This window comes from Hyla sarda, chromosome 1 (assembly GCF_029499605.1).
Source record: "Hyla sarda isolate aHylSar1 chromosome 1, aHylSar1.hap1, whole genome shotgun sequence".
Taxonomy (NCBI): domain Eukaryota; kingdom Metazoa; phylum Chordata; class Amphibia; order Anura; family Hylidae; genus Hyla; species Hyla sarda.
This window is the reverse complement of record NC_079189.1, coordinates 305,979,554-306,051,642: the sequence shown is the minus strand read 5'-3', so window position 1 is coordinate 306,051,642 and position 72,089 is coordinate 305,979,554. Positions and strand designations below refer to the sequence as shown.

Genomic DNA, 72,089 nt, shown 5'->3' with positions numbered 1-72,089 from the left:
GTCTATAATTGCCTGGCGAAGACCTAGAGCCCTTCTTGAAGATTGGTACCACATTAGCCTTGCGCCAGTCCCTTGGCACAATACCAGACACCAGAGAATCTCTAAATATCATGAACAAGGGTACAGATATTACTGAACTTACCTCTCTAAGAACTCTTGGGTGTAGTCCATCCGGCCCTGGAGATTTGCTTACATTTACTTTACTTAACTTACCTTGTACCATCTCTACATTAAGCCAGTTCAATACATTATATGATGTGTTACCAGCACTGACCTGACCAATGTCAGCTCCTTCTTCCATAGTATATACAGAACTAAAGAACCCATTCAGTAGCTCCGCCTTCTCTTGATCGCCCGTGACAACCTCCCCATTATCATTATTAAGGGGTCCTACATGCTCTGTCCTTGGTTTTTTTGTATTTATATATCTAAAAAAATATTTAGGATTAGTTTTGCTTTCTTCGGCCACCTGTCTCTCATTTTGAATTTTTGCTGTTTTTATTACATTTTTACAGATTCTATTAAGCTCCTTGTACTGTTTAAATGTTATAGCTGACCCATCAGATTTGTATTTTTTGAAGGCTATTTTTTTGTTGTTTATTGCTCTTTTAACCTAATTTGTCAGCCATGTAGGATTTAGTTTTAATCGTTTATATTTGTTCCCCTTTGGTATATATTTAGCTGTATAGTTATTTAGAGTTGATTTAAAGATGTCCCATTTACCTTCTGCATCAGCATTTGAGAACACCTCCCCCCAGTCTATGTCCTGTAGTGCAGCCCTCAGCCCAGGGAAGTTTGCCTTTTTAAAGTTATATGTTTTTGCTTTCCCCGTCTGTCTTTGTTTTCTACATTTTAAGTCAAAAGTAACTATATTGTGGTCGCTATTACCAAGGTTGTCCCTCACAGTTACATTACCAACCAGCTCTGCGTTGTTGGAAATGATCAGATCCAACAAGGCATCACTTCTTGTTGGGTCCTCCACAAACTGGCCCATAAAATTATCCTGCAATAAATTTAGGAATTTTCTCCCCTTTGTAGTTTTAGCCAACCCCCGGCCCCAATCTATATCTGGATAGTTAAAATCTCCCATTATTACCACTGTACCTGCCCCGGCGGCCCTCTCTATTTGTTTATACAGCCGACCTTCTATCTCTTCAGTGATATTAGGGGGTCTGTAAATTACACCAAATATAATTTTTTCAGTATTTCCCTCCTTTTGTAATTCTACCCACAGTGATTCCACCTCCTCAGAATCATCACACACTATGGCATCGTTCACATTGACTTTCATACCACTTCTTACATACAGACAGACTCCACCACCTTTTCTGTTCATTCTATCCTTGCGAAACAATGTAAACCCCTGCAGATTAACAGCCCAGTCATGCGAGGAGTCCAGCCATGTCTCAGTGACCCCAACTATATCAATATGTTCCTCCAGTATCAAGGCCTCAAGCTCCCCCATTTTATTTGCTAGGCTTCTGGCATTTGTGAACATACACTTTACATTTCCATTAAGTTTTACACATATAGTCTCACTAATGGGATTTTCAGAGTTTTTGGGGTTAATGTCATTTTTTGAATTATAAGGGCTATTTGTACTATTTAAGTTATTGGGGCTAATGGGATTTTTTGAGTTATTGGGGCTAATGGGATTTTTTGCGTTATTGCATCTAACGTTGTTATTTAAGTTATTGGGGCTAACGGTATTTTTTGAGTTAATGGGGCTTATTGTAGTTATTGAGTTATTGGGGCTAATGGAATTTTTTGAATTATTGGGATTACAATTTTTCGGGCTACATTTATTTTTACAGCTGGTTTGTAACGCATGAATCTCCTTATCCACTGTTCTTAACCTCCCCCCACAGGACTCCTCTCCACCCGCCATTATGTCCTGACCCCTCTCTAACCTATCCATCCCACTGTCTGCTTTCTTTGCTTTATTATCCTCCCCCCACTCACCTAGTTTAAATACTCAGCCACCCCTTCCAGGATTCTCTCCCCCAGCACAGCAGACCCCCTTCCATTCAGGTGCAAATTATCCGTAGAATAGAGTTTGTACCCCAATGAAAAGTCAGCCCAGTGCTCTAAAAACCCAAACCCTTCCCCCTCACACCACGACTTAAGCCATGCATTTAACTCCCTAAGCTCCCGCTGTCTTTCCTGCGATGCGCATGGCACAGGAAGTATTCCAGAGAACACAACCTTAGAGGTCCTTCCCTTCAGCTTGGCACCTAGTTCCTTGTAATTATTCTTCAAGGACCTCCACCTACCATGTATTCTGTCATTGGTTCCCACATGGACCACGACAGCTGGGTCATCCCCAGCCCCCCCTAGTAATTTGTTCACCCTTTCCACCACATGCCGAACCCTGGCACCAGGGAGACAGCAAACCATTCGGTTGAGGTGGTCTTGGCGACAAATTATTCTATCCGTCTTCCTGATTATAGAGTCCCCTACCACAACTAACTGTCTTGGCCTACCTGCGTTACCATCCCCCACACTACTAGTTGAGCTGTTCCCCCGGCTGTTAGGGAGACCAGTATCCACTAGGGTTGCCATCTCTGATACTGAGGCCCTCGCATCATCGCCCAACTTGGGTTATGTCACCAAAGAATATACTGTGCGCCCACCTGCTACGTCAGCGGATGTTTCTTAGCTTTATTGTCACATTTGTCTTGGTTTTTAGTTCTGTCACGGTAGGCTTTCATTAATGTATGCAGGTCAGGTATTTCAAGCTGTCACAGCATGACTCTCATGGTTCTCAGGTCTAGTATGTTAGGCTGTTATCATGGCATTGCTTTTACATTTACTCATGTGGGAGGTCAGGTGTGATAGGATGTCCTTGCTGACATTACCACATGGTTCTCCACACTTATGTTTCCTTACAGCGTTCTGTGTTTCGTTACCATACACGCCATGTTTCCCTGCATTTATCACGCATACGGTTCACACAAGGTAACACATATTCATTTCAACCAGGGTACTGACATCACTTAGCTTCCTGTGTCATGGCTACATTCTACACAACTGCACAATGATTGTGTTTCCACTCAGTTGCATTAGCAGGCAACAAGCAAAACTGCGTACTGCCATACATTCTCACACAGTATCCCACGCCTACCTTCCACATAGTGTTCCTTGCTGATATCCCACACAGTATACCACGCTTGCGTTCAACAGTGTATTATTCAGGTTCCCATTCAGTGTACGTGCATATGTTTCCTTCAATATGACCCACATATGTTTCTTACAGTATTGTTTTCATGGCTTGTGGTTACACCTTTCATGTTCGGCGCTGTCATGTTACTCTTATGTTTCTCATTGAACATGATTCATTCTACCCCATAACGTTCACACTACATAAATGTTCCTATAGCAAGCACATTACGCATAAAATTATGTATACCTTTCTGGAGCTGTCACATTGTACATACATGACTATGACATTTATGCTATAATAGTTCCGGTGGCATGTGTTACCTGAGCTGATACCGTGCTTCACGTTATATTGGTTTGCAGAACCAGGCGTTGATACCATAGCTGATGTACTGTGCTCGTTTTGGTATAGTTGATTTACTGGGCTTTGTGTTAATATAGCCGATGCTGTGTTACGTTTCCATAGCTATGATGTGGTGCATTAATGTCCCCATTGTGGTCATACGGTGCTTATGTTACTATAGCTGATAATTTGCATTACATAACAAGTGTCTATATGCTATGCGTTAGTGTTAATTAACTGATATACGGTACATTAATGTCACTTGCTGCTTATGCTACTGTAGCAGATATACTGGGCATTTAACATTATTTTAGCTGACATGTTCTATTGCTGGTAATTGCGTTTACTGTGGCTTATATACTGTGTATTAGTGGTTAATTTAGCTGTTCTGCTGAACATTAATGTTATTCAGGGTTTAAACTACTGTAAGCTTATATACAGGGCTTTGTTGTTTTCGGAGATGTTATACGGTGCTTAAATTACTTCAAGTGATCTACCATGCTTCAACGTTAACAGTTCTCTTCAGTGTCACATACATATGGTTACCTTCAGTGTCACATACATATGGTTACCTTCAGTGTCACATACATACGGTTACCTTCAGTGTCACATACATACGGTTACCTTCAGTGTCACATACATACGGTTACCTTCAGTGTCACATACATACGGTTACCATCATTTTCACATACATACGGTTACATACAGGTGACTTACATACCGTTCCCTACAGGGTGACATAAGGAGATTTTTTAAATTTACCGTAAAATCTCTTTCTCGAAGGATCCATTGGGGGACACAGACCGTGGGTGTATGCTGCTGTCTCTAGGAGGTATGACACTATGGCAACAAAGAAGTCAGCTCCTCCCAGCAGGATATACCCGCCTCCAGGCTCTGAGGTAATCAATTTTAGTACCAGAGCACCGACAGGTCAAGGAAAAAACACGAACTGTCCGAGAACCAGAAGAAAAAATATAACTGAACACACCCTCGGACAGAGAACCAAAGAGAAACCAAAAAGGGCGGGAGCTGTGTCCCCCAATGGATCCTTCGAGAAAAAGATTTTACGGTAAGTGTTAAAAAATCTCCTTTCCTCTATCGGCTCCATTAGGGGACACAGACCGTGGGACGTACCAAAGCCGTCCCTTGGGTGGGCAGATAATCAGTTAGGCAGACGGCTGTTCCACTGCCTCCTGCAGCAGTTGACGGCCCAGACTAGCATCAGCCGATGCGAAGGTATGAACCCGGTAGAACCTCGAGAAAGTGTGCAAAGACGACCAAGTAGCCGCCTTGCAATCTGCGAGGTCGAGGCTTGTTCTGGAGAGCCCAGGATGCCCAAACAGAAACAGGTAGAATGAGCCACAACCCTGAAGGGAGGAGTCTTCCCCCTACAGCGATAGGCTTTCAAAATGGCAGAACGGATCCACAGAGAAGTGGTGGCCTTGGAAGCAGGTTGTCCCTTACGACGACCTTCCGTAAGGATGAAAAAGGAATCGCACTGACGAGACGAAGAAGAGATAGAGAGGTAATACCTAACAGCCCGAACCACATCCAGTTTGTGGAGTAAATGCTCCCTAGCAGGAGAATGAGCGGGACAAAAGGACGGAAGAACAATGTCCTCATTGAGATGAAAAGCCGAAACAACCTTAGCCAAAAAGGAAGGATCTGGCTGGAAGACAACCTTGTCCTGGTGAAGCACCAGAAACGGAGAACCGCAGGAGAGAGCTGCCAATTCAGACACTCTCCGAATGGAGGTGATAACAACAAGAAAAAGCCACTTTCCAAGAAAGGAGGCGCAGGGACACCTCCCCAAGGAGTTCAAAAGGTTCACCTTGGAGTACCCCCAGAGCCAGATTCAAGTCCCAAGGGGGAGAAGGTGACCGATAAGGAGGGACAGCATGCGCCACTCCTTGAAGGAAGGTCCGGACAAGAGAATTAGAAGCTAGAGGATGCCGGAAAAGAGTAGAAAGGGTCGAAACCTGACCCTTAAGGGAACTGAGAGACAACCCCAGTTCCAATCCCGACTGCAAGAAAGAGAGAAGACGGGAAACCGAAAAGGTAACAGGACACAAGACCTGAGCTTCACACCAACTAAAATAAGACCGCCAGGAACGGTGGAAAATTTTTGCAGAGGAGGACTAACAAGCCCTGAGCATGGTGTGAATGACTTTGGAAGAGAAACCGCGGCTCTCAAAACCGCGATCTCGACCGCCACGCCGTCAAAGCAGAGACGGTAATAGGGGTGGCACAGGAGACCTGAGATAGGAGGTCTGGACGATAGGGAAGGCGCATCGTTAAGTCGTTCAGGAGCCTGACCATGATGACTTACCACGCCTGCCGGGCCCAGGCTGGGCCACTAGAATGGCTGAAACATCCCACTGAGAGTTTCCTCAGGACCTCGAAAGGAGAAGAAAGGGAGGAAACAGCTAAGGTAGGGCAAAGCCCGACCACCAAATGGACAAGGTAGGGCAAGTCTCAACCAAGAGAGAGGAACGCTTCGGTTGTGGCGGGACAAGCAGAGATCCATGCCTGGAGTGCCCCAGGTGTTGCAGATCACAGCAAACACCCCTGGATGTAGGGACCAGTGGCCTTGGACGACTGAGGACCGGCCTAGAAGATCACATCCCAGGGACGGCCAGACTAAAGATAACTGAGATGGCCGGAAACCTGAGTTACGCCCAGGAGGGAAATTCCCAAGAAGCAAGCAAAGAAAGAATTGCCCTAGGCCCCAAAATGTAGAAGGGAAAAAAGTTTCTCGGGAGGCCAAGACACCAGACCGGGCGGTCCCTGAAAACACCTCCCCAGCCTGACAGACAGGCAGGGATGGACAGGAAGGGACACCCCCGAAAAAAAATGAGGGGGAAAACGAAGCCACCATAGAAGGGACCAACAAGACTGACGAGACAGAACGATCTTGCGGCCGAGAGACAATGGAGACCTGTCATACCGGAAGAAAATCACCAGTTGAAGAGGTCGGTGATTAAACTGGGCAAATGGCACGGCCTCCACGGCCGCCGCCAAACGACCCAGGACATCCATGCAAAAGCGAATGGGAACTGGAGCAGGGAGCCGAAGGCATCAGACTCTTGAAAGAGTCGGCAGAGTCGAAAGCGGGCAGAGGCCGCATCGAACTGGAACCCCAGGAGAGTGGTTGGGCTTGTCCCAAATGACCATCACACCAAAGTGAGACAAGGTCTGGAGGTTGAGACTAAGACTCTCCAGGATCTGGGTTCTGCTGGAGCTCAGATCAGGAGGTAGTCCAAATAAGGAATCACGGAAACAACTATTGTCCGTAAAAAAGGCTGTCACAGGCGCTAGGACTTTGGTAAAGGTCCGCGGAGAAGTGGCCAGACCGAAATGGATAGCCACAATAGAAAATGACCGTCCGGAACTGCAGAGCGGAGGTACCGCTGATGACCGGGAAACAATGAGATGTGGAGGCAGGCATCCTGATGTCCACCGAGGAATGAAAACTCCCCTTGAACCATGGATGCCAGCACCGAACGGAGAGACTACATTCGGGATGGGAACGCAAGATGCTGACTGAGATACTCGAGAACCAAGACTGGACGCACAGAAACGCCTTTCTTGAAGACCACAGAGAGGTTGGAATAAACCTCTAAAACGTTCCACTGAAGCTGCATGTCTAGGCATCCCGGCGGGTAAGAGTCGACCAACCACCCGAGAGAGGTCGGCGGGTGGAAGGGGACCCTTCAGGCCGAGGAAGGCCTACGGGTGCCTAATGGGGCCGCCAAACAGCCGGAATGGATAGCCGACCTCCGGGAGGAATGGGATAGGAAAGAGGAGCCCTCTTCTCATGAAGGCGCCTGGCTGGACCCTTTGTTGGTACCCTTTGTTGGTACCAAAGGTCCGCAGAACCGGAAGGAGGACTTACGACGGAAGCGGTTCTGTGAGTCTTTCCAGAGGTAATAAAGAACTCTTTTCCACCCGTCGCCTCACTTCTTGAAGGTGGCATCCGCATTCCAGGCTTAAAGCCACATGTAGGGACTGTGGCTACCAGGTAGCTTGTGGTAAAGGCAGCACAGTGGCTGCACATGGAAGCAGAACACAGAAAAAAATATTAATAATTTCCGGCTGCAGAGCATCGGAGAGCTAGATTAAATAAATCCTCCGGAGGGATCTTGAAGACTACCCTGGCGGATTTGGAAGACCATACTAAAAGGGCCGTTGACACCCAGGCAGAAGCAAAAGCAGGAAGAACCTGCTGCCTCAAGGGCAGAGATTGCCAAAGTATCCACCTTCATGTCTGCTGGATCCTTGAAGGCCGCCGCATCAGCCAAAGGCCGGGTAGGCGCCTTAGAGAGGCGGGAGACCGGCGGATCCACAGTTGGAGAGGAGGTCCACCGAGCAATGAGGTCCTTGGCGAAGGAATACCACACTTGAACCTTCTTCGTTTCCTGAAACTTCTTGTCAGGATGACTTCAGGCGGATACCAGCAGGGCGTAAAATTCAGCGTGAGAGCTGAAAGTCTTGAGTGCCGGTCGGGCACAAAGAAAGGAGACTTCTGGAGCCACGTCCGAAGTTCCTGGGTCCTTTAGATGGAAGGTGTCTCTTAAGGCCGCAACCACTGAGTACACTACATCAGGCACATCCGTGCAGTCCTCTGAGTCGGAGGCCGAATCAGAAACCTCATCCACAAGTTCTTCAGGTGAATGGTAACGAGGTGAGGCAGCCTTGGAAGAGGTTGGCCACGATGAAAGGAAACTTCTGGACCACGTCCGAAGTTCCTGGGTCCTTTAGCTGGAAGGTGTCTCTTATGGCCGCAACCAATGAGTACACCACATTAGGCACATCCGTGCGGTCCTCTGAGTCGGAGGCCGAATCAGAAACTTCTTCCACAAGTTCTCCAGGTGAATGGGAACGTGTGAGGCGGCCCTGGAAGAGAGAGAGAGACTGACCTGATACGCGGGTGTGGAGAGCCAGAGTGGCGACCCTGGGAGCATTCTCTAGAGGAGTGACGCTTGCTACAGGTCGGAGCAACGTGGCGATGCCTGCGAGGGGAGCGCCCGTACCTGCCAGAAGACTCAGGGGAGGAGTCAGATGACACACCCCTATGATGCTGTGAGAGCGTCAGAATAGGGGGAGAGCGGGACCCTCCGGAGAGCGGGACCCTCCGGGAGACCTGAGCCAAGTCGGATATAGACTGGGAGAGGGAGGGAACCCAGGCTGGAGGGGCGGCCGAACCCACCGGGTCGGGAAGAACAATCGGGGTAGAGTAGCCGGGGGGTCTGGGGGAGCAGTGGAGCAGGCAGAACAAGTGGTTCAGCAGAACCAGACAGTTTAGGGTTACAGTATTAACAGAGTAAAGGAGTGGCTAACACTCCAGTTAACTGTTTAGAGGGAGGCCGTTCTGCGCCTCTCTCACCCAAGACTGTGTTCCATTGCACTGTGTTGCTGATACAGTCTGCTTATTTTACTGTTTCACATGCCTTGAGATCCCCATAGACCACAATGGGCCTATCAAAAAAATGAAACCACAACACTGTAACACTCTGTCCCACCCCGGGACTCGAACCCATGGTGGTCTGCAGGCTGTCAAAGAGAGAAATGCCGGCCAATAGCAAGTGAGGGGTGTGTTAGGAGCAGCGCTGAGCACCGCTTATTGGTGTACAGTTCGCCCCCCCAGAGAAGCTTCCGTGGCCCTGAGTGGGCGGAGCTAAAGCGCACCGGGCCGCTGAAGCATTAACAAGAAGTCTGTAATGTCACCCGCTCCTTGCCCCGAGTGCACATGCAAATGCATGTGCGCTCGCGGGGAACTTAGCGGACTAGACGCCGCCGGCAGCAGTCGCTGCCGAAAGTGAAGGTAAAGCGCCGCTCAGAGCGTCCGCATAGAGAACGCCCAGCTGTCAGCCGCCTCAATGTAAAAACACACACAGACGTTCCACACACACACACATATATATGAATAAAGTGTAGAGAGTTGTGCCCCATCCAAACTGCCACTTCTCCCCCCAGTAATAAAGGACTCCCTGTCCAGGCCAACCCCATTGGACCCATGAGAAAAATGGGCCAAAAACTGAGGGTCTCCAGCTGTTGCAAATCTGCACCTAAGGAGAAAGGGAAATATACTCACCTCAGTCAGAAGAACTTACCTCATGAAGTCTTCCTATGAAGTCTTCTGTCAGCTTTTATCACCTGCATCATGCCGGGCTACCATGTGCGAGCGAGGCGAGCAAGGAGATAGGGTGACCCGGACCCATGAGGTACAAACCCAGGCGCTGACCGTTGGCGAGAGGGGGTGAACAGCGCATATACGCAATGTCTGTGCCCCCTTACTCGCAATGGGGAAACAGTGAGCCGCAGTTCCTGAGTCCCCACCTGAAAACATGAAAGAAAATGGAATATAAAACTAACACATTCCTAACTAGGAAAATAATAAAACATAAGACCTGGAGAAATCCAGACCATGTCCACCTCCTTCAGACACTAAGCTTAAACTGATTACCTCAGGGCCTGGAGGCGGGCATATCCTGCTGGGAGGAGCCAACTTATCTGCACTTGCATAAAATCTGCAGTAAAGTTATTCCTGGTTTACTTCAACTCCTGCTGTGGACAATCCTTTATTCCTCCCTATCGTTTGTGGGACAGGTGGCGGTAGGACTAATTACATTGAGGAAGCCTGCACCCTGGCGTCACGACAATCAAGGGTTAATCCTATACCCTACACTATCACTCCGCAACACCCCTGTTCACCATTACCCCTCAAGCTCACCACATAGCTTTTTGGAGTCTTGCGAACAGGATACGGGTGTGTGCCTACAGCTGTTTTGCCACCATTATTGCAAGAGTACTCCCCCAAAATACTGTGACTTATGAACTGTGTAAAGTTTTCGCGGCATGCGAATATTTGTGCGCACACGAGTGTATGGGAGTGTGCTGTGAATACTGTGTGTGAACGGTGCACACGAAAAGTAAGGGGGGAGGCGAAGATTTGTTCGCTGCGAAGATGTGTAAAGTACGTAGCGAAGCCATGCTACGATCTTCTGGGCCAGTCATCCCTGAAGGGGTTAATTACTTGCCTGGAAAGCGCACAAAGAAATCCCGCGCTGCTCCACGACCCGCCCCTGGGCGTAGACATCAAGTGCGCGTGTCGCAGCCGAAAGGGAACTCAGATTCATTGCTGATGTTCACCGGGGGGACCGGAAGGCGGGGCTGCACCGATGATGTCCTTCCGGCCGGCAGCCATTTTGGAGAAGCCTCACATAAAAGGAGCACTGCAGCGCAACCTCTTCAGTATGCACGAGGAAGAGGAGAGCACAGACATGGCGGAGGGCAGTGCTCCACGTGGAGCGAGTCACAAGATGGCACCTGAACAACGAAAAGTTGCCGCGGCGCAACTTTTTCAGGATTTGGCCGACCGCCTGCAGCGGTTGTCTCTTAGCACCAAGAGGACCTGCGATCCACCTCCGCTGCCAGAGGATGACGAGTGGCCGGCTACCCCGAAAGAGGAATCTCCAGGGACAACCAGAGCGACATCACCGGTGAGACTGTCTCCTCACATCGGACATGGGGGTCCTGGGCCAAGATCCCAATGGAGGAAGCCGCCTTTTCCTCCTTCTCCAGAGCCAGAGATCCCCTTCTCCCAGGTCACTCGGCCAAGCGCACGCCCGCGCTCACCTGCTCTGCCTAAGTGGGTGTTCGGGGACGAACCAGAGCTAATCCAATACATGTGGGACCATGTTCTGCCCGGTCCGGGAAAGTCTCATCCACCGGTTCCTACAGCTCAGCGAGAGAGGTCCCGCAGGGAGGCTGAAACTGCTAAAACCATGGAGAAGCTGAGGGCCCAGTACAGGGAGCACTATGGGCTAAAAAGGATCTCCATCTCCCTTATGAAGAAAGGGTTAAACAGCAAGGAGACACTAAACAGCTGGAGGCCCTTTATATTAGAATGTGGGACTACCCCCGAGAGGGTGAAGCACCCCTAGAGTGCCAACGCGCTACGGTCATTAAATTTGGTAAATCCAGGTACCCTCCAGGATTGCAGGCATGGGGTACCATCCTGGTGAATCGCAGGGCTGTACAAAGGGACTATCTGCCCAGAAGGTACCACTCTTTGGAGGAGGGGGAGATTGTCGAGTACACCCCTGTTAAAAGTCTGCGGGGTGAGTGGGCTGCAGCAGTCACGAGGCCCAAAAACCCCACACAGCTCCCTTTTACTTATTTTCCCTCCGATCACTGGGAGGCGGATCCAACGACATGGGTCATCAGCATCAGCCAAGGTCCCACCAGGATGTCTTCATGTCTTCAAATGTGCCCAGACCTACTCCCACTGAGGAGGTGAGGCCTAAACTGTGGGCACCGACCATTGTGCCTAGGCCTACTGCCTGCCCGGGATTTTGGCCTGACCACCAGGCACCTACAGAAGTGCCGCGGCCTACTCCTACCAAGGAGGTGAGGCCGGATCAACCGGCACCAACCGCGGTTTCAGTGGCCTCTGCCTCTGTGGTCAGTGTAAATCCATCAGTGTCCCAATCCAGGCTCACAAATGTTGCTTGGGACATTGCAATTAACCCCATGAAGGGGTCCCCACCTCGCTCTGTGTCTGAAAGAGATCAAGGATCCCGTCAGGCGAGGGTGGGGCATCAGAAGATATCCCAAGTAGAGCTTTTATTCTGTTAATGCTCTGATAACTAACTTTTGGGTATCTAGTGCCTTTTGTTTGTCAACAGACTGACCTATTTGCAAAATGTTCAAGAATGTGCCTGGCAGGACTGTGCCATGAAAAGTTCCTGTTATGCAACGCAACCATCAAGCTTTTGCCCGGCCCATGGTCGAGAGACTCCTGGTTCTGGGAGATTTGTAAGTGTGTGCGTGCCTGTTGGAGGTAGCCTTGTTTGCTCATAGACTCTTAGCACAGGTGGACTGTTTATCCTTGTGTGACCGTCCTATTGTACATACCTATAGAGTAATATATTTTCCTTTTGTGCCGCAAATTTGCACTCTCACCAGGTGAATGCATCTAGAAAATTTTTGTTGTTAAAATAAAATTTTCGTCAAGAGTTAAGTCAATGTAAATGCTTATTGTACCGGAACTTCAATTTCTGCACACAGGTACAACATTTTCTTGTAGATGTTATAGTAGTTGTTCCTAGGTGGCTCTCCCAGCTCCTCTGGGAGTAACATTTGTGTCACCCTTCACTAACACCTCCTGGGAAAACATTCCCATAAGATACCAAGACTGACCTCATACAATATCATGTACACATATTACATCTCATAATTCCTCTAGTGTACCTCATGCTACACCTCAGTACACATGATGCAAATAAATATCTCACAATACAAAACCTCAACAAGCTTTAGGGACTGTAACATGCTATTCTCCATACCACTGTTTATACACTAACTTGTTCTTTTGTCTCCTATGTGTTCAGAATGGTCTTCCTGGCCAGAAGATGCTCCTGTAGTAAAATGCACGTATCCAGAAAGGTAACAGTATGTAAGTGTTATCTAGGTAGAGTTCTAGGGGTAATAGTGTATAACCAATAGACCCTAGTAGCTAAGGTATTGGTCAGAGAGCCTCAGGCAAGCCAATCCTAAACCAGTGTATAACACATAATACAGATAACAAATGTTTGCTGTCATAAAATGCTGTCTAAAACAAAAATAAAAGTGAGATTGTTGTTCTACAGGGTGGACCATATATATGGATACACCTTAATAAAATGGGAATGGTTGGTGATATTAACTTCCTGTTTGTGGCACATTAGTATATGTGAGAGGGGAAACTTTTCAAGATGGGTGGTGACCATGGCGGCCATTTTGAAGTCGGCCATTTTGAATCCAACTTTAGTTTTTTCAATAGGAATAGGGTCATGTGACACATCAAACTTATTGGGAATTTAACAAGAAAAACAATGATGTGCTGGGTTTTAACGTAAATGTATTCTTTCATGAGTTATTTACTGCCTATGGGCTCCTTGCACAGTCCCCCTTTATAAGGAAGGGAGGAGCTGCAATCTGTCTCTTTTGCTCTTGTGTTTCACTTTCTGCTGAGGTCAAGTCCATTCCAGACGTCTCAGAGCCAGTATCCAATACATCTGGAGGCCTCAAGCCTAAATTGCAGCCACAGATCTGTAAGTCAAGTCATCTTTGTCTGCTGTCACTATCTTTAGTCAAGTTATAGTCAGTTATAGTCAGCGTGGCTGTGCTAGAATCTGTCAAGTCACTGCAAGTTCCAGCAAGCTGCGAGGTCCCTCGTGTTTCTGGTCAACTCTCTGGGAACCTTACTACCCTGTAAAGACTGTTATATCTGTTCAACTTTAGTAAAGCTACCATTAACCTTAACCTGGCCTTGGACTATTATTTATCCCTGCCTAACCTAGGAGTAACGGGATTACCTTTGGGTGGTTACATAGGCAAACCATGCCCGGGCATCACGAACACTAAAGGGTTAACACCATCTACCCCTAGGCAACACCATCTGCCCCTACATCTCACCAAAATATAACACATTCTATTATACAATACACTGAAGAAAATATGTACAGGGGGGGGGAAACAGGTGCAAGGGGCCCTGAGGACATTGAAGGAGGCTGCCTGACAGAGCAGCAAGGATACGGGGTAACATCTCCCGTACTGGGCAACCACAGAATTAGGCTGGGTTCACACCACGTTTTGTTAAATACAGTTCCCGTATATGGCTGGGAGGAGGGGGTGGGGCTTAATCGCGGCGCCCGCACTCAGCCGTATTCGAGAACCATATTCAATGCATGTCTATGAGCCGACCGGAGTGAACCGCAGCCTCCGGTCAGCTTCGTTTTCGGCCGTATGCGGTTTCCCGACCGTAGGCAAAAACGCGGTCGACCACGTTTTTGCCTGCGGTCAGGAAACCGCATACGGACGAAAACGAAGCCGACTGGAGGCTGCGGTTCACTCCGGTCGGCTCATAGACATGCATTAAATACGGTTTCCGAATATGGCTGAGTGCGGGCGCCGCGATTAATCCCCGCCCCCCTTCCTCCCAGCCATATACGGTAACCGTATTTAACAAAGCGTGGTGTGAACCCAGCCTTAAAGGGGTACTCCAGTGAAAAACTATTTTTTCTGGTGCCAGAAAGTTAAACAGATTTGTAACCATGGATCAGTCCACCTCTATCTAAATAAAAAAAACATTATCCAACAAAAGTGAAACACCCTCAACCTACAGTATTTTGATTTATAACTTTTTGTTTGCAGATTGTAGTGTGGGGGATTATGTAAAAGGTATAGTGTATTAGACAATGTTTGCCTTCCAGTTAATACCTGTTGATAGAGACTATGAACGGGCCATAGATATCCAGCTCATGCATGTATTATTTCACAACACAATAATGTTCCTGGCTAAAACATGACACATTTGCCAGGCAGAAACTGGTGTACATGAACAGTTAGTGAGGTAAGTTATACAGTCACTGTTCAGTAACAAGGTCTCTGCCAGTGGTCATTGGTACAGTCTTTTTGCCCTTAAAGGGGTTGTGCGATGCCCTGCAGTTCGGAGCTCCGCTCACAGCGTCCGGAAGTTCATTACTCCGAACGCTTCCGTATTCGCAGCCGCCGGGCGTGACATCACACCCGGCCCCTTCGTGATGTCTCGCCCGCCCCCTCAACGAAAGTCTATGGGAAGGGGGCGCTACCGCTGTCACGCCCCCATCCCATAGACTTTGGTAGAGGGGGCGGACGTGGCGTCACGATGGGGCGGGTGAGACGTCACGAAGGGGCCGGGCGTGATGTCACGCCCGGTGGCTGCGAACACGGAAGCCCGCACACAGCGTTCGGAATAATGAACTTCCGGACGCTGTGAGCGGAGCTCCGAACTGCAGGGCAGCGCACAACCCCATTAATAGACAATGGCCCTTATTTACTAAGAGTGTTGTGTAGGTTTCTTTGTGGGTTTTAATTCCCTACAATTTATTTTCCACGGTATTTACTAAGGTTTCCCTACATTTTCCACTTTCCCTACATTTTTGCTTTTTTACACATGCTCTGATCTGTAGGATTTTCCTCTGCTGAAATCCACCACATTTTCTGTGGAAACTTTAGTAAATATGTTGGGATTTTGTGAAAATGTTGGGAACACGCCCCTTTTCTGTGACCACGCCCACTTTCCCGACGGTCACACCCCTTTTCCGGGTTTTCTTAGCAAAATGGAGAGTTAGTTGGGGTTTTTTCAATTCAGGCGCAATTTCAGGCACAAATTCAGGCGCAGTACCCGAAACTGGCGCACAATCCGACAAAACATGTCGGGTTTGCAATAGTAAATGAGGGCCAATGTAGTGGTTTGATCCCTGGCGGTCCAGTGGTCCTTTTCTCTGATTTTGCAGTTGATACTCTATCAATGGAGAATCAACTCTTTTGACAGCTGTTGAATGATATTGACAGTTATGTATTTAACAAACCTTACTAAATTATTTTTATTACATACATAACATGTTTAATATGCCATAGCTGTCAGAAAGCAGGTGTTCTTCCATTTACAACGGGGTTAGAAAAACATAATCCCCGCAAAGCTCCTTTTTTTTCTAATAGTTGAGAATATAGCAAAATTCATTTCTATTGTCATGGTAACTGCTCTCATCATTCAGATACCTCAACGCTACATTGTATGACAGAGATGTTTATAACAGTATCTAGTGATATTGCTGGAACAATAGAAATATAAAAACACCACTCATTCCATGCACGCTGACTCATAAATAACTAACTGAAATGTGAAGTATTTTCATATCTTTCTCATGTTTAAAATGCAGATACTTTATATTTGCTGTTGTATTGTTGGATATAGATTGTTGTTTCCTTCTTGACTGAATATAGGAATTTGCTTTATCAAAGCACAATATACCCGGTCAGGGGAAGAATAACCCCTAGAATATAATTATTTTCTGAACAATAGAGATGGCTGCTTTTATGTTTCCATGGTAACTCCAAATGTTTTGCCAATTAGTATAAAGATGTAGATCCAACCTAGACATAGCTTGTTTGCATACACGTAAAATTGTGAAAAACTTACTGCACTCTCTACAATGGAGGGTGGCAGATTGAGTCACTTGCTATTATAAGTACAACCCTGAATCTTTTATGTAATTAAAATGTCCTTACATTGTTCTTTTTGGGGGAGATTTATCAAAATCTGTCCAGAGGAAAAGTTGCTGAGTTGCCCATAGCAACCAATCAGATCGCTTCTTTCATTTTCAGAGGTCTTTTCAAAAATGAAAGAAGTGATCTGAGTGGTTGTTATGGGCACCTCAGCAACTTTCCCTCTGGACAGGTTTTGATAAATCTCCCCCTTTATCTTTTCAACACCATATTTCCCATGCTTCTCAAAAAGTGAGTTTGCACCTCATGGTGAGGCATGGCTTGTTAGCTGGTGAGGAGTAGTCCACACCAGTCAGGGGATGCTTACAATAGATACAAAATAGAAGGTTGCAGCAGCACTCTTGATAAAAAAAGAAATGGAGGCTCTTAGCGCACTTTTTTTAAAAATCAAAACGTGTCAACACTAGGCTGTAAGTAAAGACTTTCCTTGTGACAAGCAGCCAACTGGTTAGTTTAACTCCTATTCTCCAAGACTCTTTGAGCCTGGAAAGGTCAATAACATGGCTGGGTGAAAGTCTACCCATTTACCTTAAACAGCGGGTCGTGTTTGGGCACTGATATAGGTGTCAATCTGTCTAGTAGTAATAATCTTGGTAATTTACACCTTAGGGCAGTATGCTGTCACACCTTTAACAGCGGGTCGTGTTTGGACACTGATATAGGTGTCAATCTGTCTAGTAGTAATAATCTTGGTAATTTATACCTTAGGGCAGTATGCTGTCACACCTTTAAAGGGGTACTCTGATGCTTAGACATCTTATCCCCTATCCAATGGATAGGGGATAAGATGCCTGATCGCGGGAGTCCCCGGAGTGTGTTCGCTTTGGGTCTGATTACTGTCGATCAAGGGGCTGGAGCGTTGTGACGTCACAGCTCCGCCCCGTGTGACGTCACGCTCCGTCCCCTCAATGTAAGCCTATGGGAGGGGGCATGACAGCTGTCCGCCCCCTCCCATAGACTAGCATTGAGGGGGCGGGGCGTGATGGCACACGGGGGCGGAGTCATTATGTCACGATCTTCCGTTCCCGTGGTCGGGAGCCAGAGCCTCCAGTGCTGCCGGAAGCAGATACAGGTGCATGCTGCATGCTATATTGCGGGGATCCCCAGCGGCGGAACCCCCGCGATCAGACATCTTATCCCCTACTCTTTGGATAGGGGATAAGATATCTAGGGGTGGAGTACCCCTTTAACAGCAGGTCGTGTTTGGACATGGATATGGGTAGCAATATGTCTAGTAGTATTAATCTTGGTAAATTACACCTTATGGCAGTATGCTATCACACCTTAAACAACGGGTCGTGTTTGGATACTGATATAGGTGGTAACCTGTCTAGTAGGAATAATCTTGGTAAATTACACTTTAGCGCAGTATGCTATCATACCTCTAGAATTGGGGAAGCATTAAATACTTCCCCAATTCCAGCAAGGAGCTGTATGTGCTGCACTGTGGAGTGGCCAGTGAAGCTTGAACAGAAAGAGTTTCAGAAGCCCTGCCTTACACTACAGTAAACAAGAGTGTTTGCCTGGTGCAAATCAAATAGACAATGCTGCCGAAATTAGTTCAAAAATTAGTTAGAAATTAAAGAAAAATAGGTAGAAATTCATTTTAGGAATGACATTTTAAGAACCTTTGGAAAACTCATTATCATATGTTCTATTATTGAATTCTGAGTTAATAAAGGGGTCAGGGCCGTCTTTAACGCGGGGCAAAAGGGGCAGCCCAACGCTGGCCCTGGCTGCCGCTGCACCGTGGCTTGCTGTTGTAAAGTGGCCGTGGCACAGCCCGGCCACTTTAATTTAGCCTTCCTTGACTTAGGGTGTGTTCACACTGAGGAATAGGAGAGGAATCCTTAAATAAAAATCCTGCCTCTGAATTTAAGTTTATTTTTCACGTGAAATTTGTGAATTTGTGAAATTTGTGAATTAACACGGAATTACGCATGGAATATAGGAGGAAACTGTTTGTTTTTTTGCTGGACAACAACCAGCAATTGGAATTTCCTTTTTTATTTATTTATTTTTTGTGCGGAATTTCGCACAAATTCTGTGCAAATTCCATGCGGCACAGTAGGGGGGGGGGGGGGGGGAGGGATGGTTAATGAATTGGCACAGTGGGGGGGGGGAGGGGGGTTATGAATTGGCACAGTGGGGAGGGGGGGAGGAGGGGAGAGGGTTAATGAATTGGCACAGAGAGGAGGAGGGGACGTGTATTAATGAATTGGCACAGGGGGTAGGAGGGGAGGAGGTTAATGAATTAGCACGGGGGGAAAGAGGGGAGGGGGTGTTTAATGAATTGGCACAGGGGGAAGGAGGGGAGGGGGGGTTAATCAAATGGCACAGGGGAGAGGGGTTAATGAAATGGCAGAGGAGATGAGATGAGGGGGCAATGAAATGGCACAGGGAGGGGGGTTAATGAAATGGCTAAGGTGATGGACGGGTTGATGAATGGCACAGGGGGATGGGGGGGGGGGGGGTAATTAAAATGGCCCAGGGGAGGGGGGGGGGGTTGGGAATTAAATGGCATAGGGGGGTAATTAAAATTACCCCTGTGCCATTTCAACCCCCTCTGATCCCTTGTGCTATTTCATTCCCTCTCCCTATCAGAAGGGGGGGATTGAAATGGCACAGGGTGGATCAGAGGGGGGAATTTAATTGGTACAGAAGACGGGGCGGGATTGGGAATTGAAATGGAAAAGGGTCTAACATGTTTGTCCCGCAGATGCTGAAGAGATGAAGTTTTGGCTGGAAGAAGACATCATGGCGGTTTGAGCCGGATGGAGAAGAAAAGAAGAGAGGATGCCACTGATCAGACAACATGTGATTGTAAGTCCCTAAATGTAATTGTAATCACTTATATGGTATACAGATCTTTATGCAGCCTGCATATACCTCTATATGGTCCTGTATATAATCACTTATATGGTATACAGAACCTGTGTACAGCTGGTATATAGCAATGTATGGTCCTGTATATAATCACTTATATGGTATACAGATCCTGTATATACCACTATATGGTCACTGTATTGGGGGGGGGGGGGGGAGGTTGTTTGGGAATCTTGGTGGATTTATAGTGGATATATAGTAGATTTTATTTAATAACAGTATAGTGGAATAATCCAGTCACTAGTCGCTTTGTGGTGTAAATGTCCTTGTGGCGGTATTATGTGTCCCTTATACAGGTGTAATATTGGTAATATTAATCTTGCTATACCGGTATTATTGGTATTGTTGGTCTCAGTATGCCCAATCTGGTCAGGTTACAATAATGTAAGGTACTATTTGCTCTTTGTTTAGTGGTATCAATTGGTAACTGCATGACTAGTATATTTAGGTATTGTCATGTTAACTATATATATGTGCACGTTTATTTTTGTTTTTTTCATTCTTGGACCCAGGCCGCACAATGTCTTGGGCCGGTTCTGGCTGGCCCTGCCGCTGCGCTGAGGCTCACTGTTCTAAAGCGGCACCGTGGCCTTTAAAACAGTGAGCCCCTCGGCCGGGAATGACAGGGGACGTCGCGCAAGTGACGTTTCTCCGCAGATCCATGCAGGTGGATGTCAGCGACGCCACACGTCAGTCCCGGCCGCTGCAGGAAAGAAGAAACCACGGACGGCCAGGTGAGTGTGTCTGTAAGTGTATGTCTGTAGTGTGTGTCTGTAAGTGTATCTGTCTGTAGTGTGTGTCTGTTAGTGTATGTCTGTTAGTGTGTGTCTGTTAGTGTATGTCTGTAGTGTGTGTCTGTTAGTGTGTGTGAAGCGAAGGGAAAAGTGCAATGATTTTTTCCATGCGGGGGGGGGGGGGCACTTTAGCTGAAACCGAACAATTATGCAGGTTCCCCCAACCTCCCACCCCACAGATTTCAACTGAGCACTAGAAGCCCCAGCAGAAGGATATTTCTTAAGGGATCTTTAAAATAGTAAAATTGCGATCTTAAACTGGGTGGCTCGCCATTCAAATACTACCCTGTGCATGCCACTAGACCACACTGTCTGTACAAAAAGTATTGTATTAAAATTTCTCTAATCCTTGTTGGGGAGGAAAATAAACAAAGGAGGAAGCTTTTGACTTCATATGCAGTCCTCATACATTGTTGTCATATTCCAACCCCATATCCCGACTTCCTATCCCGTCCTCCTGTCCTGACCTCCTATCCCGTCCTCCTATCCTGTCCTCCTATCCCGACCTCCTATCCCGTCCTCCTTTCCCGTCCTCATATCTCGACCTCCTATCCCGTCCTCCTATCCCGACCTCCTTTCCCGTCCTCATATCTCGACCTCCTATCTTGACCTCCTATCCCGTCCTCCTATCTCGACCTCCTATCCCGACCTCCTATCCCGACCTCCTATCCCGACCTCCTATCCCGTCCTCCTATCCCGTCCTCCTATCCTGTCCTCCTATCCCGACCTCCTATCCCGACTTCCCATCCTGTCCTCATATCCCGACCCGTAATATGTGTACCAGATATTGAAATATCTCCAGCCATACAGAAGTTGTGTGAGAACATACATTTCCCATTGATTTGCATGGGACTTTAACCCCTTAAGGACGCAGGACGTAAATGTACGTCCTGGTGCGGTGGTACTTAACGCACCAGGACGTACATTTACGTCCTAAGCATAACCGCGGGCATCGGAGCGATGCCCGTGTCATGCGCGGCTGATCCCGGCTGCTGATAGCAGCCAGGGACCCGCCGGCAATGGCCGACGCCCGCGATCTCGCGGGCGTCCGCCATTAACCCCTCAGGTGCCGGGATCAATACAGATCCCGGCATCTGCGGCAGTGCGCGATTTGAATGAATGATCGAATCGCCCACAGCGCTGCTGCGGGGATCCGATCATTCATAACGCCGCATGGAGGTCCCCTCTCCTTCCTCCGTGCGGCTCCCGGCGTCTCCTGCTCTGGTCTGTGATCGAGCAGACCAGAGCAGGAGATGACCGATAATACTGATCTGTTCTATGTCCTATACATAGAACAGATCAGTATTAGCAATCATGGTATTGCTATGAATAGTCCCCTATGGGAACTATTCAAGTGTAAAAAAAAATGTAAAAAAATGTAAAAGTAAAAGTAAAAAAAAAAAAGAAAAATCCCCTCCCCCAATAAAAAAGTAAAACGTCCGTTTTTTCCTATTTTACCCCCAAAAAGCGTAAATTTTTTTTTATAGACATATTTGGTATCGCCGCGTGCGTAAATGTCCGAACTATGAAAATAAAATGTTAATGATCCCGTACGGTTAACGGCGTGAACGAAAAAAAAAAAGTCCAAAATTCCGACTTTTTTAATACATTTTATAAAAAAAAAATTATAAAAAATGTATTAAAAGTTTTTTATATGCAAATGTGGTATCAAAAAAAAGTACAGATCATGGTGCAAAAAATGAGCCCCCATACCGCCGCTTATACGGAAAAATAAAAAAGTTAGGGGTCATCAAAATAAAGGGATTATAAACGTACTAATTTGGTTAAAAAGTTTGTGATTTTTTTTAAGCACAACAATAATATAAAAGTATGTAATAATCGGTATCATTTTAATCGTATTGACCCTCAGAATAAAGAACACACGTCATTTTTACCATAAATTGTACGGCGTGAAAACAAAACCTTCCAAAATTAGCAAAATTGCGTTTTTCGTTTTAATTTCCCCACAAAAATAGTGTTTTTTGGTTGCGCCATACATTTTATGATATAATGAGTTATGCCATTACAAAGGACAACTGGTCGCGCAAAAAACAAGCCATCATACTAGTCTGTGGATGAAAATATAAAAGAGTTATGATTTTTAGAAGGCGAGGAGGAAAAAATGAAAACGTAAAAATTAAATTGTCTGAGTCCTTAAGGCCAAAATGGGCTGAGTCCTTAAGGGGTTAAACAAAAACCCCGACCCTCACAAATGGGGGTAGTTAAGGGTTAAATTAACTATCCTATATTTTAAGTGGACATATAAGTAACATGTGACCAAGTATTATCTAAATATCTCCAGCCGTTTGGAAGTTATGCAGTAACATATATTTCCCATTGCTTGCATGGGACTTAAAACATAAGCCCCGCCCCTGGCAAATGGGGGTGAGTAAGGGTTAAATCACCTACCCTCTGTTTGTTGTTGACATATAAGTAACATGTGTGCCAAGTTTCATGTCAATATCTTTAGCCGTTTGAAAGTTTTTGTGGACATACACACATACATACATACATATATATATACATACACACGTTGAGTTTTATATATATATATATATATATATATATATATATATATATATATAAAAAAATGCAAAAATAATAAAAGTTTATATCACACAATATCTCTCATATATATAGTTCATGTTAACCCCTTAAGGATTCGGGGTTTTTTCGTTTTTGCATTTTCGTTTTTTCCTCCTTACCTTTAAAAAATCATAACTCTTTCAATCTTTCACCTAAAAATCCATATGATATCATTCTCATAAGAAACCAGTGATCGATGATTCTGCCGCTTGACTGCTCATGCCTAGATCTCAGGCACTGAGCAGTTATTCGGCAATCGGACAGCAAGGAGGCAGGTAGGGACCCTCCTGCTGTCCTGTAAGCTGTTCGGGATGCCGCGATTTCACCGCGGCTGTCCCGAACAGCTCCCTGAGCTAACCGGCATGGTTTCACTTTCATTTTAGACGTGGCGTTCAAAGTTGGGTTAATAGCACGTGGCAGCGCGATCAATGCCGCGCGCTATTAGCCACGGGTCCCGGCCAGGTACGCCCTGGGTCCCTAACAGGTTAAATTTATATGAAGTCCTACCTAATATTTCAGTATAAAAAGGACCATTCAAAATATCAAGCTTGTTAAGCTCATTTACAGATCATAAATCCAGATGAATGCCAATAGTTCACATATAGAAATGAATATTCACAAACTGTCACTGCCACTCCTGGACTCAATACAATTAGTTCATATGAAAAACTGCCTGTTCATACTGTGCTTCAACATGCCTGGAATGTATTAGTCCTTCATCAGTTATATGCTGCTGTACCACTGTGCTCCTCGTAGGAGGAGTTCCTGCAGCCATGGCATTCTTTAATGTTCTTTGTTCCTCCCCCAGGCTTGTGCCCTAAGTGATGCGCTGTGTGTTATGAGCTCAATGCCCTCCTTGTACTACTGAATGTATTCAATGTATTCAACAGTCCAGGAGTGGCAGTGATGATTTATGAATATTACATACTCTATTTAAGTTATTGACATTCATCTGGATTTATGATTTTTTTTATTAGTTTTATGCTTAAATGGGCACTGTTACCAACTTTATTTTTTGATATGTTGTAGTACTTATGTACTCTAATATACTCTAATCTCTAATATACTTTTATTTTTATTTTTTTTATTAAAATAGTTTCATTTACATTTGAAAACCGGCCACTAGGGGTCTCCCTCCTAGTGGCCGACTGCAGCCTGGCGTGACGTCACGCCTGAAAAAGGACCGATGCGGCCAGGCATCGGTCCTTTTTCATTCAGCCTGCGCTCGCTCCCTGCCTGTCAATCAGCCAGGCAGGGAGCGAGCGCATTGGCTACCCGGCCACTGGCTGGGAGGCCACTCCTCCCGCTCATCACCACCGCCGCCGCTGTGAGGGTTTTTTTTTGCGCCCCCATAGATCCATGCGTCTGCTCCTCCCCCAGCTCTCCGAAGATTTCCGAAGCTAGAGCTGGGGGAGGGCAGAGCAAGGGGAGGGAGGAGGTTTACGCCCCCTCCCTCATCTTCCCTCCCTGAGCTCGGCTTGATGCAGATCTCTACGGCACGCCCCCTCCATGAGGACATAGATCGCCACGGCAGGTCCCCTCCCTCATCTCCCCTCCCTGAGCTCGGCTGGACGCAGATCTCTACGGCATGCCCCCTCCCTGAGGACATAAATCTCCACGGCAGGTCCCCTCCCTCACCGCCGCCTCGTCGCCCTCTCCGCCTCGTTGCCGCCGCCGCTGTCCCTGCACGCCCGCTGCCGGACTCTGCAGTAAGTGTAATTGGGGGGGGGGGGGGGGGGTGTTGTGATGGAGGGAACGGGGCATGGTGGGGAGGTGGGGGGGGGGTTAGTGCTGCATGTAACTAATAGTTTATCTACACAGGGTGCCTCCAGCTGTTTCAATACTACAACTCCCAGCATGCCCTGACAGCCAATAGATGTCAGGGCAAGCTGGGAGTTGTAGTGAGGAAACAGCTGGAGGCACCCTGTGTAGATGAACTAAGGGCGGAAGTCCCCCCCAGCAAGCATCAGTGACGTGGTGCCAGCTGGGGTAGTCTGCCTGGAAGTGAGCACACTGCCAGGCAGACAAAAAGCATTTTTAATATAGTAAAAATAAAAATTTAAAGCAGGGAGGGGGTTAGGGATAGATTGGCAATAGGCAGGGACAGAAAAAAAAATAGGATGGTGGGAGCTACCCTTTAATATATTGCATAGTCATATTTATACTGCAATGTTAGGTAGGAATTCATATAACTTCTACATGTACTATTCTGGGCCTCATGAACTATGTTTCCAGTTTTCCCCCCTTTTAAGGGTACATTCACATGAACAGGATCTGCTGAAGATATGATGCTGCAGTTTTCAATGGAAACTGAATGATTGGCACAGCATCAATTCTGCAGCAGATCCTATGTGAAAGTTATCCTCATAGTGAATTATTATTTATTTCTCATGCATATGCATGAATGTGTTTACACATGTAGAGAAACTTTGGTGGCTTTCATTTATTTAACTTTGCTGTTGAAGTGAATAGAAAGAAGCCAAAAATAGGGTGAACAATTTCATAAATCATGCATATATTTTTTACCTCCTATTTACATAAAAAGTGAGGCCAACCTGTTAAGGTACATATTCCCTTTGAATTAATCTTTTTTTCATAATGTTTGGCTTTATTCTGCATGCATATGCAAATATTTATTATTTATTTGTCTTTGATGAATCTACAGATAAGATTGAGCATTTTCTTTTTAAATTGTTAAAGAGTTCTTCCTGGCATCCTTTCATAAGTGCTGGGGCTGCTGCCATACATTCATACACCTGTTCTCTGCTGCAATACTCTTTTTCCTTCTTCCTTAAAGGGATATTCCAGGCCAAAACTTTATTTTTATATGTCAACTGGCTCCGGAAAGTTAAACAGATTTGTAAATTAGTGGCATTGGGGCCACTCTGCCAGTGGGTCGTTCCCCCCCTGTGGGCACTGGTGTCGCGGCGGTGGTGGTCGCCGCCCAGTGCTGCACCATTTTATGCTAGGGACGTTAGGGACCCACTCTGGATAGGTGGCCTTGACGTGGCGAGTGGGCTTGTACTTTTTGATCAAAAATGTATACTAACAACCTGTTAGTTTTTGATATTATGCTGAGAAGCAATCAGATCATTATACAAGATTGTAGATGTGCGCCATGTCTGTTTTTCTACCCGAATTCACACTGTGATTTCTATCCCCTCTTTTTTTTTTTTTTTGAACATGTGCTGCACTCTTCCCCACCCCCTCAGCCCAAACCTATATAAGTAGTAGTTAGCTACACCTGGGCCATTTCTTTCCTAGCAGCCTCCCAGTCTGACTGGGAGAGCATGGTAAGTGAGCCATTACACCTTGTTCACACTGGTGTGCTGCTGTGCTGTGCGGTGTCCGTTGCTGCCGTGGCGCCGTGTCTGTGGGGGGTGCGGCCCATAGACTGGTTTGAGTGGCATTGGGGCCGCTCAGCCAGTGGGTCGTTCCCCCCTGTGGGCATTGGTGTCGCGGCGGTGGTGGTCGCCGTCCGGTGCTGCGCCATTTTATGCTAGGGACGTTAGGGACCCACTCTGGATCGGTGGCCTTGACGTGGCGAGTGGGCTTGTACTTTTTGATCAAAAATGTATACTAACAACCTGTTAGTTTTTGATATTATGCTGAGAAGCAATCAGATCATTATACAAGATTGTAGATGTGCACCATGTCTGTTTTTCTACCCGAATTCAGATTTGTAAATTACTTCTATTAAAAAATCTTAATCCTTCCAATAGTTATTAGCTTCTGAAGTTTTCTGTCTAACTGCTCAATGATGATGTCACAGGAGCTGTGCATGATGGGAAAATATCCCCATAGGAACTGCACAGTCATCAGAAAGCAGTTAGACAGAAAACAGCAACTCAATCCTTCCAATAGTTATTAGCTTCTGAAGTTAAGATTTTTTAATAGAAGTAATTTACAAATCTGTTTAACTTTCCAGAGCCAGTTGATATATATAAAAAAAAGTTTTGGCCTGGAATACCCCTTTAAACTTATCATGTAGTCAGTTCGAGGTAGAATGGCCTATGTTATCGGAGGGATGCAAATACCTGACTCTCCCACCACATCTGGATATATACTGTGACTGGAACTGAAATTAATGAGAGCTGAACTACAGTAAACCGGCCAACAACTCTGTTCACAGTGTTCATTGGGGCACAGTGGCTCTGCCAGACAACTGATCAGTGGGAGTGCCAGGTTTCAGCACCCCACTATTCAGATATTGATGGCCTCTCAGTCCCCTTTACCCTCTTAAGGACCCAGGACGTATGAGTAGGTCCGGTCCTGCGATATAACGCTGGGTCACATGGTGACCCGGCATCATATCGCGGCGGGCTCGGCGCCATAGTGAAGCCGGGACCTGCCGCTAATAGCGCGCGGCACTGATCGCGGTGCCGCGCGCTATTAACCCTTTAGCCGCGTGCTCAAAGCTGAGCCACACGGCTAAAAACAAAAGTAAAAGTGCCCGGCTAGCTCAGGGAGCTGTTCGGGATCGCCGTGGTATAATCGCGGCATCCCATACAGCTGTAGCACAGGAGGAGGTCTTCTTACCTTCTCCTGCGCTGTCCGATCGCCGAATGAATGCTTCAAGCCTGAGATCCAGGCTTGAGCATTCAATCGCCGAAAACACTGATTGATCCATTCCTATGGAGATGGATCAATCAGTGTAAAAGATCAGTTAATGCAATGTTATAGCCCCCTATAGGAGCTATAATATTGCATAAGAAAAGTGTAAAAAAATCATTAACCCTTTCAATTATCCCTTCCCCAAATAAAAGTTTGAATCACCCGGCATTTCCAAGAATAAAAAAAACACAGTGTAAATAAAAATAAACATATGTGGTATCGCCGCGTGCGTAAATGTCCGAATTATAAAAATATACCGCTTTTTAAAGCGCTCGTTCAATGGCGTACGCGCAAAAAAATTCCAAAGTCCAAAATAGCTCATTTTTGATCACTTTTTATACCACAAAAAAGTGAATAAAAAGTTATCAAAAAGTCTGATCAGAACAAAAATGGTGCCCCTAAAAACTTCAGATCACAGCGCAAAAAATGAGCCCTCATAGCACCCTGAATACAGAAAAATTAAAAAAGTTATAGGGGGTCAGAAGATGACCATTTTAAACGTATAAATTTTCCTGCATGTATTCATGATTTTTTTCGGAAGTGATACAAAATCAAACCTATACAAGTAGGGTATCATTTTAACCGTATGGACCTACAGAATAAAGATAAGGTGTCATTTTTGCCAAAAAATTTACTGCGTAAAAACGGAAGCTCCCAAAACTTACAAAATAGTGTTTTTTCATCAATTTTGTCGCACATTGATTTTTTTCCCGTTTGACTGTAGATTTTTGGGTAAAATGACTAATGTCATTACAAAGTAGAATTAGTGACGCAAAAAATAAGCCATCATATAGAATTTTAGGTGAAAATTTTAAAGAGTTATGATTTTTTAAAGTTAAGGAGGAAAATTTAAAATGAAAAAAAAAAAAACGGAAAAAGCCCGGGTCCTTAAGGAGTTAACTTAAAAAAAAAAAAAAAAAAAAAAAAATATTTTACATTTCAGTGCTATGATCTTTCTTTTTGGAAAGGATCAAAGCTCTAAATGTAAATCTTCCTATAAACTGTATTTGCATTTCTTTTAGATATCACATATGCTACATGGCCAAACGTGTGTGAGACTTAAAGGGGAAACCCGGAGATCTACACTTATCCTTTATCCACATGATAGGGTATAAGTGTCTGATTGCAGAGGGTCCAACCTCTTGGGCCACCTGTGATCTCTGGAACGCAGCCTGACTACTCACCCATCCTCGTGAAGGACCCAGCAGTTGGAAGCCCACGATTACACACTTGTCCCCTATGTTGTGGATAGGGTATAAGTGTAGTTCCCCAGACTACCCCTTTAAGTATTACATTCATATTTTATTTTTAAACCTATCTAAAACCATAGATGCAGCTCCACCAATAGCATCTCCAGCTTCAAAGCAGGGTATTGAAAAAGCAAATGTATTCAGCACCAGGCAATACAGATGAAAATGTTGCTTTATTTAGATTCCATCATCCATAAAAACACACAGTAATAGGACAAACTATATCTGACATGTTTTGGGTTAAAAAACCCTTACACATAGTGGGCGATGTATATAGTGATCAACAGACTAAAATACTATTCCTCTCCGTCACATTGGTGTGATGTCACAATTAAGTTACTACATGGGTGATAATCTGTCTAGTAGTAGTAATCTTGGTTAATTGCACTTAAAGGGGTATTCCGCCCCTAGAGATCTTATCCCCTATCCAAAGAATAGGGGATAAGATGTCAGATCGCCGCGGTCCCGCTGCTGAGGACCCCCAGGATCCCCGCTGTTGCACCGTGCTATCATTACAGCACAGAGCGAGTTCACTCTGTGCGTAATGACGGGCGATACGGGGGACGAGCAGCGTGACTTCATGGCGCCGCCCCTCGTGACATCACGGCCCGTCCCCTTAATGCAAGTCTATGGGAGGGGGTGTGACGACCGCCACGCCCCCTCCCATAGACTTGTATTGAAAGGGGCGGTCCGTGACATCACGAGGGGCGGAGCCGTGATGTAATGATGCTCCGGCCCCTGTACCGCCCATCATTACGTGCAGAGCGAACTCCCAGCAGCGGGACCGCGGGGATCTGACATCTTATCCCCTATCCTTTGGATAGGGGATAAGATGTCTAGGGGCGGAATACCCCTTTAAGGGTATAAACTAGAATACATTGACTAGAAAATGCTACTAGAGCATTCATATTCATTTATATGGCACATATATCCAGTATAGCTCCACCAAAATACACCGCTGACAAAGATTCAGAACCACATGGATTTCAATTACAGAAAGTAACCTTAAAAAAATAGGGGTGCCTAAACAGCACCATAAAATAAAAGTTCTAAACACGGGCATCTACAACTGTAGTGCATTCACACATCAGTAAGGAGATATTTATTTTATCTCTTAATATGTTAGATTTAAATACTGTCCAAATGTATTTCTCGGGTGTGTTTCTAACACGAATATCCAGAACGTTTTCCGAACTTCAAAAATAAGGGAATAATGCTAAGTTAAAATGTAGCCCTACACTATTATTTCTAATGTAAGTCAAATGTCTTCTTATCCTTTTTTTTTTTACCTGGTGTCAGAATTAGTTTTCTAGTTTATTTCAGTTTGTTTCATTTTTCTATTCAGATCCAAGGCAAAGACTGTGCAATATTATTAAGACAATGCTGTCATTTTTAAAGTGTGAAATGTTTCCTACTCCTTTGCAGTATCTAATCCAAGAAGGCTCGTCTTCCAAAAAGAAAGCAGAATTATGTTTTCTTCAGATACTTACATAATCTGAGCATGCTGAGATAGGCATTAATGCTTTGGCGGGCTCACAATAGATGAAGACAGCATTTCTTAGAAAGCAAGAATATTGGAGATTTACATTAACCCTGTTGGTAATAATGATGATGTAGGTAAATGAAATGCAGTATAAAGTATATTCTACGGAACATTACGAGGAAGAACATTCTAATTCAAAGGGATTGGGGCAAAAAATTATTTAACCAGCCACCAATTATGCAAGTTCTCTCACTTAAAAAGATGAGAGAGGCCTGTAATGTTTGTCATAGGTATACCTCAACAATGAGAGACGAAATGAGGGGGAAAAAAATCTATAAAATCACATTGTCTGATTTTTAAAGAATTTATTTGCAAATTATGGTGGAAAATAAGTATTTGGTCACCTACAAACAAGCAAGATTTCTGGTTCTCACAGACCTGTAACTTCTTCTTTTAGAGTCTCCTCTGTCCTCCACTCGTTACCTGTATTAATGTACCTATATTGTTATCAGTATAAAAGACACCTGTCCACAACCTCAAACAGTCACACTCCAAACTCCACTATGGCCAAGACCAAAGAGCTGTCGAAGGACACCAGAAACAAAATTGTAGACCTGCACAAGGCTGGGAAGACTGAATCTGCAATAGACAAGCAGCTTGGTCTGAAGAAATCAACTGTGGGAGAAATTATTAAAAAAAGGAAGACATACAAGACCACTGATAATCTCCCTCGATCTGGGGTTCCACGCAAGATCTCACCCCGTGGTGTCAAAATAATCACAAGAATAGTGAGCAAAAAATCCCAGAACCACACAGGGGGGACCTAGTGAATGACCTGCAGAGAGCTGGGACCAAAGTAACAAAGGTTACCATCAGTAACACTACGCCGCCAGGAACTCAAATCATGCAGTGCCAGACGTGTCCCCCTGCTTAAGCCAGTACATGTCCAGGCCCCTCTGAAGTTTGCTAGAGAGCATTTGGGTGATCCAGAAGAGTATTGGGAGAATTTCATATGGTCAGATGACACCAAAGTAGAACTTTTTGGTAAAAACTCAATTCGTCGTGTTTGGAGGAGAAAGAATGCTGAGTTGCATCCAAAGAACACCATACCTACTGTGAAGCATGGGGTGGAAACATCATGCTTTGGGGCTGTTTTTCTGCTAAGGGACTAGGATGACTGATCTGTGTAAAGGAAAGAATGAATGGGGCCAGGTATCGTGAGATTTTGAGTGAACACCTCCTTCCATCAGCAAGGGCATTGAAGATAAAACTGTCTGGGTCTTTCAGCATGACAATGATCCCAGACACACCACCCAGGCAACGAAGGAGTGGCTTCATAAGAAGCATTTCAAGGTCCTGGAGTGGCCTAGACAGTCTCCAAATCTCAAACCCATAGAAAACCTTTGGAGGGAGTTGAAAGTCCGTGTTGAACAGCGACAGCCCCAAAACATCACTGCTCTAGAGGAGATTTGCATGGAGGAATGGGCCAAAATACCAGCAACAGTGTGTGAAAACCTTGTGAAGACTTAAAGAAAATGTTTGACCTCTGTCATTGCCAACAAAGGGTATATAACATAGTATTAAGATGAACTTTTGCTATTGACTAAATATTTATTTTCCACCATAATTTGCTTATAAATTCTTTAAAAATCAGACAATGTGATTTTATGATTTTTTTTTCGTTATGTCTCTCATAGTTGAGGTATACCTATGATGAAAATTACAGGCCTCTTAATTTTTTTTAAGTGGGAGAACTTGCACAATTGGTGGGGGACTAAATACTTTGTTGCCCTACTGTATGTATATGTATATATCAATCTTAATCACTGTCTACACATTATTAATGTTTTGATTCTTCACCATTTACATAAATGTTTGCAGTCATTGAATGATAGCTTTCTTCAGATAGTGTAAACCATAGCTGACATTTAAAATGTACTACGGCAATTTGGTATATGTTTAAAAGGAATAAAAGCATTAGCAATCTCCATAGCAGGAAGAGCACTGAACATAAATGAAGTGGATGAATGCAGAATTCTGTCCTTGCTAAAGAAGAACTCCTTTACATATAGCCATGTCATGCACAAGGAAGGAGGCCTATCATTGTCAAAGTCTACAATCAAGTGGCGCCTTCTTATCTCGAGATGCACTAGTAACACTTAAGAACATGAAGGTCCGGCGTAGCATTATGCTGAAAAACATCTATAAAGCTGCCTAGTATTGAAATAGTATTTTAGCAGATAAAACCAATATTAAGTTGTACCATAAATATGGGATGATAACAGTTGGAGAAAAGAAAGAGCTCATCATCTGAAGCTTACTAAGTCATCAAACATGGTGCATGCAATGGAATGGGCATGTATGGCTGCCAAAGAAACTGGATCACTGGTGTTAAGTGATAATGTGACTGTGGATGAAGTAGAAGGATGAATTCTTAAGTATACAGTGCTATGCTTTATGCTCAGATTCTGCCTAATTCTTCAAAACAGCTAAAAATATACATGTATAATGACCTAAATATAGAATTTCAGAATAAAAAATGCAAAATTAAGCAACTTTCTTAATAGTCTTCATTAAAAAGGTGAACTACTTTGCTGCTGTGGAGTGTGTATAAGGGCCCTTTTTACATAGGCCGACACTTCCAGGATACCGATCTTGCTCAGCGATCAATGCTTGTCTATAGAACCTTCAGAAGACTTGACCAATTTTGTAGCGAGGCAGCATGAATGATTGCATGAACGTTTGTGTAGCCCTTTAAATTTATCATTGTTGTCCACATGCCATAAGTCTTGATTAGTCAGGTTCTCAGTCATCAGAATAAGGACATCAAGATTGCAATCTGAAACTTAGGGCTCCAATTTTAACTCAAGGTAACTACTTAACATGTGTGAAATCATTTTTCTTCCATTTAAAGGGGTTATGCGCTGCCCTGCCTTTCTGAGCTCCGCTCGCAGCGTCCGGAAGTTCATTACTCGAACGCTGTGTGCGGGCTTCCGTGTTTTCGCGGCCGCCCCCTCGTGACGTCACGCCTGCCCTCTCAACGAAAGTCTATGGGAAGGGGGCGCGACCGGGCTGGCGTAACGTCACGAGGGGGCCGGGCGTGATGTCACGAGGGGGCGGGCGTGATGTCACGAGGGGGCGGCTGTGAACATGGAAGCCCGCACACAGCGTTCGGAGTAATGAACTTCCGGACGCTGCGAGCAGAGCTCCGAAAGGCAGGGCAGCGCACAACCACTTTAAAAGGTGTCAATAGTCTTTAAAGGGGTACTCCGGTGCTTACACATCTTATCCCCTATCCAAAGGATAGGGGATAAGATGCCTGATCGCGGGAGTCCCGCAGCTGGGGATGCCCGTGATCATGCACGCGGCACCCCGTTTGTAATCAGTCTGATTACGCTCGACCGCAGAGCCGGCGGCATGTGACGTCACGCTCCGCCCCTCAATGCAAGCCTACGGGAGGGGGCGTGATAGCTATCACGCCCCCTCTCATAGGCTTGCATTGAGGGGCGGAGCGTGACTTCACACGGGGGCGGAGGCGTGACGTCACACGCCGCCTGCTCTGCGGTCGAGCGTAATCAGACCCGGAGCGAACACGCTCCGGGGACTGATTACAAACGAGGTGCCACGTGCATGATCACGGGCGTCCTCAGCTGCGGGACTCCCGCGATCAGGCATCTTATCCCCTATCCTTTGGATAGGGGATAAGATGTGTAAGCACCGGAGTACCCCTTTAAAGATAAGAAATTGAATATTGTTTAAAGCGTACCTGTCATAGTGCAAAAAAAAGAAAAAAAGTGATATGGTACTCAGGACCCAATCCTGATCATGTGCATGTAATTTTTATGTGTCTCGGACCTATATATCCAGAGATATAAGCATTTATCTGCTGGTGAGTTACTTTTTCATTGTACAGGCTGGCGGGGGCGTGTCAGTCTGTCTCCCTCACAGGAGCAAGCCTGTGCAGTCAGCCAATCAGTACTCTCTACTCTGTAACCCTTTCTTCTCTGGTTTTATGCAGTGTCATGTATCAGAGGAAGATACTTGGAGCTTGCCTGCAATAATCAGAAGACATTAGGGTGAATTCACAGCAGGATAAAATGTATAAATATAAGAATAGATCTTTATAAAATTAGTGCAAGGAATTTTTAGATAAAAATACAGCATTTTTATAAATACATGTTCTATCTGTTTTATCTTCTCCTAGTAAAGCTGGATGCTAATCAGCATAGCTGTCACTATGTGTGTCATTCATCTTTCACAGATTCCTGAATGTCTGATCAACTTCTTTGTGATTCAGGAGTCCGAGAAAGCTTTGACTATTTCAGCATGCTGGGAGTTGTAGTTTAGTAACAACTGGAGCTGCAATGTTTGTAAATAACTGTGTTAGAGCAGTGTTGCCTCCAGCTGTTGTAAAACTACAGCTCCCAGCATGTCCACACATCCTTTATCTGTAGTTTTGCATGCACAATAGAAATCTTCTATACTGGATACCGGTATGCTTTACGGACGGTATCCAGTATGCTGTAAAATCTAGACTAGTCTGTCTGGCTAAAAGACAGGCAACCCCTAGTGGTGGCTATTTTGTGCTTGAATTTCAGGGGAAAATTAAAAAAATTTTTAACAGGTGTATATTGTGAAATATCATATTATGAGTCCTGCAATACATGAAAAGTTTTTAACAATGACAGTGCCTCTTTAATGACTGAGTTAGTCATCTGACCTCAACCTGGCATTACATACTTTCTATTTGCTTCACTCCTGTGACAAAAGCCTCTCTACTAGCCAGCCAGCATGCAGCTCTGTACTGATGAGGGGCAACAACCCCAAAACAGTAGTAACTTTCCCTTTTTGGGAAAGATTCTACTTGGCTGTTAAAATCACAGCTGTAATTGAAAGACACAGGCTTTTCAAGGACAGAGACTCTGCATTTATGCATGTCATTGATTTCCAGGCTTCTGGCAGACATTGACTGGCAATTATTTTTATCCAGATATTAAAAATAATCCTTGTATTTTTACTTTTAAGCCTGGAAAAATGAAGGGACTATGTAAAAATGGCTCTAATTAATAAACTGTTAATACAATATTGTTGTGAAACTCCTTGAATTAAAGCTAAAAGTCTACACTTTAATCCCTTACAGATGGCTTTACTTGAAATCACCCACGCTGACTTAAGACTCCATGTTGCACGGGGCATGTAGATGGTTATTCTCATGCCCCTATCTGAATAGGAACTCATGAGATAAGTAATAGGTCCCACAACCTAACCTTGATTTACTGTATATACACTGTTTATTTATGTTCACTGCTAGTGCAAAGGATGCCTCCTCTTGATCTTTATATTACTACTGCCTATTTCACAAGGTTGTATCGTACAAGCATGTCTTTGATTTTATGTATATTATTGTCACGAAACTACATCTCCACGTAAATGACTATAGCGCTGGGCTCCTGTTCTTTTGTTACTGTTTATACTTCTGTTTATATTTCATAACAATGAAAACAGTCTTGTTAAAAAAAAAAGACTCACTGTTGTAGTTTCCCTCAGAGCTTTCGCTTACCCTCAGGCAGGGGTTGTAGACTATAGGACCAAGACTTGCCTGAGGCTTTCTATCTCCTGCTATCCGAAACTGCAGACTGGACCTGCGTGATGGGGTGCTTGTAGATGAGTTGTTACAGACTTTGTTACTTATTCTCAGGACTCCTTCAAGTTACCACAGACTTCTCCTCTTTACTCTTCACACTGTACCTCAGCTCTCCTCCACTCCTTAACTCTAACTCAACTAACTCCTCCCCTTCTACTCTATTTAAGACTTAAACTACGGGGCATCCAATTGGGCTTTAGGATAATGTGGATTACCCTGCATTAGCTCCCTTAAGGGCACAATAACACTGTTAACCATTTACATAAACTTGAATCAGAAAATAAAATAGCACAATATACCCTGGAGTAGTGCGCCCAGAAAAGTGACACTGGAAGTGCCTGAGGCAACGTTTACCTGACAGGACAACATCCTGTACTGGGTCACCACACAGGGGTTAAATGAGAATAGTGTCACTGTGTAAATACTTCTAAACCCAACCATTTATAACAATTAATTGATTGTACAGTCCCAGCAAAAAGTATTACAACTTGGGTGGAGCTGTCATGGGAGGGAATAGTGCTTGCTACAAAATGAGATAGTCATAGAGAAATCCAGCATGGTGCTGTAGCATTTCAGGGTATAATGAGGGTGTTGGTAACAAGTGAGCCCCCTGGCATTTCCTGCTGTTCTTAGTACGGACAGCTTCAGACTGTTTGGATAGTCCTGAACATTTACAAGCAATGTCCCCAGTTATTGTAATTGGTGGATGTCCCAGTGGTTGAAACCTCACCAATCTAGGGATTGTCATTTGTATAAGGAAAGGGTTTCATGTAGATTCAGTGCGGCATATATAGAATGTTTAAATAGGCTTCTGGGAGCACCTGCCTATATACAGTAGTCTATAACTGAACAATTCAGGCAGCTTTCATTCACCTGTGTTTAAATTACACTAAATTCTCCAAAATCTGTTCGCAATCTGCAAGCCTTTTTTGTTGAAGCAGATTTTCAGATGTGACATAAGATATGATACATTTTTCCTAGGAAAAAAATTGATGATAGAAGCACCTAAAAGACAGATTGATATGGTTTGTTATTCCAGGATTATCGAGAACTAGCAATTGATCCTTTCTTCATCACGTAGAAATTCCCATGGGTTAGATTTAAGCCATAACTCTCTTGTCAGCAGAAAAAAAGCCAAAGCCTTTATCACATGAACCTAAGCAGGCAATCTTCATGCAATGAAAAATGAAAATATTCTGAGTCCCAAGGCATATGTTGGCATACAGTTTCTAGAAAACAACTCTTAAAACATGTTAGGCTTAGCCACACCAACCTGTCAGTACACTGTCCTGGATAATACTTTATCATAAAACCTGTACGCATAGATACAACAGCCCTGCTTCCAAATCTTTTGCTCTGTCATAAACCCTATGAGAGCATATTGCCAAAAAATATCACATACAAGAGCCAAATAATGCCCAAACACAATGACCACATATATCTACTACATAGAGCAATATATGCTTTCCAGCTATGGATTGACTCTTTTCTTCTCTTCATAGTGGATACATAGAAATTTTGGATAGTTTTTATGAAGGATTTATTTAAATTGATAAGCTGTGCTGCTCCCTAAGCACAGGAATGTTTCATTTAGTTTTTTTTTTTTTTTTTACTATCTTACTATCTGGATAGAATTGTCAATGGATCCAAGATATAGAGTCCAGTGCCCCCTATAAATAGATGCCCAGTTGAACAGGAAAGTGCATGGTCACAACTTTACGAGAACTTACTCATTACTTTCATGCTGCCTTAACCATAACTCCTTGGGACAGACCCTGATGGCCTCTGCCTGCTCTGCCAGCTTTGATTGATATATATATCTTCCTGTTTGATGATGGTTCAGGCAGCATGAAAGTGATGACAGGTTCCCTTTAAAGGCTAACTTTGCTAAATTACTACACCAATTAGCAATGGTAGTGTGATGTCTCTCGGGGAACCCGGGGAGAATATCGGGAGGAAAAATACATCATGCAAAATTTTTTCCTCCCGCTACTCACATCAAAAAACAACATTGCCCGACAGACCCCATAATAGTGAATGGCATATGTCGGGACCCATTGTTTCCTGTTAAGCTCGGTCAAAAATAACGTCCGTTAAGGCACAAAAAAAAAGTGCCTGACAGACTTTGTGGCAGTGTGAATGGAGCCTTTTATAGGTTTGATTTTGTTTTACTTTTTTTTTTAAATTATAACTATTTATATGAAAATTAGCATGTTTAAAGCTGTCCTCTTCTGACCCCTCTAACTTTTTAATTTTTCCGTATAAAAGGATGTGTGAGGCTAATTTTTTCATCACGGGAGTTGTAGTTTAGAAACAGCGAGACTCCAGCTCTTGCTAAATTACAATTCATATCTTTCCCAGAAAGCCAAAGGCTGACTAGAAATGATGGGGTTGTAGCTTAGCAACAGCTGGAGGCTCCCTTTTGGAGAAAAAACCCATAAACAAGTTTTTCCTAAGGGAGGGCATTATAAATGTACCAACCAATTCTCTATGTTTTTTTTCTTATTTCAGATCCGTTTGTGCAGAGGACTTCTTCGGATTCTGTGGACTACATCGATGCCCCGTGTTTCTTTTGCTTTTGTTTAATATTAATAAAATGGTTAATGAGGGCTGGTGGGGAGTGTTTTTATTTAATAAAAGTTTTTAAAAAGTGTTGTTTTTTTTGTTTAAATTTACTTTACAGGCTTAGTAGTGGAAGCTATCTTATAGGCAGAATCCATTACTAAACTGGGACGTAGCGCTAGCCACAAAAACAGCTAGCACTAACCCCCAATTATTACCCGCGGTACCCACCGCCACAGAGGTGCTGGGTAGAGCTGGTAACAACAGGCCTGGAGTGCAAAAAATTGGCTCTCCTGGGCCTAGGCAGTAACAGGCTGACGTTATTTAGGCTGGGGAGGGCCAGTAACAATGGTCCTCACCCACCCTGGTAACATCAGGCTGTTGCTGCTTGGTTGGTATCTGTCTGAGAATGAAAATACGAATAACCCCCACATGTTTTTTGCACACATAATTAAACAATTAAAAAAACTAAAACATGTGGGGTTCACCCTATTTTCATTCCCAACTAAACAGCAACAGCCTGACGTTACCAGGGTGGGAAAGGATCATTGTTACTGGCCCTCCCCAGCCTAAATAACGTCAGCCTGTTACCGCCTAGGCCTAGGAGTTTTTGATGCTCCGGGCCTGTTGGCACCGGCTCTTCCCGGCACCACTGTGGCGGTGGGTACAGTCGTAATAATTGGGGGTTAGCGCTAGCTTTCTTTGTGGCTAGAACTAAGCCCTGGCTTAGTAATTGATTCCGTCTATAGGACAGCTTCCACTACTAAGCCTGTAAAATAAATTTAAACAAAAAAAAAACACAACACTTTCTAAAAACTTTTATTCCAAAAAACACTCCCCCACAAGCTCTCGTTAGCCATTTTATTAATATTAAATAAAGAAACGCTGGTCAACGACGTAGTCCTTTGAGTCCGAAGAAGTCCTTTGCATACACGGATCTGAAATGATAAGAAAAAACATGAAAAATAGGTTAGTACATTTATAGTGCCCTCCCTTAAAGAGAACACTCATAAACCAATGTTTCCTAACAGGGAGCCTCCAGCTGTTGCTAAACTACAACCCCATCCTTTCCAGACAGCCTTTGGTTGTCTAGGAAAGATATAAGTTGTAATTTATCAACAGCTGGAGTCTCACTGTTTCTAAATTACAACTCTCATCATGCTGGAGGCACCCCGCTATTAAACTACAACTCCCGTCATGGAAGTTGTAGTTTAGCAATAGCTGGAGGCACCCCATTTTAAGCTACAACTCCCATCATGAAAGTTGTAGTTTAGCAACAGCTGGAGGCACCAGCCGTTCCCCGGCCACCCACCCGCGAGCTGGCCGGCAGCAAGGAATATGAAACTACACTGTAACTTCATATTTCCCGGCCTGAGCTGTAATTGGCTGGTTGGTCACCTAGCTGGCGGATGGGAGATGTGGAGCTGGGGCTGCTGTGAGTGGCGGTGACAAGGCAAAGATAGGCGGTGGTGGGAGGACGTGACACACAGGAGGAGAGCGGGGACGTGATTTCATATTTCCTGCAGGAGCTGTGGTCTCGGCTCCCAGTGGGAAATATGAAATACCACTCTCCAAAGCAGCTTACATTTACGCTGCTTTGGAGGCGGTTGCGACTTTTGTGCGACTGTCGCACTTGATAAATTCCTGACCACTGCAAAGTGAAAACTGAAATTTACTTTGGCAGGCTCTTAAGTAGATTTTTGCTTACAGACAAAAGTCACACAAAAAATTGCTTAGGCGCACATGCGACTTTTTGTGCGACTTTTTTTTAAGCAAAAAAAGAGCTCTAAGGGGGAGATTTATCAAAATCTGTCCAGAGAGAAAGTTGCTGAGTTGCCCATAGCAACTAATCAGATCGCTTCTTTCATTTTGCAGAGGCCTTATCAAAAATGAAAGAAGCAATCTGATTGGTTGCTATGGGCAACTCAGCAGCTTTTCCTCTGGTCAGGTTTTGATAAATCTCCCACTAAATCCCTCGATAAATCTCCCCCAATTTAGTTTTTCTAAAGAATGGCTCAGCAGCCACATGACTGTTTCGACTATCAAGTACATTAATTACATCTCTACTCTATACTTTAATTTTGCAGCTTGTGTAGGAAGTTTATGGAAAGTTTTTTTAGTTGTTGTTTGTGTCTATATCTGCAGCATATTGGCATACATTCAATATCCGTATGCAAAGTATTTATTGGACATCCAAACATAGTGAATAGTTATGTGAAAATGTTAGTTTTCCTTGTTTATTATATGCTCCGTATTGTGCATTTCCATCAGTCATTGAACTGTTCAGAGCTCTATAAGGGGCACTTTGGTGCAGTCTGCCCCTGCAGTCTAGCATTGCAGGTTGTGAGAGGTACAGTACTGCAGTACAGAGCTATGGGACATGGCACTGCAAGCTCCCTATCTCTCCCCCCTCCATCCCAGCTCAGGCTCTGCAAGGAGGAAGGAGGGGAAGGGGGAGTCTCACTGTTTTGGTGCAGTTCACATTACGCTGGATGCATGAACAGGCTGAAATATCCGTGGGACTCTTAAATTTCCGAGGTCAGAGTTAAGACAAGCTTAAAGGTAATATTAGATTTCTTTCATCATCATACATTCTATACATAGCTATCATTCTCAGCACTTTTCGTCAGGATTGGATTAGTCCTGTGTCTTTTTCCTCTTCTAAGTCCTTCTTTATCATGTCCTAACATGTAATAGTATCTGTAGTGTCTTCTGATATCTCTAACAGTACCTCATTATAAATCCCTTATATAATGAATCCTTGCTCTACAACTGTAACTGGAGCTATTGCTGTAAATCAAGAAAACTGGGCCAGTTCCCTAGAACTTTTTTGTCCTTGCAGATTGAAAGCAAAAAAAAAAAAAAAAAAAAAAAAGAAAGAATAATAATTCTCTATATAATGTAATTATTATTTTTTTTTTTACTCCTTCCAACTTATTGACCCCTTATGTACTTGTTTTTTTTCCCCTTTTTTCCCCAGATGGCCCCTGGGTATCTTGAATTCTCCTATCTCTTCTGTGCTCTGTTCTTGTCCATCCTTATCCATTCAGCTTTTCCTGCAGAGAGTAACAGGGGCCATAGAAAAATAGTCCATGTTCAAGGTTAGTAACTCTACAATTAAATTTTTTTCGTACAAGAGGATAATACAACCATACTCATATATTATTAATTCATTTCATTGTCTGGATACCTCCACAAGTTTGATTACTAGCATGATAACTATTTATTATTATTTATTTATAAAATTATTCCATTCTTCATGACAATATTTTTATTCCAATATTCATTTACATCCTATGATTATAGTTATGAAAGTAACTTGGAAGCTATGCATGTATGGATGTGCTTACTCTGCAAGTCACGGGCTGATCACTTTTTGTATATTTGTAGCTGTTTATGAAATTCTTATTGTTACCCCTTAGTACCCCATAGTGATTTCAAGACTTTCCACTCTTACTCCAAAGAAAGCAATCAGTTACTAATGGTGACAATTTAAGGCTATGCTCACATTTCGGTCAGTGGCTGTTTGAAGCTGTTGTTCCTTCAGATTTCCAGTCAATAGGGAACTAGAAGGACCCCATTATAAGATATGAGATCGAATTCAGGTAGAAGAAACAGACATGGTGCACATCTACAATCTTGTATAATGATCTGATTGCTTCTCAGCATAATATCAAAAACTAACAGGTTGTTAGTATACATTTTTGATCAAAAAGTACAAGCCCACTCGCCACGTCAAGGCCACCTATTCAGAGTGGGTCCCTAACATCCCTAGCATAAAATGGCGCAGCACCGGGCGGCGACCTCCACCGCCGCGACACCAATGCCCACAGGGGGGGAAACGACCCACTGGCAGAGCGGCCCCAATGCCACTCAAACCAGTCTATGGGCCGCACCTCCCAGCAGACACGGCGCCACGGCAGCAACGGACACCGCACGGCACCACACCAGTGTGAACAAGGTGTAATAGCTCACTTACCATGCTCTCCCAGTCAGACTGGGAGGCTGCTAGGAAAGAAATGGCCCATGTGTAGCTAATTACTACTAATATAGGGTTAGGCTGAGGGGGTGGGGAAGAGTGCAAACAACATGTTCAAAAAGAGAAAAAAAAAAAAAAAGGAGGGGATAGAAATCACAGTGTGAATTCAGGTAGAAGAAACAGACATGGTGCACATCTACAATCTTGTATAATGATCTGATTGCTTCTCAGCATAATATCAAAAACTAACAGGTTGTTAGTATACATTTTTGATCAAAAAGTACAAGCCCACTCGCCACGTCAAGGCCACCTATTCAGAGTGGGTCCCTAACATCCCTAGCATAAAATGGCGCAGCACCGGGCGGCGACCTCCACCGCCGCGACACCAATGCCCACAGGGGGGGAAAAAAAGAAGAGTGGGCTTGTACTTTTTGATCAAAAATGTATACTAACAACCTGTTAGTTTTTGATATTATGCTGAGAAGCAATCAGATCATTATACAAGATTGTAGATGTGCACCATGTCTGTTTTTCTACCCGAATTCACACTAAGATATGAGATCCAGTGAGTACCACTGGTGTTTTTGTGATAGTGCCGGCACTGCATTATGGCTTCTGCTCAGTAAAAGGGAATAAAAAGTGGCAAGTATACATGACACCCCTCCATCTGATGGCATTAGAGTCAGATATTGTAAACATATTGACTCCCTTCAGTAGACCCCTAAATTGATACAGACCACACTCCAGATTTATAAAATGCAGATAAAGAGAGCAGGCAATGTCCCCTGAACACAAACATAAGACTCGCGATGTGCCCTCACATTACCCACACAGACTAGTTAGTCTCTAGGACTAGATGAAAGGATTGTATTTGCACAACTACTCAACATATGTTTTAATGGGCATATCCACAGCCCCTATCATAAGCGGCTGGATTCTCCATCACAATGGCCCTCATTTACTAACAGCATTCTGACTCTTTTTGTCGGGTTGTGCACCTAAGTTCTGTGTAAATTCTTAATCTGCAGCAGAAAAAACACGACAGAATCAAAAACACTCAGAGTGAAAAAAAAATCCTACAAAATGGGCGTGGTTTTTCGAGAAAAGAGGCGTGTTCCCTACATTTCATCCAAAATCACTCATCTTTTCTGAAAACCACTCTGAAAATCCTGTGAATTTTCTGAGAAGAAAACCCTATACTTTAAAGCATGTATAAAGTTTCCGAAAGTGGAATAAATGAGTAAATACCATGGGAAAAAAAGGCTGGAACAGCAAAAAAACACAACAAAACCTACACTCCACTCTTAGTACATCAGGGTCAACACCTTGAAAATAAGACCTCACATGACCCGTGTGTCTGGATGCCTGCCCAAACTGTACCCACTGGGTTAACCTTATGCAATAGGGGGGTTGTGTCAGGTATCCCCAGAAAGGACAGTCAATGGAGAACTCAAACATAGAAAAATTATGGATGTGTCATGTCTGTGTTGGAGAATGGAGGAATCTCTTGGGCCTAAATATATGAATAGAAGGGGATGGGATTTTTCAACCCCTCCTCCTCCCTGCTAAGCCCAGAGGCTGATTTAGAGGTGTCACCTGTTAGCAGCAGGTATTGAAATGCTGTCCTAAAAAGCTGGGGTGTGCCTATATTGGGGATCCAGGCAGGGGTTAAGTCTTGGGGGAAAAAGTATGGGAACTCACCCACTCAAGGGCTGGTCCTGTAGGACTCCTGCTAATGGTAATGGTGTTCCTGCTGTGGAAAAAGTGCAGGAACTCAGTTCCTGCAGGACTTGAGCCCGGGATACAGGTCTAACTAACTATAAGACATCAATTTCTCACTGGAAGTCCCCCGGGTAGATTTTTTTTAAACTTTTTAAGTAGGATATCTATATTTTTCCTTTTTATTTTATATCTGTGTGATGTATCCTTATCTTGTCAATATCTGTTTTTAAATTTTTGCTGTGAATATTATGGTTTCATAATAAATAATTCATTTATTAAGTTCTGCCTTAGTCTGGTAAAACAAATCATATATATTGTTCCTAAAGAGAGTAAATTTACTTAAAAGTTCAATTTGGGTTTGGATTAATCTTTTTCCTGTTAATTTTTTTTTTTTTTTTTTTTTAATCTACTGAGGATAGTATATTTTATCTGGAAATTGTAGTATATCCAGATTGGATTGGTGGCTTCCTGTGGACCAGACTGGCAGGTGGTGGCAGCTATATATTTAAATTAAGTAAAAGTGTGGGTAATGAAAGAGGGATTTTTATTATTACGTATGGTCTAGTGCAGATAAATAGTGATTTTTTTTTTTTAGAGATTGGCCTACATTACCCACATTTCATCATTCATGACAAGGTACATCCATTGATTAACAGGTGATGTCTTCTCTGATCGGAGTTCTTCAGTTTTCCCATGTTTTACATACGACACAGACTGCCATACTGACATCTTCCAGCCATAGAATGTCTCTGCAGAATTGCCTTACGAACATCTTGTGCTCTGTCCTCACTTTTCCAGCACTCTCTTTAATTCTACATGAACTCCATATGCATATTGCCCGATCATAGTATTTGAGCCTCACACATAGTGCTTAGGTCCACTGTACTCCAACCCCACACACCTACATAGTAGAAGAATTCACACGGCATATGCTCTTCTGCTGTAAGCCTCCTGATGCAGAACTCCAGTACAGTGACATTGTGATAGGCTACTTGAGGTAATGACATGTATGTAGTACTAGTGGGGTGCGGTGACTAAAGTAGAGTTTGTGATGCCAGGGTAGTGTTAACCTCCACACTCCAAGGGTAGTAGCTTCCTGGGCCAAGCGCTGAGGCAATAATTACCACAGATACAGGGTTACAGAAACTACTCAATGTTTTTCAGGAACTTACAAAATAAACAGTTTAACATTTAGTGCAAAGTTCCCTGGAGTTTGCTTTAGGGATCACACACTATGGGACTTGTAGTCCTTGCTGACTAGCAAGCTTCTTGGTTGACAGAGATTTACTTTTAGACAGGTCTGAACTTGGAACTTAACTATGTAGCTTGTATAAGACTTTGGAGCTGACAAAAACTGATTATGCTCTTCACTAAGTTAGGGCTTACACCTATCTTCTATTTTCTCTCTTCTCAACTACTCACACAACTAACTAGCTCGTCCCAGTCTAGCCAGATTTAGGGGAGCAGGGCAGCAGCCCTGATTGGCTGAAGCAGACATGTGATCCCCTCAGCATTCTCCTAAACAAACAAGCTAACTCTTTAGGACACACGAGAATAAAAGTGCATTGACAATACATTACAGAGTGCAGTAAATCATCAGGCATTACACAGATAAACCTGAGCAGTGGTCCCGGAGCAGACACACTAGGTGACATCCACCTGACAGGTCAGGAAGACAGGTAGGTTCCGCACCTAGACACCACTACTTTGTGCTGTCTGCATATTATCTGTGACATTGGTACTCAGGACACAGTGGGGCAGAATCAATAGCTTAGATAGCGTAGACCAGTGTTTCCCAAGCGCAGTCTTCAAGCACCTCCAACAGGTCTTGTTTTCTGGATTTCCTTTCACAGGTGATATAATTCTGGTCAGTGAATCCGGCATCACCACAGTTGTATCACCTGTGAAAGGCTAAGGAAATAAAGAAAACATGACCTGTTGGGGTACTTGAGGACCGCGTTTGGGAAACACTGGCGTAGACTTAGACAGACAGTCTAAAATGTGTCAAATTTATCATAGTAGTTAATGCTGTTTGATGAATTTGGAGCATTCTCAGACATTGTTGTTTAACAGAGAAACATACAGTGTGTCGGCAAATAAGAACCATTCTGTCCATCTAGTCTGCCAAATATCCTGAATACTATGAATAGTCCCTTGCCCTATCTTATATGAAGGATAGCCTTATGCCTATCCCACGCATGCTAAAAGGGGTATTCCAGTTTTTTTTTTTATTTGGCTATGCTGTAAAGTTAGTGTAGTTCATAATTTAGTGTCTGTACTTGTGTTTGATGGTTGGTCTCGCATTTCTTATGTGATCTTTACCCTGATGATCCTTTAAACAGCATACAAAATGTGTTTCATCTCAGGCTTTTCCAGGTTGCAGTGCGACCCAGCACATTAGATCACTAGTCAGGTGTTTAAAGGGCCTGTCTGCTTCGATGGGTGGAGTGACCGCTGGGTGAGAGGGAGATCATTCCCGACAGGGCTGCAGGGAATTGTAGTTTCAAGCACAGCACACATGCAAGACAGATAAGTTGTGCTGCAATGGGTGGGGTGGCTGATGTGTGGGAGGGAGAAAAGGGACAAAACACTTACAAACAAGGAATCCTGGGACTTGTAGTTAGAGGGAGGGAACTCCAACAAATCATCAGAATTATGGTGGACTCAGAACACTCAGCCATTTAGCACCATGACAAACATGTATCTGTTATGCATGTATCTGTTATGTTGTGCATGGTCCCATTACCTGCTGCTGCTGGCGGGGCTGGGACTCGCATCGTGGGGAGGCGCCCGCATGCGAGCCCCAGTCCGTTACTCACCTGGTGCTTCTCCTGTCCCGGCCTCTGCCTCACTGCTCCGGCGCGCGTGTCCCCGTCCCCTAGGGCGTGTGTGCCGGAGCTTTAAAGTGGTAGTCCAGTGGTGAAAAACTTATCCCCTTTCCTAAGGATAGGGGATAAGTTTGAGATCGCGGGGGGTCCGACCGCTAGGGCCCCCCGCGATCTCTCTGTACGGGGGCCAGGCTCTCCGGCCAGATAGCGGGTGTCGACCCCCGCACAAAGCGGCGGCCGACACGCCCCCTCAATACATCTCTATGGCAGAGCCGGAGATTGCAGAAGGCAGCGCTCTGGCTCTGCCATAGAGTTGTATTGAGGGGGCGTGTCGGCCGCCGCTTCGTGCGGAGGTCGACACGCCCCCTTCCCGCGGGCTGTTGGGGCTCCGTACAGGAGATCGCAGGGGGCCCCAGCGGTCGGACCCCCCGTGATCTGCAACTTATCCCCTATCCTTAGGATAGGGGATAAGTTGTTCACCACTGAGTCACCTCTGGACTACTCCTTTAAGATTTAAAGGGCCAGTCCGCTGATTAGTGTGATTCAACTGTGGCTCATTTATATTTTCCTCCACCCTCCTCACTCCCCTGCCGGATCTTTGTTGCCTTGAGCCTGAGAGAAAGCATTCCTGTTTCTGCCTTGCCGTGTACTGATCCTTCGCTTTGTGACCCGACCTTTTTTCTCTGCCGCCTGCCTGGCATGGAATGATGAGGCCTTGTGTGCCACATTCAAACAAGGACTAGCAAGCAGGATTAAAGATGCCCTTACTGCACGTGATTCTCCTTCTTCTCTGACTGAACTTATTCACCTGGCCACACGTATTGATGTGCGTTTTGCTGAGAGGCAGTAAGAATTGCACTTAGAGATGGCACCTGCTCGAACATGGAGATATCTTCGCCTGGCACCCGTGTTTCAACATTCACCTCTACAATTTCCTGTGCCTCATGCCGAAGAGGCTATGCAAGTGGGTTGTTCCCGTCTTACGCAATAGGAGGGATCACGACGATGCAGTGAGAATTTGTGCTTGTATTGTGCTAGCCCCGAACACTTCCTCAAAGACTGTTCTGTTCGTCCACAGTATCTGGAAAAACGCTTGCACCTAGGGCACGTAGGTGAGGCATCCCTAGTTGTGAATACCACCTCTCCTCGCTTAACTATTTCAGTACAAGTCTTCGCTTCTGCCAAGTTTTCCTTCAGAGCTACAGCATTTTTGGATTCAGGATCAGCAGGTGACTATATTGATGCTTCTTTGGTCCACAAGTATCATCTTCCTGTCACTAGCCTTGCCAAGCAATTGTTCATCTCCTCTGTTAATGGACAAAATCTGGGCTGTATGGTTCACTTCCGTACTGAATCTCTTGTCATGCAAGAGGGTGTATTGCATAAAGAAAAGATTGAATTCTATGTTCTGCCACACTGTACTTCAAAGATTCTTCTTGGCCTTCCTTGGCTGCAACGCCATTCTCTGCAACTGGATTGGAGAATTGGAGAGATTATTCGTTGGGGATAATCCTGTCAAAATCTTTGCCTCCAACCTGTTCTGTGTAAAGTTGTTTCTCGCCTTCCTCATTTGCCTGGCCTGCCACCACCTTACCAAGATTTCAAGAAACAGGCTGAGTCTCTGCCTCCACATTGTCCATACGATTGCCCTATCGATCTTCTTCCTGGTACCACTCCTCCTCGTGGGAGGATATACCCTCTATCTGTTCCTGAGACCAAAGCCATGGCTGAGTATATCCAGGAGAATCTCCAAAAGGGATTTATCCGTAAATCCTCTTCTCCTGCTGGAGCAGGTTTCTTCTTTGTAGGGAAGAAGGATGGCTCACTCCGTCCATGCATTGACTACAGGGGACTTAACAAAATCACGGTCAAGAACCGTTACCCTCTACCTCTTATTTCAGAACTTTTCTACCGTCTACGCGGTGCCATGGTCTTCTCCAAATTAGACTTACATGGAGCGTATAACCTCATTCGTATCCGCAAGGGAGATGAATGGAAAACGGCCTTCAATAGTCGTGACGGACATTTTGAGTATCTCGTAATGCCATTTGGTCTCTGCAATGCTCCAGCCGTTTTTCAAGAGTTTGCCAATGATATCTTCCGTGATCTTCTCTACACCTGTGTTGTCTTATACCTAGATGACATCCTGATCTTCTCTTCCAACTTAGAGGAGCATCGTACTCATGTTCGTCTGGTTCTTCAGCGACTACGGAAGAATCATCTCTACGCTAAACTGGAGAAATGCCTGTTCGAGAAATCTAGTCTTCCGTTTCTTGGCTACATTGTCTCTCTTCAGGGCCTGCAGATGGATCCAGATAAGTTGTCTGCAATATTGGATTCGCCTCGTCTTTCGGGCCTACCTATTATTCAACACTTTCCTTTAGAGGTTGATGCTTCATCTATTGGAGCGGGTGCAATTCTTACTCAGAAAACGGCAAGGGCAAGACTGTTACTTGTGGGTTCTTCTCCAAGACCTTCTCTTCTGCTGAAAGGAATTACTCCATTGGAGATTGTGAACTCCTCGCTATCAAGCCAGCTTTGGAGGAATGGCGACATTTATTGGAAGGTTCTTCTCTTCCGGTCAGCATCTACTCCGACCATAAAAATCTTCTAAACCTTCAGTCTGCTCAACGTTTGAACCCCCGCCAGGCAAGGTGGTCATTATTCTTTTCTAGGTTTAACTTCTTCATTCACTTCTGTCCAGCAGACAAAAACATCAGGGCTGATGCTCTCTCCAGGTCCTCTGACGTCATTGGTTTGGACTCCACGCCTAGGCATAGTATTCCTCCTGACCGTTTGTTTCCTGCAGCTCCTGCCGAGATTCAGCAAGTTCCTCAGGGAAAATCCTTTGTGGCCACCAGATTGAGACGCAAGGTCCTGAAATGGGGTCATTCTTCCTTGACAGCAGGACATCCTGGAATACGCAAGACTCTACTTCTTATCACCCGGCATTACTGGTGGCCCCATCTTGAACGTGATGTTTCTGATTTTGACTTTCATCCAAGTACATCTGCTTCAAGATTCCCTGTTACAAGCTCGGTCCTCGCTACCTTGGTCCCTTCCAGATTCTACAAAAAATCAACCCTGTCTCCTAAAAACTCTGTCTACCTGCTACATTGCGCATTCCTAATTCCTTCCATGTCTCTCTCCTCAAGCCTCTTGTCATAAACCGGTTTTCTCAGAAGAATCTTGTCCCCACACCTGTCTCTGGCACTTCTGACATATTCAAGGTTAAAGAGATTCTTGCTACAAAGACTGTGAGAGGTAAACAATTTTTTGGGGTCGACTGGGAGGGTTACAGTCCTGAGGAGAGATCTTGGGAGCCTTAGGAGAATATCTTGGACTGTGACCATCTCAGAAGTCGAAAAAGGAGGGGGAGACCAAAGGGGGGTACTGTTATGTTATGCGCTCAGGCCGCACACACTGGCCATGAGCTCATGGTCCCTTTACCTGCTGCTGCCGGTGGGGCTGGGACTCGCATTGCGCCCGTATGCAAGCCCCAGTCCGTTACTAACCTGGTGCTTCTCCTGCCCCAGCATCTGCCTCACTGCTCCGGCACGCATGTCCCTGTCACCTAGGGCACGCACGTACTGGAGCTTTAAGATTTAAAGGGCCAGTTCGTTCATTAGTGTGATTCACCTGTGGCTCATTTATATATTCCTTCACCCTCCTCATTTCCCTGCCGGATCTTTGTTGCCTTGAGCCTGAGAGAAAGCATTCCTGATATTACTTTTAAACCTTTGCCCCTCTAATTTAAAACTATGTCCTCTTGTGGTAGTTTTCCTCCTATATAAATATATTCTCCCTCCCTTACGTGTTGATTCCATTTATGTATATAAAAGTCTCTATCATATCCAAGCTATACATGTTAAGGTCCTTTAACTTTTCCTGGTAAGTTTTATCCTGCAATACATGGACTAGTTTAGTAGCTCTTCTCTGAACGCTCGCCAAAGTATCTATGGGGGAGATTTATTAAAACCTGTGCCCAGGAAAGTTGATCAGTTGCCCATAGCAACCAATCAGATTGCTTTTTTTTTTTTTTTTTCATTTTTCAGAGGCCTTTTAAAAAAAAAAAAAATCTCATTCTGTACACAGGGCCAGCCTTAGGGGTGTGCAACAGGGGCGCCGGGCGGCCGACACAGCTCGCACCAGGTATATGTAATTTGTATTGCCCGACGTGCAGTCCGGGCGCCGGGCAGGTAACTTCTTCAGACATTTATCACTGCTTCGGGCAAGCAGCGCTAAATGCCGGCATAATGAAGAAAACTGTGCCCTGTAGTGGAATGTGACCCTTCGCACAGGGACACAGTTTTCTGCTTTGCAGGCTGCTCCCTCTCATTCCATTCCCACTACCCTCCCTCAACTGTGTCCCTATGCAGAGGGTCACATTCTGCTTCAGGGCACAGTTTTCTTCATTACACAGGGAGATTTCACTTACCCCGCCCTCCTCCGCGTCTCTGGTTGGCTGGCCGGCCCGAGTCTGAAGAGGGACGTCGCGCATGTGATGTCCCTCCGCAGACTCGCACAGGAGGATGTCAGTGACGTCACTCATCAAGCCGACGTCGGACAGAAGAGCAGGATAGGTAAGTGTGTCTGTGTGTGTGTGTGCATGTGTGGGTGTCTGTCTGTGTGTGCGTGTGTGTGCATGTGTGGGTGTCTGTGTGTGTGTGTGAGTCCGGGGGGAGGGGGGTGGGGGGAGAACCTGCTACTACCTAATGTGGGGAACCTGCTTCTAACTAATGTGGGGAACCTGCTACTACCTAATGTGGGGAACCTGCTACTACCTAATGTGGGGAACCTGCTACTACCTAATGTGGGGAACCTGCTTCTAACTAATGTGGGGAAACTGCTACTACCTAATGTGGAGAACTATACTGCACCTAATGTGGGGAACTATACTGCACCTGATGTGGGGAACTATACTGCCAACCTAATGTGGAGAACTATACTGCACCTAATGTGGGGGAACTATACTGCACCTAATGTGGGTGTAACGCCGAGCGCTCCGGGTCCCGCGGCTTCCCCTGAGCGCTCGCGGCGTTCTGTTAACCGCAGCGCTCCGGTCTCTATCTCTGACCGCGAGCGCTGCTGTGTTCGTGCCGGCGGGGACACGATCCGCGTGTCGGCTCAGGTCCGCTCGTGGATCGCGCCCCGTTCTACTCACTCTCCCCCGGTGTCTGTCTCGTCCCGGCGCGCGTGGCCCAGCTCCCTAGGGTGCGCACGCCGGCTTTCTAAGATATAAAGGGCCAGTGCACCGCTAATTGGTGCCTGGCCCAATCTGTTCAATCACTTCCCCACACTATATTAACCCACTTCCCCTTCCTGTCCCTGCCGGATATTGTTGCCTTGTGCCCTGAGAAAGCGTTATAGTGTGTTCCCTAGCTTGTGTACCCAGACCTTCTGCTGTTGCCCCTGACTACGAACCTCGTTGCCTGCCCTGACCTTCTGCTATGTCTGACCTCGCCTCTGTCTAGTCCTTGTGTACCGCGCCAGTCTCAGCTGTCAGAGAGGTCGAGTCACTACTGGGGAACACGATCTGGTAGTTACCGCCGCAGCAAGTCCATCCCGCTTTGCGGCGGGCTCTGGTGAACACCAGTAACTGCTTAGAACCGATTTCCCAGTACGACCCGCGTCATCGCCTCTCTGGCACAGAGGATCCACCTCTAGTGTTTTCATCAGCCGCTAGTCCGGACCCTGACAGTGGGGAACTATATGGCACCAATGTGGGGGAACTATACTGCACCTAATGTGGGGAAACTATACTGCACCTAATGTGGGGAACTATACTACACCTAATGTGGGGAACTATACTGCACCTAATGTGGGGTAAACTATACTGCACCTAATGTGGAGAGCTATACTGCACCTAATGTGGGGGAACTATACTGCACCTAATGTGGGGAACTATACTGCACCTAATGTGGGGGAACTATACTACACCTAATGTGGGGGAATTATACTGCATCTGATTAAGGGGGGCAGGGGACTGGTGAAGGGGGACATGGGACTGATTAAGGGGCAGGGGACTGATTAGATATAAAAATATATATTTGTCACAAAGATTATTTTCCTCTTTGTGTACGTTTATGGAGGGGGGGGTGCCACAAGGTTAGCTTGCACAGGGCGCCTGAACACCTAAGGCCGGCCCTGTCTGTACATTTAACATTTTACAAAAACTGCAAATTTACATAGTTCGCAACTTTAACAATTACATATAAAACATATATACCTATTCATTCACCCAATCATCTCTCATACAGTGGTGCCCCCTTCTTCCTATATCTTATTATCCGTTTCCGTCTGGTGTGTTTATTATTTTATTAATATTATCTAGTTCTATACGTTTCTATACATTCCTGTATTTTAGTAAGAACTCTCTGTTTCTCCTTGAATTCTTTCCATAGTGCCCATTTCTGATGAAATGTTGTACATTCGTTCCTACCTATCGCTATTATTTCTTTAAATTTATAACAATGCTGTACCAAATTAACAACTTCTTCTAATTTTGGAACTTCTACTTGCTTCCAATATCTACAGAGAGCTAATATAGCTATTACCAAAATTTTACAAATCAAAAATCGCATCCCCACTGGATAGACTTGGGTTTGTAATAATAGCAAGGCTCTTTGTGGTGACAGATTAATTGAAATATGGGTAACATTCATTAAAAGTGATTCCACTCTGTGGGTTTTTGGACATTGCCATAAAATGTGTATGAGAGACCCTATCTTCCCACAATTGCACCAACACTCTTCTGAATTGAGAGGGAACATCTTGTGGAGCCTTTCTGATACATAGTACCAGCGTAAGTTGGTTTTAGCAATAGCTTCTTTATGTGATACTGCCAGCAGTGAGGAGTGGGTCAAGTTCATTGCATAAATCCATTCTTGATTCGTTCCTACCTATCGCTATTATTTCTTTAAATTTATAACAATGCTGTACCAAATTAACAACTTCTTCTAATTTTGGAACTTCTACTTGCTTCCAATATCTACAGAGAGCTAATATAGCTATTACCAAAATTTTACAAATCAAAAATCGCATCCCCACTGGATAGACTTGGGTTTGTAATAATAGCAACGCTCTTTGTGGTGACAGATTAATTGAAATATGGGTAACATTCATTAAAAGTGATTCCACTCTGTGGGTTTTTGGACATTGCCATAAAATGTGTATGAGAGACCCTATCTTCCCACAATTGCACCAACACTCTTCTGAATTGAGAGGGAACATCTTGTGGAGCCTTTCTGATACATAGTACCAGCGTAAGTTGGTTTTAGCAATAGCTTCTTTATGTGATACTGCCAGCAGTGAGGAGTGGGTCAAGTTCATTGCATAAATCCATTCTTGATCCGTATATTTTTGTGCCAAATCCTTTTCCCATTGTAAATATGGTCCTATATGTTGGAATATTGAACGGTTATTCATTACCCCATAAATCTGCCTTAATCCTTTAGTTGTTGAATTGTTAAAATAAGAAAATAAAGATGGGCAACAATAGTGTGGGGAGGGATTACTCACCTCCAAATAATGCCTAACTCTAAGATATCTAAAGAGTTCCCGTGATGGTAAATCAAATTTCTTCTGTAATTCTGTAAATGGTATTATATTATTTTTTATGTATAATTGAGTAATTTGCACTATGCCTTTCTTCTCCCATTCCCGCAGATCTAACTCCTCAATATTATATGATAGAAATTGCAATGGTGTGTATTCTTTATATCCTAGTGCAGGGATCTCAAACTCAAATTATCCGGGGGCCACTGGAGGTAGCAGCTAGGTGAGGCTGGGCCGCATGTGCCCATTAAATATAATGCCCTCATCATACCCCCCTCATCATCCACCAGCAACACCCTCCACCAGCAGTAGCACCCCCATCATCCACCAGCAACCCCCCCATTCCCCCTACCCCGTGTGGTAATAGCATGAGCTGACAGATGATGGGGGTGCTACTTCTGGGGGTTCCCCACATTAGGTAGACAGCAGGTTCCCCACATTAGGTAGGCATCAGGTTCCCCACATTAGGTAGGCAGCAGGTTCCCCACATTAGGTAGTAGCAGGTTCCCCACATTAGGTAGAAGCAGGTCCCCAACATTAGGTAGGCAGCAGGTTCCCCACATTAGGTGGGCAGCAAGTTCTCCACATTAGGTAGGCAGCAGGATCCCCACATTAGGTGGAAGCAGGTTCCCAACATTAGGTAGAAGCAGGTTCCCCACATTAGGTAGTAGCAGGTTCCCCACATTAGGTAGTAGCAGGTTCCCCACATTAGGTAGAAGCAGGTTCCCCACATTAGGTAGAAGCAGGTTCCCCACATTAGGTAGAAGTAGGTTCCCCACATTAGGTAGAAGCAGGTTCTCCACATTAGGTAGAAGCAGGTTCCCAACATTAGGTAGAAGCAGGTTCTCCACATTAGAAACACAACAAGAACGTGGTCTCAAATGTCAGGAAGTGCTCGAGCCCAAATGCTGGTGTGCATTTATAAGGAATAGCAAGTCCTGCACTTGTGGTCTGTTGCTATGGGCAATCCCCAGCAAAAAATGCATACAATGGAGGATGTCTGCAACCAACCACAAGGACCAACATATATCATCCATACCCGATGAATGGGTGTGTGGATGTGAACATAGAGAAGTACAGAAACACAACATAAACATAAATGCACTGGTGTGGTGGATGTAACAATGACATTAGCTAACCCTCAAAACTGATGTAAAATTGAGACTTTAGCCAGTATATCCTTATATGAAGGACATACCTGAGCCCGCATACCACGCCAAGGTTTCTCAAGTGATGCGGGACCTAACCTAAACCTGCCTGTGCATGATAAGCAAGAAAACAGGGGAAAATGCGCAATTACAAAAGCTTTTGGTCCGACTTACAGACTGCTCCCAGTGTCAACTCCAGTGTGTGGTCACACAAACAATGGGAGGGAGGAAGCAGGCTATAAGCCCCACCTAAGTAGGCTGATGAATTGCCGGCCTCACAGGTGCATCTAAATGCTACCTATACATGATAATAAAGGCGCATTGGTATATTATTACAAAACAAACACAACAAGAACGTGTACTCAAATGTCAGGAAGTGCTCGAGCCCAAATGCTGGTGTGCATTTATAGGGAATAGCAAGTCCTGCACTTGTGGTCCGTTGCTATGGGCAATCCCCAGCAAAAAATGCATACAATGGAGGATGTCTGCAACCAACCACAAGGACCAACATATATCATCCGTACCCGATGAATAGGTGTGTGGATGTGAACATAGAGAAGTACAGAAACACAACATAAACATAAATGCACTGGTGTGGTGGATGTAACAATGACATTAGCTAACCCTCAAAACTGATGTAAAATTGAGACATTAGCCAGTATATCCTTATATGAAGGACATACCTGAGCCCGCATATCACGCCAAGGTTTCTCAAGTGATGCGGGGCTTTTGTAATTGCGCATTTGCCCCTGTTTTCTTGCTTATCATGCACAGGCAGGTTTAGGTTAGGTCCCGCATCACTTGAGAAACCTTGGCGTGGTATGCGGGCTCAGGTATGTCCTTCATATAAGGATATACTGGCTAATGTCTCAATTTTACATCAGTTTTGAGGGTTAGCTAATGTCATTGTTACATCCACCACACCAGTGCATTTATGTTTATGTTGTGTTTCTCCACATTAGGTAGTAGCAGGTTCCCCACATTAGATAGGCAGCAGGTTCCCCACATTAGGTAGAAGCAGGTTCCCAACATTAGGTAGAAGCAGGTTCCCCACATTAGGTAGAAGCAGGTTCCCCACATTAGGTAGAAGCAGGTACCCCACATTAGGTAGAAGCAGGTTCCCCACATTAGGTAGTAGCAGGTTCCCAACATTAGGTAGGCAGCAGGTTCCCCACATTAGGTAGTAGCAGGTTCCCCACATTAGGTAGAAGCAGGTTCCCCACATTAGGTAGGCAGCAGGTTCCCCACATTAGGTAGGCAGCAGGTTCCCCACATTAGGTAGCAGCGGGTTCCCCACATTAGGTAGCAGCGGGTTCCCCACATTAGGTAGGCAGCAAGTTCCCCACATTAGGTAGGCAGCAGGGTCCCCACATTAGGTAGAAGCAGGTTCCCAACATTAGGTAGAAGCAGGTTCCCCACATTAGGTAGAAGCAGGTTCCCAACATTAGTTAGAAGCAGGTTCCCCACATTAGGTAGTAGCAGGTTCCGCACATTAGGTAGTAGCAGGTCCCCCACATTAGGTAGAAGCAGGTTCCCCACATTAGGTAGAAGCAGGTTCCCCACATTAGGTAGAAGCAGGTTCCCCACATAAGGTAGAAGTAGGTTCCCCACATTAGGTAGAAGCAGGTTCCCAACATTAGATAGAAGCAGGTTCTCCACATTAGGTAGTAGCAGGTTCCCCACATTAGGTAGGCAGCAGGTTCCCCACATTAGGTAGAAGCAGGTTCCCAACATTAGGTAATAGCAGGTTCCCCACATTAGGTAGTAGCAGGTTCCCTACATTAGGTAGTAGCTGGTTCCCCACATTAGGTAGAAGCAGGTTCCCCACATTAGGTAGAAGCAGGTTCCCCACATTAGGTAGAAGCAGGGTCCCCACATTAGGTAGAAGCAGGTTTCCCACATTAGGTAGTAGCAGGTTCCCCACAATAGATAGTAGCAGGTTCCCCACATTAAGTAGTAGCAGGTTCCCCACATTAGGTAGCATTTTCAATTACCCGCCTCCCCCCTGACTCACACACACAGACACACACACACAGACAGACACACACACATGCATATACATAGACAGACACACATACACATGCACACACACATAGACAGACAGACACCCATACATGCACACACACATAGACAGACACACACACATGCACACACACACGCAGACACATACACATGCACACACACACATAGACAGACACACACATGCACACACACACACATAGACACAAGCAGACAGACACCCACACATGCACACACACATAGACAGACTGACACACACACACACAAGCAGACAGAGAGACACCCACCCACCCACACACACACACACACACACATGCACACACACATAGACAGACAGACACACACACGCAGACAGACAGACAGACAAACACACATAGACAGACAGACTCACACACGCAGACAGACAGACACACACACACACATAGACAGACACACACACGCAGACAGACAGACAGACACACACACACATAGACAACCTTACCTGTCCTGCACTGCGCTTCTCCTCTCCGGAGTAGTGAAGAAAACTGTGTCTTGAAGCGTTCTGTGTCCCGAATAGCTGAGGAAAGTGCTGAGTCACTGTGCTGAGTGCTGAGACACTGTGATTGGTTGATGGGGGGGCATGTGCAGTCTCTGCTCAGTACACAGAACTGCTTCAAGACACAGTTTTCTTCACTACATACCTGGCGCAGGCCACAAACTTTCGTTCCGCGGGCCGCAAATGGCCCTCGGGCCGGGAGTTTGAGACCCCTGTCCTAGTGAGATTTGTCCTCCTAGTTTATGACATAGATTCCAACATCGTATGCCATTTTGCATTAGTGGAGTTCATATCTATAATTTTTCCTCTATTCCAAAATGGGATGAAGAACAAACAGCGAGTATCTCTATTTTTAACATATGTTTGTTCAATCTGTACCTAATGGATCTCATAAGAACGTGTCCACCATGCCTTAGTCTGTGCTACTACAGATGCAATATAATAATGACAAATATCGGGTAGGCCCAATCCCCCTACGGCTCTATTCTTAGTCATTAGTGAATAATTTATTCTCGATTTATAGTTTAACCAAATGTATCTATAAATCATAATCTTTACTTTCTTAAAAAAGGTGATTGGAATCATGATTGGGAGCGACCGGTACAAAAAAAGAAGCTTTGGCAACAGCATCATTTTAAAGGCCGCAATTCTTCCCAGCCATGAAACCTCCACTTTCTTGTATTGTTCCAGTTCATAGTGCAGTTGTTTGAGGAATGGTATATAGTTGATCTTATATAATAAATGAAAAGATTTTGTTATCTGAATTCCTAAGTATTTAATTTGTGTTGTCTGCCAATCTAATTGATATAAGAGTTTAAGAGAAGTTTCCATTGTTTTTGTGAGATTGATCGGGAGAGCTTGCGATTTAAATTTGTTTAATGCGTAGTATGAAACCATGCTGAAATTTGATAACAAATTTAGTACTATTTCTATAGATTTTGCTGGGTTCTCTAATGTCAAAATAATATCATCTGCATATAAAGAAGATTGTATGAATTGATGGACCTATTTTAACACCAGATATCTTTGGACTGGTTCTGATGAGTTGAGCTAAGGGTTCTATTGATAAAACAAAAATTAAAGGGGATAGGGGACAACCCTGTCGGGTCCCATTAGAAATTCCCAAATTTTCAGACATAGCTCCATTTGTATACAATAATAATAATAATATATAATAATAATGCGCTTATTGCTTTCATTGCCCCCTCATCAAAGCCATTTCAGAGGCCTTTTTAAGAATTTATCTGATTGGTTGCTATAGGCAACTTGTCAATTTTTCCTTTGCACATGTATTTATAAATTTTTTTTTTATATACTTTTATTATTATTTTAACATTTTACCTAGAAAAGGAGTAGCTGAAGACAATCCCCCAGAGTAACAGCAAGTAGCATCCACAGAGTGTAATATAACAACAAATAATAGAAGTAAACAAACCCATCCCCTCCCCCCTTCCAAATAAAAACTTGGTTATAAAGAAATGCAATTTACACAGATCCACAAGGCTAATTATCAAGGCGTTAAGCCGTAGAATGGTCTAGCAATATATATGAACCGCGCTTTAAGGCTGTTGTGATTCCCGACAGACTATATTAGCGCCAAAAGGATCTGACACCATAGCCCATCATCTATGGAATTTAGAAGAGGTGTATATATGGATATATATACTGATTGCGTATTTTCTCAAATCTGGACTTATATAGTTAGTTAAACACTAAATAGTTGTAAATAAATTGATTTATGTGTTGGTGGTGTAAGGTGAAAGAAAAGGATGTGATATATATATATATATATATATATATATATATATATATATATATCCAGGTATATCACCTGAGTATATGTGTATGTAGAAAATGTGTATAAATATTAAGTAGAAATTACAATAAGTGATTGGGTGATGTGAGTGGATAGTGTATGGGTGGTAAATAAGTGATTTAGGAGAATTCAATATATTTCAATATTTATTTATAATATAGTGACTATCTACCCCTGCAGGGCCCTTGCATAGGGTAGAATAGTACAATTGATAGTAAAATAGTTTAAAATGTATAACTTTTAATTAAAAATAATAAAAAAATTATAATAAAGCTTATAAAACTTATGCACATATATACATCTATGGAATTTGATGCACAGGTTTTGATAAACCTCCATATCTGGACATACGGGAGAACCTGCAAAGGAAAAGTTGTCCAGTTGCCCATAGCAACCAATCAGATGCTTATTTCATTTTGCAGAGGCCTTGTTAAAAATGAAAGAAGCAAGCTGGTTGGTTGCTATGGGCAACTGGGTAACTTTTCCTCTGCACAGGTTTTGATAAATCTCCCCCACGGTATCCAGTACTGCACACAATACTTCAAGTAAGATCTCACCAGTGCTCTGTACAGTGGAAAAAACACTTCCCACTTTCTACTGCTAATACCTCACCCTATACACCCAAGCATTCAGCTAGCATTTCCTGCTGCTCTATTACATTGTCTGCCTACCATTAACCCCTTAACGACCCAAGACGTATATTTACGTCCTGCGCCGGCTCCCGCGATATAAAGGGGGATCGCGCCGCGATCCCGCATCATATCACGTTGGTGCCGGCACTCATCAACGGCCGGGACCCGCGGCTAATACCACACATCGCCGATCATGGTGATGTGCGGTATTAACCCTTTAGAAGCGGCGGTCAAAGCTGACCGCCGCTTCTAAAGTGAAAGTGACCCGGCTGCTCAGTCAGGCTGTTCGGGACCGCCACGGTGAAATCGTGGCGTCCCGAACAGCTTACAGGACACCGGGAGGGCCCTTACCTGCCTCCTCGGTGTCCGATCGACGAATGACTGCTCCGTGCCTGAGATCCAGGCAGGAGCAGTCAATCGCCGATAACACTGATCACAGGCGTGTTAATACACGCAAGTGATCTGTGCAAGAGATCAGTGTGTGCAGTGTTATAGGTCCCTATGGGACCTATAACACTGCAAAATAAAAGTAAAAAAAAAGTGTTAATAAAGGTCATTTAACCCCTTCCCTAATAAAAGTTTGAATCACCCCCCTTTTCCCATAAAAAAATAAAACAGTGTAAAAAAATAAAAATAAACATATGTGGTATCGCCGCGTGCGTAAATGTCCGAACTATAAAAAATATATCATTAATTAAACCACACAGTCAATGGCGTACGCGCAAAAAAATTCCAAATTCAAAAAAAGCTTATTTTTGGTCACTTTTTATACCATTAAAAAATGAATAAAAAGTGATCAAAAAGTCCGATCAAAACAAAAATCATACCGATAAAAACTTCAGATCACGGCGCAAAAAATGAGCCCCCATACCGCCCTGTACATGGAAAAATAAAAAAGTTATAGGGGTCAGAAGATGACATTTTTAAACGTGTAAATTTTCCTGCATGTAGTTATGATTTTTTCCAGAAGTACTACAAAATCAAACCTTTTTAAGTAGGGTATCATTTTAACTGTATGGACCTAGATAATAATGATAAGGTGTAATTTTTACCGAAATATGCACTGCGTAGAAACGGAAGCCCTCAAAAGTTACAAAATGGCGTTTTTTCTTCGATTTTGTCACACAATGATTTTTTTTTCCGTTTCGCCGTGAATTTTTGGGTAAAATGACTGATGTCACTGCAAAGTAGAATTGGTGATGCAAAAAATAAGCCATAATATGGATTTTTAGGTGGAAAATTGAAAGATTATGATTTTTAAAAGGTAAGGAGGAAAAAACGAAAGTGCAAAAACTGAAAAACCCTGAGTCCTTAAGGGGTTAAAGTAGTAATCCGGGATAAGAAAACTTCCTAAGGATAGGGGATAAGTTTCGGATCTTGGGGTGTCCGACCGCTGCTGTGGACCATTGTAACATGAAACCAGACTCCACATACAATGCTACGGACAGTCCAGATCTGTGAAACGTGTCAATGGCTGAAAGAATTGACCAATTATAATAGAATTTTAGTGTTAAATACTGAAGTGTATGCACTGAATTCCTGTCTGGTAGCACTTCCTTAAAGCACAGGGAGGTATTACATGTTCTGTAGTACTCTTAACCTGTGCCACAGTTAGCTTCTCCTTTGGACACCAAGGGCGTCTCCATTTTACTTTTTTTTAGTACATTGCGTGTACTGTACAGGACCCTGAAGAAGCTCCTGTCCTCTACATAGACAGTGATTTACAGCTTCCAGCAGCTAGTTCTTACTTTTATAAGGACTTGCTTGTAATCCTTACTTATTTTTCTTTAATCCTCACTTTTTCCTATTTTTGGATGACATTTTGGTGGCTTCAGAACCAATTACCAGGTTTCCATAGAGTTATGGTCTCAACATACAATGGTTTCAACATACAATGGTTGTCCTGGAACCAATAAATATTGTAACTTGAGGGACTACTGTATTTGTTGGCTTACTTAATGTCAGAATGCTGCTGTAATTTGTTGCACATGTCATTTAGGTTGCAATCACATCATACGCCTTTTTGAGCAGGGCCCAAATGTGTTTAATAAATGTATAAAACACATATATAATGAAGTGTAAGACATATATACCAATTAAATCCAATTTTCATTTCTTTTCCCTCCATAATAATAATAATCTCAGAGGGTGAGACTGGTGAAGTGATTGTACAGACAGCTCCAGGTATAGTGACCACACACCGGGGTGGCTCCATTATTCTTCCATGCCGATACCACTATGAACATTCTGGAGAGGATCCTGCACCAGTACGCATTAAGTGGTCCAAGATCAGTGATCCGGCATCCTTCATTGATGTGTTTGTAGCTCTGGGGGAAGAAAGCAGAGGATTTGGCTCCTATAAGAACCGTGTGTATCTTCAAGAGCATGACCCAGGAGATGCTTCACTGATCATCCACAATGTTACGCTAGATGATTATGGAAGGTATGAATGTGAAGTGACCAATGAATTAGAAGACGATACAGGGACAGTAAAACTGGATTTAGAAGGTAAAATAATTTTCCTCAAAACAAATGTATATTTTATAAACTATATGTAACCACTGTTCACTATCACAAATTGATTTTACCATTCCACATTTTTCCTTAATTTTAGGTGTAATCTTTCCTTACTATCCACGACTGGGCCGGTACAAAATGAACTTTCATGACGCGGAACAGGCTTGTAAGCAACAGGATGGTATTCTAGCTTCATATGACCAGCTTCATGAGGCCTGGCTTAATGGACTGGACTGGTGTAATGCAGGATGGCTGCATGATGGCTCAGTGCAGTATCCAATCTCCAAACCTCGTGAAGAATGCGGTAAAAAAGACACCCCTACTGGTGTTAGAAACTATGGCTACAGACACAAGGATGATGAGCGCTATGATGCTTTCTGTTTTACATCCAATCTTAATGGTACATTTTCCTTTCACAACCTTATAGCCTGTTGTAAATTAAGAACATCACTAGACTATTACAAAACACTCAGGTCAACAATCCTAAAGGTCAAGCGCTTTTATATTGGTCAAATAACTCCAATTAGACTTTTTATACTTTATAAGCAGACCACGCATCTGCCATAAGACCCTTGGAGAGAGTAATGCCAAGTCCTAGTTGGTCCCAACATCTTTTCTTTTGGGTTGCGACAACCCATGCCAGTCTTCCCCCTACAAACATGTTGGAAAACTGTAACTTTCTGTATCAGAGAAAGGGTGTGGAGGGGATAAAAACACGTGGTCCATCCTTTCTGTGTGACAAAAACTTTTTTTTTTTTTGGGGGGGGGGGGGGGGTTCCAAATTCTTTTTTATTTGTAGGGCCCATCCTTTGTGCCACTGCTTTTAATATTCTTAATGCACTGTTGGGGTCAACAATGTTATGTCAAACATATAAAAGCTTCTGCAGAAAAATATTTGTCGATATGAAAGGGAAATGTTATGCCTGTCACTGGAAAAGTTTATAAGTTTATATATATATATATATATATATATATATATATATATATATATATATATACTGTATATATTTGTTCTCCTATGTCTTTTCACGGTAGATGAAAAAATATATACAGTAGTTTAGTGAGTTGCCTTTCCAAAAAGATTGTGCTCTTCAACTGGTCAGGGAAGCAAGCCATGTAGAGAGTAGTCATGGGGAAGACAGAGGAGCTGAGGCAAAATGGAAAGGGGGGGGGGGGGAGCAGTCAAGCTGAAGGTACATTACAGTATATTGCCAATGTGGGTAGTATAATTTCAAGGCGTCCAATTTCACACTAAAATATCTGCAAATATGTACAACTTAAAGGGGTACTCCTGTGAAAACTTTTTTTTTTAAATCAACTGGTGCCAGAAAGTTTAACAGATTTGTAAATCACTTCTATTAAAAAATCTTAATCCTTCCAGTACTTTTTAGGGGCTGTATACTAAAGAGAAATCCAAAAAAGAAATGCATTTCCTCTGATGTCATGACCACAGTGCTCTCTGCTGACCTCTGCTGTCCATTTAAGGAACTGTCCAGAGCAGCATATGTTTGCTATGGGGATTTTCTCCTGCTCCGGACAGTTCCTAAAATGATCAGCAGGGGTCAGCAGAGAGCACTGTGGTCATGACATAAAAGGAAATGCATTTTTTGGGGATTTCTCTTTAGTATACAGCACCTAAAAAGTACTGGAAGGATTAAGATGTTTTAATAAAAGTGATTTACAAATCGGTTTAACTTTCTGGCACCAGTTGATTTAAAAAAAAAAAGAATGTTTTCCAGGGGAGTACCCCTTTAAAGGGGTATTTCAGCATCATAAAATATTTGCATATTGCTCGAGACAAGGATTAGTGATACTCCTCAATCTTTTTGTTGTTTTCGAGGTGAAAAATTGGAGCAGCACCTGCTCGCTCATCCAATTACTTACTGTGTCAGGACACCATTGGAGCCAGTGATTGGGTGAGTGGGCAGATCCAGCTGAGAAGACTTGTCTTGGAATTTGCAACAAGCGGTGAGAGCTGGAACTGTGGGGGTCAGCAAACTATATATATATAAAAAAATAGGATACTGGAATGTCCCTTCAATGATTCTTATCTTCATGTTTAATATGTCTCTGCCGCATGTGTGAGTTGAATGTGGCTCCTGACCACCAATCAAAGCTTAATGTACAGAACCTTGCATAAGTATTTACTCCTTTGAACCTTTTGCCCATTTTGCCACTGTTACAAACTGGAATTCAAATAGATGTATTCAGACTTTTATCATATTGATCAACACAACATGCATAGTACTTTAAAAATGCTTTTATTGTGACACAAACATGTCTGTGAAGGCAGTTGTAAAGTCTTGCCATAGATTCTCAATTAGATTCATTAACATGATGTCATCTAAACCATTCCATTGTAGCTCTGGCTGTATGTTTAGGGTCATTGTCCTGCTGAAAGATGAACCTCCATTCCAGTCTCAAGTATTTTGCAGATTGCATCAGATATTTTTCTAGGATTGCACTGTATTTGGCTCTATCCATCTTTCCATTAATTCTGATGAGTTTCCCCTGTACCTGCATCCCTACAGCATCATGCTACCACCACCACCATGTTTCACTGTGGGGATGGTGTGCTCAGGGTGATCAGCAGTGTTGGGTTTTTGCCACACAGCATTTTACGCTCAGGCAAAAAAGTTATATTTTGGTCTCATTGGACCCGAGTACCTTCTTCCACATGATGACTTGTGCCAAACTCCAAACAGGATTTCTTATGGCTCACTTTCAACAATGGCTTTCTCCTTGCCGCTTTTCCATAAAGGCCAAATTTGTGGAGTACACAACCTCAGCCCTTGATCTCCCACCTCAGCTGTTGATCTTTGTGGGTCCTACAAAGTAACATGTTTTCTTTATTCTGTGGGTCAATACGATTAAAATGATACCCATGATTACATACTTTTCTATTATTATACCGCTTAAAAAAAATTGCAAACTTTTTAACCAAATTAGTGCATTTAAAACCCCTCTAGTTTGATGACCTATAACTTTTTCATTTTTACGTATAAGCGGCGGTATGAGGGCCTTTATGCACTAAACACTTTTCAGATTTCTACTTGTAAATAATTTTAACCCCTTAAGGACTCAGCCCATTTGAGCCTTAATGGCAATTTTATTTTTACGTTTTCGTTTTTTCCTCCTCGCCTTCTAAAAATCATAACTCTTTTATATTTTCATCCACAGACTAGTACGAGGGCTTGTTTTTGCACAACCAGTTGTCCTTTGTAATAACATTACTCATTCTACCATGAAATGTATGGCACAACCAAAAAAATACTATTTGTGTGGGAAAATTGATAAGAAAACCGCAATTTAGCAAATTTTGGAAGGTTTCATTTTCATGGTAAAATAAACATGTTTTCTTTATTCTGTGGGTCAATACGATTAAAATGATACCCATGATTACATACTTTTCTATTATTATACCGCTTAAAAAAAATCGCAAACTTTTTAACCAAATTAGTGCATTTAAAACCCCTCTATTTTGATGACCTATAACTTTTTCATTTTTACGTATAAGCGGCGGTTTGAGGGCAAATTTTTTGCGCCATGATCTCTAATTTTTTTTGATACCACATTTGCATATATAAAACTTTTAATACATTTTTTATAAAAAAGAAATTGGGAATAAAATGTTATAAAAAAGCAGCAATTTTGGACTTTTTCTTTCAGTCACTCCGTTCACCGTATGGGATAATTAACATTATATTTCAATAGTTTGGATATTTACGCACGCGGCAATACCAAATATGTTTATAAAACTTTTTTTTTTTACACTTTTTGTGGGTAAAATGGGGAAAAACTGACAATTGACATTTTTATTGGGGGAGGGGATTTTTCAAATTTTTTTTACTTTGCCTTTTTCCTTTTTTTACTTCTATTTTTACACTTTAATAGTCCCCTTAGGGGACTATTCATAGCAATCATTTGATTGCAAATACTGTTCAGTGCTATGTATAGGACATAGCATTGATCAGTGTTATCGGCTATCTTCTGGTCTTCTCAATCTCAGACCAGAGGAGAAGATGCCGGGAGACGGACGGAGGCAGGTGAGGGGACCTCCGTCCTTCAATACAGATGATCGGATCGCCGCGGCAGTGCTGCGGGTGATCCGATCTTCCACATTAAGTGCCGCACTTCTGCAGATGCCGTGATCTGTATTGATCACGGCATCTGAGGGATTAATGAGGGACATCTGCACAATCGCGGATATCCGCCATTACCGGCGGGTCCCTGGCTGCTTTCAGCAGCCGGGACCTGCCGCGCATGACCCGAGCATCGCTCCGATGCTCGCAGTTAAGTATAGGACGTAAATGTACGTCCTGGTGCGTTAAATACCACCTCACCAGGACGTACATTTATGACCTGCGTCGTTAAGGGGGTTAAAATCCATGTAATATCCTCTTCTCTCCCATTTCTAAACAATGGACTGTTTTGTGTTGGTCCATAACATAAAATTGTGATTAAATACATTTAAAATTTGGTTACACAATGACAAAATGTAGAAGTTCAAGGGGTAAAAACTTTGCAAAGCACTTTATATCACAAAGTTAAAAAGATTGGGTTATAAAAAAAGTTGCACATATCTGAAAGACCTACATATGGTAATTAAACAACCTCTTGACACTGTTCCATTGGAAATATATCAGTTTACTTACATACAATAATGTACTTACATTTTTAAATTGTAGGCAAAGTTTATTTCCTGAAGACATATCACAAGATGACTTTTCAAGAGGCAGCCAAAGCCTGTGAGAAGAATGGTGATACAGTAGCCAAAGTTGGTCAACTCTATGCAGCCTGGAAACTGCAGCTTTTGGACAGATGTGAAGCCGGATGGCTTGGTGATGGCAGTGTCCGCTACCCCATTGTAAATCCACGGCTAAGGTGCGGAGGAACAGACCCTGGGGTGAGGAACCTAGGATTTCCTAGTAAAAAGTATAAATTATTTGGAGTTTACTGCTTTAAGGGAAAAGGTGACACAGAAGAAAATGAAGAAAAAGTAAAGATCAAGAATGGAATCAACCGATGGAAATCTAATCATGTGTAGAGCAGGTGATGACGGAGCTTGCTGAACATTGATGTCCGTGATCTGAAATGAACATCTACATGCCTATATATCAATGCACACATGTGAAACGAAGTTCAATTGCTTTAAAGCGGGTCAGCGTAGTTAAGATATGTGAGTTTATAATATGAATAATGGACTGGAGAAGAAACAATGCACTTATAGAAGGATTGATGAGTAAAACAGATATGTATTCTGATGTCAAATCTGAAAATTAAGTGAACTTGTAAAGAAAAAGGTCTGGATCATACAGTATCCTCACCCAGATTTTAACAAATGAATGACAATGTTCATAGCACAACCATGCTACTTTTTAAAGCGTACCTGTCAGATCCCAAAAAAAAAAAAAAAAAATCCTGATCATGTACATATAATTTTTATGTCTCTAACATAAAATAGCATAGTAATGCTGCTTAATGTATTTTCCATCCTCTGGGGGAGGGGGCATATCCCTCTCTTGCCTGCACTGTGATGACCCCTCCCCCTCCCTTATTGTGCTTACTTGCTGCTCTCAGAGCAAGCCTGGGAGCCCTGCTCTGCCTTTCCTCTCTGGCTTTATGCTGTATACACACACACACACACACACACAATGATTATTGGAGATTTCCTGTACTCTACCACCAAAGACAATATGGTGAGTGTATAAATTATATCTTCATATGTCATTCATGTGTATCATCCTTTGGCAGTCCTGTAATGCAGGGACTTGTTGTTTTGTAATAGTTGGAGGTACACTGTTTGGATAACTCTTTTTTGCAGCTGTGTTGCCTTCAGCTGTGTGCCTACAGCCTTTGCAAAACTGCAACTCCCAGCATGCCCAGACATCCTTTGACCGTCCAGGCATGCTTGGAGTTGTAGTTTAGCAACAGCTGGGGGCACATGTTTGGTAAAATTCTGTGTTACAGCAATGTTTCTGCAAGCTGTGTTCCTCCCTCAGCATTGTCAATCATCCATCTCGTGTCCATGACCCTTGGACATGCTCATGCTGCTGTGGGACTCAGTTTCCCAGGAGATATAGGGACCCCTAGTGGTGGGATTTTCAAAGGCAGTTTTCTTTCATAAAATATGATTTTTTTTAAAGAAGTATATTAGAAAAACTATTGTTTTGCCATGACGTACAAAATTTAAAAAGTTTTTATATCTGACAGTGCCCATTCAACTGTCAGCATAAATGCACAGAAAAAATGGAACCTTACATCGTCATTAATTAATATATTAAATAGGACAGGACCCAAGACGGACCCCTCTGGTACCCCACTAGTAACAGTCACCAAATCAGAATAAGTACTATTAATAACCACTCTCTGTTTCCTATCACTGAGCCAGTTACTTACCCACTTACACACATATTGGTTTTCAGCCTTCAGAGGTACAAAAGCGTTTTGTTCACTGACAGCAGAGATTGTAAACATGGTGAGAAATAGTTCGGAACTGTTCACTATGCAATGATTAAACCTTATTTGCATATAACCTCTTTAATGTCTTATAATAGACAACCCTGTACATAGGGAACTTACAGCAGTGATCAGCTGGCTGCTGCATGTCTGGCTCCCAAGAGCCCCAACAGCTGCTTTTGCAGCAGAGAAATAGTCATCCAAGTAATACATAAATGTCCTGAGTTTGGCAAAGTGAGATAATTTCCACTTTGTTTCACTCACAAATGTCCTTATATTGGCCTATGTAAGGCTGGGTTCACATATATCAGGAGTCCGGCATAGTTTCCCTCCATCGTGCACCAGAGGGAAACTGATGCTAGAACTGATCCCATTCATTTGAAAGGGGCAGTTCACAATCATCCAGCGTCTCAATTTTGACACCGGATGGTTGGACTTGCCGGACTACTCCGGACAAGGGAATGCAGAAACAATGAACACCGTCCAGAAACAATGGACACCGCATGCCATACAACTGATGACAACTGATGCACGTTTTCATCTGTTATGACATCAGTTGGGTCGAGATCTAGCCGGACATATGTGAAACCAGCCTAATAGACCCAAGGATCAGCCAATAAACAAGAATATGTTCATTCCTTGGGGGAGGGAGTGGGGTTTAACAGGTTTAAAAATCATTGTTTGTCGGTTGCACATCACCCTGTATAAAACGGAATGTGTGGCCAATAAATGACATTAGAAAGGGCCATATGAACGATCCAGTGATTTTGGTATATGTGGTCCACCCCGCCCCATACCGAGCTATGCAAAAAGCTCAGTCTCAATCTAGCAGTTCTGCGCTCATGTTGCGCTGTGCATTACAGCCCTTACTGGCCAATCTTTACAGCAATAGTAAGTGATTCGTATAAGATTCTTATAACTTCCGTCTTGTTGAGGTTTGCAGCGTTCCACCAGTTGCTTCTTTTCTTGACCCTTTGGGCTACAAATTTACTGACATTGTTTCGGTTTTATTTGGTTGCTGAGGAGAATTTAAGACCCCAAAGGCAGGATTATATATGTGGCGAATCTCAGAGAGACCAAAATCTGCACATTACAAGTGTCTGACTCTCTTCCGATAACTCAGCGGTTATCTTATTTAAACAGATGGATTAACCTAAATAGACAGTGAGCAACAGTTTTTATGGAAACTATTAGGATGTAATGATATATTTTACACAAATATTTCTTGTCGTTAGCATAGACATCTGACAACATTGGGATTCAGTTTTTCCCACCTACTGCACATGAATTGAAAAAAAACAATGTGAGAAAAATGTTTTTTGAAAGAAATCATTTTTACAAAACAAATAATACACTTAAAATGCAGGCAGTGAGCACGCCATTCATTAGAGCTCAGCCATGCAGACATTGCACATGTAATCTACATTTCTACAATCTACAATTATCCTGTTTGGCATCTTTCAGCTGAATTATAGTGTTTCAGTTTTCTTTAAAAAAAAATCAAATTATCTATGTTTTTATGCTCTTCATAGCTTTGTCTTTTATCTTCTGCAATGGGTAGAATGGTTATAATGAAAAATTGCAGGCAACAAAGCTTTGTGTTGCCGGTGAGCGATAGACAGTACATTAACTGTTTAGAAAAGGTGGGTTATCCAGCAATGCTGGCATCTTGTTGTTTGACTTACATAAGATACCATGTATACACACACCAGAAGGAGTATGTGAACTGTCATAGTAATAAAATGACGTTTAAGAGTGAAACGCATGAAATGGTGACCATATTCCTGTCATTTCCCTACTTGATAACTAGATGCACCAGTTTTTTATTCAGACTTAAAGGGGTACTCTGCTGGAAAACATTATTTTTTTTAATCAACTGGTGCCAGAAAGTTAAACAGATTTGTATATTACTTCTATTTAAAAATCTTAATCCTTCCAGTACTTATTGGCTGTTATATGCTCCACAGGATGTTCTTTTCTTTTTGAATTTCCTTTCTGCCTGACCACAGTGCTCTCTGCTGACACCTCTGTCCATTTTAGGAACTGTCCAGAGCAGGATAGGTTTGCTATGGGGATTTGCTCCTACTGGTGTCAGCAGAGAGCACTGTGGTCAGACAGCAAACAAATTCGAAAAGAAAAGAACTACAGCAGCTGATAAGCTGGAATGATTAACATTTTTAAATAGAAGTAAATTACAAATCTGTTTAACTTTCTGGCACCAGTTGATTTAAAAACAATGTTTTCCAGTGGAGTACCCCTTTAAAGATTTAAGAAAAAGATCATAGAAAAATGGGACAAAAATCACTATACACTATCATGTGACTGACACCCTGTGTGTGCCTTATCTGTGTGCAACTATAATATTAAAGGGGTACACCAGTGGAAAACAAATTATTTTTAATCAACTGGTGCCAGAAAGTTAAACAGATTTGTAAATTACTTCTAGAGATGAGCGAATCGA

At 43.6% G+C, this 72,089-nt stretch overlaps 1 protein-coding gene across 1 annotated transcript; it reads left to right on the top strand.

Annotated features, from left to right (window-relative positions):
• The first annotated feature begins 40,354 nt into the window (after positions 1–40,354).
• Positions 40,355–71,734, top strand: HAPLN4 (hyaluronan and proteoglycan link protein 4). The gene is made up of 5 exons (XM_056518205.1): positions 40,355–40,978; positions 41,397–41,517; positions 62,798–63,160; positions 63,267–63,569; positions 67,858–71,734. Exons 2-5 carry the CDS (start codon positions 41,397–41,399, stop codon positions 68,214–68,216), a joined length of 1,146 nt encoding a protein of 381 aa, XP_056374180.1. The 5' UTR covers positions 40,355–40,978; the 3' UTR covers positions 68,217–71,734.
• The last annotated feature ends 355 nt before the right edge of the window (positions 71,735–72,089 follow it).

Excerpts from the sequence above, each read along its gene's own strand:
- HAPLN4 (XM_056518205.1), top strand. The coding sequence starts at position 41,397 with ATGGCCCCTGGGTATCTTGAATTCTCCTATCTCTTCTGTGCTCTGTTC. Across the intron at positions 63,161-63,266 it reads AGTAAAACTGGATTTAGAAG|GTGTAATCTTTCCTTACTAT; the intron begins GTAAAATAATTT and ends CCTTAATTTTAG. Across the intron at positions 63,570-67,857 it reads TTTTACATCCAATCTTAATG|GCAAAGTTTATTTCCTGAAG; the intron begins GTACATTTTCCT and ends TTTAAATTGTAG.